Genomic DNA, 72,089 nt, shown 5'->3' with positions numbered 1-72,089 from the left:
TACATCACTAGAACTCATAGCAGAACCCAGTTTTGTTCCTGCGGCATCAAATATCAAATTCGTATATGGATTATCGTGCACCACATTCACCCGTGCATCAAAATCGTTTCTAAATTCTTCTCCATGAAACGTCCAGTTCTGATAATCACTCACAAAACCCTTCCTGTATAGGTGATGTCTAACGCCATGAGGTTCTACAAATCGATTATTCTTACAAATCTTGCAGGGACACCTAATCCGACCCGTGGGATCTACTGTACTGACACTTGCCGTTGCAAATTCATTGAAACTGTCAACACCATCCATATATTCATGCGATAACTCATTGTCCACTATCCTACGGTACATCCATTCACGGTTTGTAGTCATTTTGTCGTATGATGTTACGAATAGTATCCTAACCAGTTAAAAGAGAACCATCAGAATGCTATGATAAAGAAAATATCAAATTTATCATGCAATATATGATGTCATACAATCACAATAATTATGATGCATGCATTGATAATTTAATATTTTCATGTGCAAACTATTCATGACACGATACATTCATTTGAAGCATGCTTTTAGTATATAATTTCACATGGTAGACATAATCAAATTGAAAGTAACTACATGTAAGCATGGATACCATCACATCAAACATTGCAATACATCAAAATAATTCATATCAAACAAATGTCAAACATGTACCTGCAGCAAACACACTTCAATATCCCACTAACTACTACCATGCCTAGCATGGACTCCGTACTCCAAAAATAAGAACACTTCCATATTCATACATTAAAATAATGCTCAGCATGATCTCCGAACTCCAACAAAGCAGTCCTAGATATCAACAACTAAGTGAGTGTGTGAACAATAAAGTGTTACATTCAATAAATTAAATAACATGTGATGCGCTTGCATCACTTACTCACCACGGGTATTTACCCGATTTGCATTATTTTTGTCACTTACTTACCACGGGTGGCGGGGCACAAGCGAGTTCCGTTGAGAAATCTGCAAAAAACACTGTGTTAAAATGAATATTGAAGCTAATTACGGAAACACAAACACTTATGCAATGCAAAAAACAACTAAACTGATGATGATATATCTAATGATGAAATGCGATAAAATAAAGTGTGCAAGTAATGTACGGGGAGCGGCGGCTCACTACAAGAAACCTGTGGATTAGCGACGACCTAAATCTGTCGCTAAGCCGTCGCTAAGCAGTTTAGCGATGGATTAGCGACGGATTTAGGCCATCGCGATTTTTTGCTCGCTAATTGGCAAAAAAACTTATCTGTCGTTAATTCCGTCGCAAATTTGCGACGGATTAGCGACGGACATTATCCGTCGCTAATCTGTCGCTAAATTTTAAAAAAAAAATAAAAAAAAATTGATCCCTGTCGGGCGGTATTCCGGCAGCAATAAGCCGGACTTATACCGCACCCGACAGGGATTTCACAGACTTGCATCGTCCTCCGTGAACCGGTGCTCTCCGGCATCGCCGTCCTCCGTGAACCGGCGTCGCCTTCCTCCAACAATCGCTCAGCCTCGTCGCCATCCACCGTGAAACGGTGTCCTTCGAACTCGTCGCCGTCCTCCGTCGTCACCGTTGCTGTCCTCCGACGTCGTCACCGTCGCTGTCCTCCGACGTCGTCACCGTCCTCTGGTGTCGCCGTCCTCCGTGAAACGGCGTCCTCCGAAGTCATCGCCGTCCTCCGGCGACGTCGTCCTCCGGCGACGTCGTCCTCCATGAAACTGTGTCCTTCGAAGTCGGCGCCGTCCTCCATCGGCGCCGTCCTCCATCGTCACCGTCCTCCATCGTCGTCGTCCTCCATCGTCGTCGTCCTCCGTCGTCGTCGTCGTCCGCCGGCGTCGCCATCCTCCGTCGTCGTCGTCCGCCGGCGTCGCCGTCCTCCAACAATCTGCCTCATCGTCGTCATGCTCTCCAACGCGCTCTTCGACGAGGAGAGAGCGGTTTAAATCGCGCGGTCGATTTAAATTTCGAACGAGGAGAGAGGGAAAATTTCGCGCTCGGTTTAAATCGAAAATTAGCGAGGGATTTAGCGAGGGAATTTTTCCGTCGCTAATCCGTCGCTAATTAGCGACGGATTAGCGACGGAAAAATTCCCTCACTAAATCCCTCGCTAAAATGATTTTCTTGTATTGAGAATTAGCGACGAAAATTTGTTCTCGTTAATCTATCGCTAATTAGCGATGGATTAGCGATGAAACAACCTTCATCGCTAATCCGTCGCTAATTAGCGACGGATTCATGAAAAAAGTTTTCTCTAGCTAATTTGTCGCTAATTTGCGACGGAAAAAATCCGTCGCAAATTTCCGTCGCTAATTAACAATTTTCTTGTAGTGGTTGGCGAGCGGTGGACGGCTGGTGAGTGGCGGCTGGCGAGCAGCGGCTAGAGAGCGGTGGACGGGGAGCGGCAGGAGGGAGAGGGCGGCGGGCGGGCGCAAGACAGCGAAACAGGAAAAAGAGAAAGAGGGATGGGATTAGGGATTTACGCGACATTTAGCGACGGCTTAGCGACGGAATAATTCCGTCGCTAAGCCGTCGTAAATCAAAATACCAAAAAAGCGACGGAATATATTCTGTCGCTAAGCCGTCGCTAATTAGCGATGGATTAGCGACGACAGAGTTCCCTCTCTAAATCCATCGCTAAAATGGTGTTCTTGTAATAAGAATTAGCGACAAAAAATTGCAGTCGCTAAGTAGCGACGGATTAGCGATAAAAGTTGTTTCCTCGCTAATCTGTCGCGAATTAGCGACAGATTGTTTCTCTAGCTAATCTGTCGCTAATTAGCGACGGAAAAAATCCGTCACAAATTTTCGTCGCTAATTAACAATTTTCTTGTAGTGATGGATCGAATATGAAGCGGGTTTGGGTATGGGCCGGTTCAAGTATATAGTTGGGTTGAGTGTATAAAATATGTTCAGGTATATAATCGAATCAGTTAGGTCTTAAAATATGGAAATCCATTCCAGTTTGGGTTCATTCAGGTTTAGGTCTTCATTTACAATACCCAAGACCTGGCCCATTTTTACGAGTCTGTATTTTGGATCAGACCCAAACCCACAGGACCACCAATATCAGTTCAAGACATCGGGTCGGGTATACGTAATCCAGTTACACCCCTACCTGTGGGTTTCAAAGCTTTTAACATCCCTTCAACTTGGTGACATTCACATGTAGCCCCTACAAGATGAGTGGAACCCTTGTGGGCGATATTTACATTTTTTAGTGGCTATCTTTTAGTTAAAAAAGGATGATTTTGTTTTTATATCTTATATTTTTACTTTTTCTTATAAATATGTTTTTGTAGTATTTTTTAATTTTTTAGTTTATTTATTTTGTCTTTTTAAATACTTGTCAATATGCTTAGTGTATGTGGGGTACTTTTGTGACTATGGAAATGATCTCAAACAAAAATAATGTAGAATATTAATTTTATGTGCAAAAAAAACAAGAATTGGGATACTGTGAATTTGATTTTTGGATATCCATTACATGATGGGAGATCCCATCCAAAAGGATTTCACTCCCAAGTCTTGATTTTCTTTTTTTGAAAGGCAAGCAGGGGTTAAGCAGACCCCTACCAAATGTCTCTTAAGCCCCATGCATGTGGCAGAGGGATTTGAACCTGAACCTTCAGCTTGGCACAGGACCCGGCTTACTGCATGGGATACTTAAGATAGTGGGATGTATCTTGGTATCCAACTATCACATTTTGGACCATGAGGGGCTACACTCATACAAAAGATCAGGTGCAATGTGATTGCATACCGATACTCAACTATCACATTTTAGTCAATGTTGTCAGCATCGGTATTGGCCCTAATTCGTTGGGCCACCCATTCAGCTGTATCAGCCCATTCCGATACTCAACTGAATTGTAGGCCCAAAATAATTAAAAATTATTATGTGTCAGTCATAACATGACACGTGTTAAAACAATTAAAATAAATTTAAAAAAAATTATGTTTTGGTATTTTTTTATATTTATTAAACCAATTCAGGCCTGCTGATACGATGTGTATCGGCCAATATTGATAACATTGCCTTTTGTGTGTCCATCTTTGTGGGGCCCAACATCAGGTGGTGGGTAATGAAGTGCAGCAGCACACTAAAAGTGTGCAATCACATGCACTGACCCTCCGTAGGAACTGTTGTTTGTGCAAGGCAGAATGTGATGGGACGTTGCGAGTTCAAAACCTGCTGGTATATAGGTGGTTGAATAACTGGTGGGTGTCTGTGGAAACCCAGCTTCCCTTTAAAGTAAAGAAAAAAAAACTATCAAATTTTGGATTGATATATATATATATATATAGGGTGAGATAATGGGAGAAGTGCTGACTAGCAATCATCCATGTTCAAGTACATAAGGGGAATTATCTAAGCAAACAACCACAATGTGTTTAAAAAAACAAGGGGAAGGAATTTACGACCCCACTCCTTCCCAAACAAAAGGTACCGAACAGGTCCTAAGGGCGCATTTGTTTCAGCTCAGGCGAGGGAAAGATGTCTAATTTCACATGAAAATGGGCCTTTTGCAATGGGCACTCCTGTGAAATTAGGCAGTGGTGCCTCTACTTTTCATATGAAACAACACATTCCATATGAAAAGTGTGACCAACCTCCCCATGGAGAAGCAAATTAGGCATTTCTGGGGGTTTTGGTCACATGAGAGAGAGAGAGAGAGAGAGAGAGAGAGATTTTAGATCCCCAAATACATTGGGGAATAGACTGTTCAATTCTGAAACAGCCAAAATTTTCAAAAATGGCTTTCTAAACCCGCTCAGCTTGATCCTTTCTACGGGAAATCAATGTAAATGAAAAAGAGCTCGATTTATGAGAAAACTACCCACACTATATATGAATTATCTAAAAAAATAAAAAAACCTTTGAACTTGTTTTTTTTATTTTTTTATATGGATCCAAGTAGATTGTGGTAGGTCCGGGGTAAAATGGATAGGAATTATTTTTAAGATAAGTTGGGTTCATAATCTGGTGAAGAAGTAGGTTGAGAAAGATGGATCCAAATGGATTAAAGAAAGAATATTTTTTGTCGCTAAAATCGCAAATAAACGATATTTTAGCGACGAATATCTTTCTTTGGCTAATTCGTCCCAAATTTACGTCTCAAATGTCCATCGCTATTTATGTTTTTCTTGTAGTGAGAGAGAGAAACGACCCTATACCATCACTAACACGAATATAGAGAGAACCTTTTGAAACCACTAACCAAGAGAGAGAGAGAGAGATTTTAGAAAACGATCGTTTGTCTACCAAAATCCCCATCCATGGCTGGTTTGTCCAGTAGCCCCAACAACTCACTGGGTGGGGCCCACTGCCCTGGCCCATGAACCCGGCCCAAGAAAACCCGTATGCAGAGCTCGAGTTCCCAAGATCGTGGGTCTACCACCGGTGAAGCTTGCCTTGGTAAGTCAGGCCCACCTCCACCAATGGGGGCTCCGCTTGTCTGGTAGGAGCAGCCAGTGCACGTCACCTTGTGTTGGGATGTTGCAATTTCAAATCTAAACGGTATGGTTGTAACCCCAGCTAGCCTTCAAAAAAAAAATGGCCCACATATAGGTCGTTGATCCTTGTCACATCGGCCTGCTTGTTAAGTTGGAACCACCTGATTTTTTTCCCACCGGATAAGTCGGCCGTCCCTTTAGTCTCCTTTCCAAACTTGACTTTGTTAGATTCTTGACTTCATGAAACATCCAAAACTAAAGCCAGCAATATATTTCTGCCACGTTTATGGGAATTTTTTCATCCGGGTATTTGGACCCACCCAAACTTGACTTGGCCTGGCCTTCTGCTACATGAAATTAGTTATCCTTTCTTAATGTGGGTTGACTTGTAATCAAGCTTAACTTTGAAGCTGAACTTGCAAAAAAAAAAACGGGCCGGACCGGACCCTAATCATAAGCTGGCATAGTTATGTAAAGATAAAATACCTATATATATGTTTAGAGGCCATCTTTTTATGCAGGCTGATCATCCATCTTGATATTCTTACATGTGAGTCTCGAGAAATGCAAAGATGGATGGCTGTCAGGCAGGTCGCTGCATGCCCACCGGTGTCGCAATGCTGCACATATATAATGTGAAGTCTATGTTTAATAACGGGAAAACATTTGGTAATGTCAGCATGACATCATGTTGCTTATGAAGGTCGTACGAGCAAGTTTTGGAACAATGGCTTTTGAATCATATTTTTTGATGAAAAAAATATAATTGAATGGCTTAAGAAATTAAGTAATTCACATTGTAGTCAGGCTGTTCTGACCCAAATATGTTCAACATGGTCGATTTAGTCGGTGTTGACCCCTAGATCATGGTTTTTAAATTAAAAAACACTTTTTTAGTCGAAAAAATCTGTGTATTTGCAATTGATTTTTGCATCGCCAGAAAAACCTGGAGACTGGTTGGATTACGACAAATCAAAAACTGTTTCTACTAAAAACATGTACAATGCATCCATAGGGTCATTGTTTGTGACCAAAGAAAAAAAAAAATCCCACTACAACAAAAAATCCACAAGGTCACTTGTATATATAAACTATTATCGCAAATCTTCATCAAAAACTCAAAAATTAGAGAAGGAGCGCTGCAAATAATAATTGGTTGTAGATTTTTGGACTTTTTTTTTGTTAGAAGGGACATCTTTCTTTAAATGTTTATATACCTTGAAAAAAAAACACTAGTTTTAATTGATTAATATATACACATAGGTCAAGGAGTCATTAAAATATGTTTAATGGTATGAACCAAGATTTTTTAGGTTTTTTTACACTTTTTTGATATGATCTAAACACTTGGTTTTATAGAAATAGACTCTTGCATCATCCAATTATGATGTATAAGAAGGATCTTTGAAGGGTTGAAAATCAATGGCGTAGAATTTTCATAAATATTCAAGCATAAAAATTTGCATTTTTTATCCAATTATGATGATCCAACAGTCGATTCCTAACAAATGGACCATGCGGTTAGATTTGCAAAAAAAACTATGCAAATCTTGATTCATACCAACAAACATTTGGTTAGTATATTCCAGTTTCCCCTGGAAAAGAACCATTATTTTTAATTTATTAATATCATGGAACTCTTCTAAAGCATGCATGTTTCTTGACCTGTTTCATGTCCCTCTGTGTTTTGGGCACTCTTCACCGGGTACTTATCAAATGTGCAACGTTGAAGATAGATATACTTTTCAGTTGTATTTTAAGATATTTTCTATGAAAAAATCAACATATATAATAGCATTAAAATTGAAAACACTTGATTTTAATTTTTCTTCACCTTTGGATTTTTCTATTTGAAGGAACATGTCTAGTGCTAGGATTGACACTAGGACGTTATTTGTAGCATAGTTCATTTCACTTTCCTCTATCAGCCTTCCCCAATCATGTTTTGTTTTATCCTGCAAAAAAGAAAAAACATTGAATTATTTTAATATATATGTATTGGAAAAAGATGGTAGTGTTTTGGTGTCAATATTTGATGATTTCTATCCTTGTAATACCTTCTTATTCACAATAATGTGAAAGTTCAATATATGTAACTCAGTAAAATATTGTCCCAAGGTTACTGAAGTCGTTAATAAAATCATATTCTAAAAACAATTTGTCCTCTATCTTGAAGAACTTAAGCATCACATTCTAACAACTAATGTTTCAAAATATAAAATGATTTTATCACGTCTTGCAGCAATTTGCTTGTAAATAGATAACCTCTACCTGATTTGTCATATTCTTCACATGTTTACTCTTTGTATTAAGAGAGATTACATCTAAAGAGTTTAAATTATCCATGAAATAACGATATTCGTCATCTTTAAAAGATGCAACCATTATTATTTTTTTGTGAAACAATTTGATTGTTACAAATTGCACGAGAAAAAAAAAAGAAAATAATAGTTAAAAACGTATATTGCACACCTAGAGAATATATTTTTTTAGTAAGAAAATGAATTAGGCGTACAAAGGGCCTTGTTCTTTTCATTCATTTCTTCTTTCCAAGATTTTAAATTTTGCTTTTTCGAATACATTGGACGAGTGTGATGTGTCGAATATTCCAGCTATAAGCTAATTCACAAGCCTTTTGGCCTTCTGTTTTAAAACTTTTTTCATGTCTCTTTGTATTCTAGGCACTTTGCATGGGTGCTTATCAAATGGGCTATGTTGAATACCAAATCTCTTTTACAACTATACCTCAAAATACTATATTTCAAAAAAAAAACTATGAAAAAAACTATCATATTTAATAGCATTTAAATTCAAAACTCTCAATTTTAATTGTTTTTTTTTTTACCTTTGGTTTTTTTATTTTAAGGAACGTGCCTAGTGCTAGGATTGGCACTAAGACTTGTATAGTTCAGTTCAACTTTCTCTATCGATCTCCTTCCCCAATGTTCTGTTTTATCCTAAAAAAAAAAGGAAAAACATAAAATTCATTCAATTCATATATGTATTAAAAAAAGATGTTAGTGTTTTAGTGTTAATATTTGATGACTTTTAGTATTGTAATACCTTTTTTATATGACAATGTAGTAGTGCTGCAAATGCATATTTTATACCGCTTGAATGAGGGTTTGAAAGAAGAGTTTCTACAAAAGCAATCTTATTGTTAATTTGATATAGATTTTGCACCTTAGTGTGATTCACAATGTTTAAAATGTAAGGTACTCTCTTTAGTAGATTATGTACCAATAAAAGTATAACCTTAGCTATACCTAATCAAATAAACAATAACAATAATGTGAAATTTCAGTATATATATTTTAAAGTAAAATATTATCTCAAGCTTATTGTGGTCGTTAATAAAACTAGATTCTAAAAACAATTTTTCCTCCATTTGAAGAACTTATTTAGTACATGTAACAACTGATGTTTATCAATTTCTTGCATGTCGGCTACAAAATATAAAATGATTTTAGCATGTGTGTTGTAGCAAGTTGCTTGTAAATACATAACGTTTGTTTGGTTTGTCATATTCTTTCACATGTTTACTCATTGTATCAAGAGAGAATACATCTGAAGAGTTTGTTGCACTCCTTCAGCAAATCGTTACGCTATTTGAGGCATCCTTTAGCAAATCGCTACGCGATTTACGTTGTTCTTCAGTAAATCGCTACACGATTTTGAGGTGTTTGTCAGCAAATGTTGTTATGGTATAGATTCAGTTTCCAAAAAAATATGAAGCTAAAATAGGCAATTACATCATGCAAGATTATCGTGTCGTGGGTTGTTTCATGTTTTCTCTAGATAGAGATATCGTCTATCTCGAGCAATTGCTATTGTTGTTGTTGTTAGTTTTTTATATATCGTGTGACCCACATTGGGTAAGAAGAATAAGAGAGATAGAGTGACTGCTTTTTCCCGTGGATGTAGGTTGGACAACCGAACCACGTAAACCTATGCTCTTCATGTATATGGTTACATTTTCTAACATGGTATCAGAGCGTGATGCATTGAAGTGATCGACGATCTGGTAGTATTCGTATTGAGTGGAGGATCAATGGCCGACAATGGTATCAATACCATCGAAGGTTCCGCTGCTAAGAATAGTGGGAGTTCCTCCAATCAAGTTACCGATAATAAGGTTGGTTACTCTGACTTGAATCATCTTCTTAAAATCACTAATACGTAGTTCTCTAGGGCCGATTATTTAAGTTGAGCAAAAGTCGTTAAGTTATTTCTCAGTGAAAGATCCAAACTTGGATATATCACTGGAAAAAATGAAAAAATAAAACCCACTGATCCCACTTATGAAAAGCGAGAATCTGAAAATGATATAGGCATGAGTTGGATGTTAAACTCTATGAAACCGACTATTTCCAGAAGCTTTCTATTTATGAATACAACAAAGGAAATCTGGGATGTGGTTAAAGAGATTTATGGTGAACAGTTCAATCTTGCAAGAGTCTACGAGCTTCAATTGAAAATACCTAAATATACTCGTGATGACAAACCCTTTAATACGTACATAGGTACACTTAGAGGGATGTTGGATGAATTGCTTCAATATTGTCCCCCTACTGGTGATATCTTTGAAAGTAAAAAAAGGTTTGAGGAAGACAAAATATTTAAATTTCTTGCAGGTCTCGACCTGGATTATGAAAACCTTCAAAGCCAGATCTTGATGACAATACTATTTCCTTCATATAACACAGTATGCGCAATGATTCAGCGTGAAGAAACTCGCCAAAAAGTTATAAATTCGAGCATGCAAATTAAAGAAGAACATGCCAAAAAAATGGCATTTCAAGTTGATGTAAAACAAAGTTATTCAGCCACAGAGCCTCCAAAAAACTCTACTCAAGATCAGTCTCGATCAAGGTTGAAACTCAAATGCTCCTATTGTAAAAAGTTGGGTCACTTCAAAGATCGGTGTTGGGATCTCGTGGGTCGACCTAGCTATAACAAGAAGAACAATACTAAGCACGATGCTGCAAACTTTGTCACCAAAGATGATCTTACTCAATTTCTCCAGCAGATGGCCAAAACTAACTTAGCATCGTCATCTCCCATCAATGATGCTCCTGTCGTACCTCAAGGTAAGACTCATGCCCTTCTTTCATATATTACAAACAATGAGTGGATTATAGATTCTGGAGCCTCGGACCACATGTCAAACCATGATGAAGGCTTGAGTAGCTCAAGAAAAGCGGTATATACCATTGACGGTTCTCTCATGATGGTCACCGGCATGAAGAAAGTTAAATTTATGAATTGTGATTTTGATTCTAAAGTCCTCATTGTTCCTAAGCTTGCTGCCAATCTTATGTTCATAAGTCAAATTACTAAGTATCATGATTGTTTGGCTATTTTTTCTTCTAAGTAGGTTGTCTTTCATGATAGGAAATCAAAGAAGATGATTGGTGGAGGCATCGAACGAGACGGTCTATACATTTTTAGTCAACCAAAAATAGCATTTTTGAGTAGTACCCAATCAAGTAATACTTATAGCCTTTGACACTCCCGCCTTGGACATGCTTCTGCTAAGACTATAAAATCTTTGCTACCTGATTTGAATAATAATAGCCTATCGTGTGATGCTTGTGAATTTGCTAAGGCCACCAGGCTTCCATTTCAAAACACCTCTAATAGAAGTAGCGAGTTTTTTGAATTGTTGCATTTGGATGTGTGGGGTTCAGCCCCTATAGACTCTGTGTTCGATTTTAAATACTATGTCACATTTATTGAAGATAGATCTCAGATCACCTGGGTGTATTTTCTAAAACATAAACATGAAGTGACCAAAGTTTTTAAAAAAAATTATAATCTTGTGTGTACTCAATATGACCACAAAATTAAACGTCTGAGATCTGATAATGGAGGAGAGTATATTAATAAAGTTCTTGGTGATTTTATGTCTGAGCAAGGTATAATGCCTCAAACTACTTGTACCGAAACTCCGCAACAAAACAGGGTTGTCAAGAGAAAAAATTGTCACTTACTCAATGTGGCAAGGTCTCTTATGTTCCATATGAACATTCCTCGATAATATTGGGTTGATGCCATAGCTACTGCTTGCTACATCATAAACTAAATTCCAAGTGCCAGTCTGGAGAATGAAATCTCTATTGAAAAATTGAGAAATAAAACAAATTTCATCAACCATTTGAAAGTTTTTGGGTGTAAGTGATTTGTGCATATACAAGACAAATTCCTCAATAAGCTTGAGAAAAGAATCGTGAAGTGTGTGTTTATTGGATATTCTTCAACAAAAAAGGGGTTTAAATATTTTGATCACATCGTAAAAAGGCTTTATATGTCAAGGGACATGAAATTTTTTGAGAAGGAACCCTATTTCCAGTATCCTACTGTGGGGGAGAACCAACCGGATATGTCCAGCTCTTTTTTACCAATACTCGGTCTGTTTATTGCATTTAGACCTATCTCGCTTGGTCGTAATGATCCAATTGGTCCTCCAGACCAAGATTCTGAGTCCTCACCCATGTTGGATGAAAACACAATACCTATGAATTCTGTGACCGGTACTAACTCAAATCAGAACGTACCTGAGACTCATATCAATCAAGAGATTGGTAATTTGAGAAGGTCATCCCATCCCACCAGGCCTCCTGTCAAACTGAGAGATTATTACTCCTATTTTACTACCATGATTCCTAAAACCCATTCAATAAAACATTAATTTGAACTCTCAAAATTGTCTGTCTTATCAAATTTACCTTGCCAAAACCTATGACCATCATGAACCTTCAAGTCATAAAGAAGCTCGTAAAGATCCTAAGTGGAAATCGGCTATGGATGAAAAACTAAAAGTATTACTCAAAAACAATACTTGGATGTTAGTTGAATTGCCTAAAGGTATGAAAACTGTGGGATGTCGATGGATATATAGAATTAAATTCAATAATGATGGCTCTGTAGAAAGGTACAAGGCCAAACTAGTAGCAAAGAGATACACTCAAAAAGAGGATATTGACTTCACATAAACTTTTGCGCCCATTGCAAAAGTGAGTTCAATCCGCATTCTTTTGTCTGTTGCTACTAATAAGCAGTGGGGCATCTTCCAACTCGATGTAAAAAATGTTTTTCTACATGAAGAGTTGGAAGAAGAAGTGTATATGGATCCTCCTTTCGGGTATAAATATGATCATGAAAAAGTGTGCAAACTTCAGAAATTTATTTATGGTCTAAAGCAATCTTCTCGAGCCTGGTTTATCAAGCTCAGTGAGGTTCTTATCAAAATTGGTTTTAAGCAAAGTACAACTGACTATACCATGTTTGTGCACAATTCTTCACAAGGCACTGTTATCTTACTTATATATGTTGATGATATAATTATGATAGAAGATAATAAGGCTATGATACTCAAAACCAAAGAAATTCTTTATGCCAAATTTGAAATTAAAGACCTTAGAAAATTAAGGTGCTTTCTTGACATAGAAGTTGCTCATTCCAACAAAGGCCTTTTTCTATGTCAAAGAAAGTATACATTAGATCTTCTCAAAGATACTGGCTTGATTGGTGCTAAAGTTGCAGAAATACCTTTGGAAACTAACTGTAAACTAAAGAAAAATTAAGAAGATATTGTTGCCAACATCGAAAGTTTTCAAAGGCTTGTGGGAAAGCTAATATATTTAACTATCACACGTCTTGATATTACATATGTTGTAAGTGTGATCAATCTGTTTATGCATCAACCCCATTTCAGTCATGTTGAAGCTACCCATAGAATTCTTTGTTATCTTAAAGAGACCCCTGGCAAAGGAGTTCTTATGAAGAGAAATAACAGTCTCGACATAATTGGTTTTACTGATGCAAATTGGGCAGGAGACCCGAATGATAGAAGGTCAAAAACAGGCTTCTGTTCTTTTGTTGGTGGAAATCTTGTCACCTGAAAGAGCAAAAAATAGTCTGTTGTTGTCAAATCCAATGCTGAGGTTGAGTATTGAGCCATGGCAGTATGTATGTACATGTGAGCTCATTTGGATCAAGGCTCTCATCCTTGATATGGGTATCAAAAACCCTCAACCAATGGAACTCAAGTGTGACAACATGGCTGCAATATACATTGGAGCAAATTTAGTTTTTCATGAGAAAACCAAACATATATAAGTTGATTGTCATTTCGTTAGAGAAAAGAATCAAGCTAAAGAAGTATTCACGTCATATGTCAGTAGTTATGAGACATTTTTACTAAATCTCTAAGCCATGAAAATCATCTCAAACTAAGTTTCAAGTTGGGCTTGATGGATATCTGTGCACCAACTTTAGGGGGAGATTGTTGCACTCCTCTAGCAAATCGCTACTCGATTTGCGGTGTCCAACAAATTGCTACGTGATTTGCGGCTTCCTTTAACAAATCACTATGCGATTTACGGTGTCCTTCAGTAAATTACTACGCGGTTTTGAGGTGTTTGTCAACAAATGTTGTTATGGTGTGGATTTAGTTTCTAAAAAATATGGAGCCAAAATAGGCAATTGCATCATACAAGATTATTGTGTCATTGGTTGTTTCTTGTTTTCTCTAGATAAAGATTGTCTATCTCGAGCAATTGCTATTGTTGTTGTTGTTGTTGTTGTTGTTGCTAGTTTTCTATATATCGTGTAACCAACATTGGGTAATAAGAATAAGAGAGACAGAGTGACTGATTTTTTCTCGTGAATGTAGGTTGGACAACTGAACCACGTAAACCTGTGCTCTTTATGTGTATGGTTACATTTTCTAACAGAGTTTAAATTTTCATGAAATAATGGTATTCACCATTTTTAAAAGATGCGGCCATTTTTATTTTTTCGTGAAACGGTTTGATTATTCCTAGATACACAAAAAAAAAGGAAGAAAATAATAGTTTAAAAACATATAATGCACACCTACACTATATATGTGTTTGTGTGTGTGTGAAAGAGATACCAAATTCAGTCAGAAAAGGAAAATGAAAATAAAAAAAGTTAGGTGTACAAAAGGCCTTGTTCTTTTCCTCCATTTCTTCTAAGTTTCTACATTTTGCTTCTTTATATGCATTGGAGTATGATGTCGAATATTCCAGCTATAAGCTAGTTCAGAAGCCTTGGAGTTCTTAGAGAGAAGAATCATATCTGTAAACAACCAAAAAATGAAAAAAAAATGTTTGTACCTCATGTTGCCATGACCAAACATTTTCCTTTTTAGTAATATATACCAATTCCCAGAGCCCGGCCTTTCTAAACTTGTAAGTAATAGGTTTGAACCTAATACCATGAATCATCTTATTCGTTTTTCTGCAAAGTTTTCTGAATCATCTGATTAATTTTTCTGCAAGTTTTCTGAATTATCTGATTCATTTTCTAATACATCTGATAGTGCCCCTCTCCTCTCTTTTTTCCACTCATCTGATTCATTTTCTGATACATGTGGTGCCCTCTGATTCAAAAGGGGCTTATGCTCAGTTCCTGCTTGTAATGAGGCAGCTAAAACTCAGCTCGAGCTCATGATGTAGACAGCTTAAAAAAACAACAAAAACAATGGGGTATTTATACTTCATAGTGACAATAGAAAATACTAACCCTGTAAATAAAATAGTTGTAAGCATGATTAGACAAATTATGTATGGTGTTTATTTCATTGCTTTACAAAACTTTGAATATAAGTTTATGTAAACAACTTAGGGTGCTCAGTTGTTCTCCTTGTCCTCTGAAAAAAAGTTATTTTCAAATGAGCCAGCTAAAGCTCAGCTCCTGCTTGTAATGAGGCAGCTCAAGCTCATGATGTAGGAAGTTCATGCTCGCTCGAGTTCAAACTCGTAATGAGCCAGACAAGCTAAGCTAGCAAAGGACAGTGTGGCTTGTTTTGGCTCATTTACCAGTCCTATTTGTGGTTGGAAAGTGGTGACACACACGGTTATGCTTGCAAGACACACACATATGCACGCCCACAAAGGCTCCACTCATCTTGTGGGGGCAATTGTGAATGCCACCAAGTTGACGGGACGTTACAAGTTTGAAACCCACTGGTGGCTTTCCCTGCCGCAAGGTCAAAGCTGGGTGTATGCTGACGCTTTGAATGTTTTTACATGGCTTGTAAGACACTGGTATAAGGGAATGAATAGCTTAGTGATAATATGGAAGTAGAGAGGGAAATGCAAGCTGAACATGCTTTAGAGGGACATACTAAAGAAACAAAGGTACACTTGTTTGGCTACCTCCCCCCAATTTGGAAAGCCAAGGAGCCACATTTATGTGTTTTTACATGCCTTATTTCAAAGCTCTAATAATTATAGGTTTGGATCCTAAAAAAAATGAAAGGAAAGTGGGTTACGATTAAAGATTTAGAGGGAGGCAGTGAGAGGTGACATGAACAATCGTAAGCTGATTGTATATGTAGCTCTAGACAGGAAGAAATGAAACTGGTAAAGTTGACTCCATATACTTAGGATATGAGGATGATGACTGAAGTTGGGTGTACTCCCTTTGTAGGCAAGAGGAACCTGTAATTTATACAAATGAACTCGATGATCAAGGTTATTTTTACTCGGCAATCACCCACACACACATTGGTGTGCTTAATAATGTCAAAACAATGGGACAAACAGGCATAAATGTCAAAACAACCAAAATAAGGAAAATGACTGTAATGTATGGCAAAAGTGATGCATTTTTCTGAAAAAACTTATAATTTTTAAAAATCGTTACAACTTTTCGGCTATAAAAGGACCTTTAAATCCTTCACACAAGCAGATTTTCTCCAGATACATAAACTTTCCTCTAAAATATCCAAATATATAAATTTTCTCCTTTATTTGTGAATTTCATCTCAAATATGTGAATTTTCTCTCAAAATATGAGAATATGCAAATTTCCTCTCAAATATGCATTTTTTCTCTCAAAATATGTGAATGATGTACCATATTTTATGATTTGTCTTCCAAATATGCGCTTTTGAAGCGGCGCTAAAGACTTTAGTGGCACTTTTGAGGTATCACTAAAGGTCCATCGTGCTTTTGAAGCATCACTAAAGGATTTAGCGATGCTTTTGAAGTGCCGCTAAAGGCCCATAGTGCTTTTGAAGTGTTGATTTTTTCAAGAAACTCCTCTTACTAAAAAATGCATTTGGGGCATAAGCATGAGGACGTTCACAAATGTGTAAAGACATTTACGTGCGAAGGTCAGGATATTTGCGAATGTGAAATCATGCAAGAGGACATTTGCAAATGTGTGGAAGGAAATTCACATATTTCAGAGAAAATTTGCAAATACTGAAGAAAATTTGCATATTTGGATATTTGAAAGAAAAGTTTGCATATAAGAGAAAATTCATGTGTGAAAAGTCTTTTTACAGCCAAAAAGTTATGGTTTTGGACAGCAACAGATTTTTGAAAATTATAGTATTTTTGATAAATAGAGAGAGGAACAAAGATTTGCATATGGTCTTTATTGATTTGGAGAAGGCATACGATAGAGTACCAAGGGACGTTCTCTGGTGGACAATGATAAAGAAAGGTGTTTCTCTCAAGTACATTAGTATAATTAAGGATATGTATGAAGGGGTAATAACCAATGTCCGCCCTTGTGGAGGGGTGACAACCAATTTTCCTATAACGGTTGGGTTACATCAAGGATCTGCTTTAAGCCATTTCCTATTTGCTATAGTGATGGATGAGCTTATGAGATCAATTCAAGAAAATGTGTCGTGGTGTATGTTGTTTGCTGATGATATTGTTTTGATTGATGAGTCTAGAGCTGGGATTAATGCTAAGTTAGAATTATGGAAACAGACATTGGAAGCAAGAGGTTTTAAGTTGAGTAAGAGTAGGACAAAATATATGGAATGTCGGTTTAGTAAGCAATGAAGTAGTGATGGGAGTGTAGTGAAGCTTGGTGAGCAAGAAATACTGGTGGGTGATTGTTTCAAATATTTGAGATCTATCATTCAAAAGTATGAAGAAATTGATGGAGATGTAAATCATAGGATAAAGGTTGGGTGGATGAAATGAAAAAGTGCAACTGGTAGAATATCATTGCGGTTGACAGAAAAGTTTTATAGGACGACTATTAGGCCCACTTTACTATATGGTACGGAATGTTGGGCTGCCAAGAGACGTCATATTCAAAAAATGAGTGTAGCTGAGATGCGTATGCTTAGATGGATGTGTGAAAATACAATAAAAGGTAAAATTCAGAATGAGGAGGTACGTAAGAAGGTAGGTGTTGCACCCATTGAAAATAAGATGAGAGAGAATCGTTTACGGTGGTTTGGACATATTCAGCGAAGGCCTAATGATGCTCCAGTTAGAAGGATGGAGAAATGGGAAAATATATTAGTTAAAAGAGGTCGGGGTAGGCCTAGGAAGACTTGGATGGAGATGATAGGAAATGATATGAATGCTTTGAACCTCACCGAGGACATGGCATTGAGGTTCAAAGCATTGGATAAAAATGATTGGAGGAGAAGGATTCATTTGGAAGACCCAGAATGATTTTCTTTGTTGGTTCATATCGCCGACCACAATTGTTTTGGGATGAAGGCGTAGTTGTTGTTGTTATATAGTATTTTTGATAAATGTATCATTTTTGCCGTACAGTATGGTCATTGTTTTCTGTTTGGTGTTTCTTTTGGATTTTGTAATATGATTTGCATAAACTCTGATCTCATATCCAAGATCCTCAAAACGCCCAAAACACAAAGATCTAAAGCTCGATCACCCAAATAGAAAGGCTCGTGCCATGAGCGATGCTACTCCAAGTTGCGGTGGACGTATGTCACAGTGGTGCGCCCTGAGTGACATAAGCGGACAAGCTCTGACACTTGGACACGGACACCTACACGTATGGATAATATTTTTATTGTTATTATATTTTTTATGTTTTAAAATATTGTTTTAATGAAAAATTATTTTTGTAAACATTAAAATATCAAAATAAATAGTTTTAAAATTATTAAAAAATAAAAATTCAATGCCCTCGTGTCCTATTTTCCAAAAAAGAAAATTCGAACTTGCGAGTCGGACCTGCTCAGGTGTCGTCGTGTCCATCTGTCTTTGTGACAGCGGTGGACAGTTAAAGTTTTGCTTTTAAATGTGACATTGAGATGCCATGTCCATGACTTTCAAGCATTTTTAGAATTATAACTCGATGAAATTCCTCCTTCTGTTCAGCAAACATCAACCACTACAAGTATGTGATGATTAGACATCATTAGAGATGCTATTCCGATAGCTCTCTCTCTCTCTCTCTCTCTCACACACACACACACACACACATTACATTGAACATTTTTGGCCTATTGAGTTGGCTTGAAATGCAAACCTTGCCATGTTTAATCTAAGAGCCTAAAAAGTATAGGGGTTGAATGAGATAGATGAATGGTTAGGTCGCACTGTCATAACCAAGGGATCTCAGGTTCTAATCCCCAAGGGAGATTCCCCAACTTGACTGCAAAAACGAGAGCCTAAAAGTTTCACATAGGTACAGCTATCACTCCATGCAAGACGTGAATTAATATGTATATCCCACTTTGCATTGGAAGTTTAAAGAGGTAATAAGAATTATCATGGAATCTCTATTCCCCTTGACAGTGTCAAACAAACATAAGAATTCTAATAATGTGCGGTCGGTGATGGATCTTACCAACCGGAGACCAGACAATGTGCAGTTGGTGATGGGGTTCCCTTGGATTATCCAATAGAAAATAAAGGAATTCTGACACCAAAGACCAGGCACAAATATGATCCTATCTAATAGCGGAATGCTATTGGATCAAATGGCAAAGACATTTACCAACGGGGGATCTTGTCTGGTAGGAGCAGCCAGTGCACGTCACCTTGTGTTGGGACGTTGCAGGTTCAAAACCCAATGGTATAGTTGTATAACTGGTAGGGGTCTGCCTAACCCCAGCTTGTTTTTCAAAAGAAAAAAAATGACATTCACACTGAGCTCTTCTATTTTTCTTTTTCTACCTTAGTTAAATATTTGGAGAACCAGCAATGGGAGCTCTGCTTGTTTGATAGGAGCAGCTAGTGCACGTCACCTTGTGTTGGGATGTTGCAGGTTCAAAACCCATTGGTATAGTTGTATAACTGGTAGGGGTTTGCCTAACCCCAGCTTGCCTTTCATATATATATATATATATATATATATATATATATATATATATATATATATATTTGGAGAACCCATCAGTCATGAGAAACATGAAGCCAATAACACAATTTAATTATGAAGAGAATGGAAAGTGAAGCCAGTCTAATAGCAAACAAAATCAACTTTGTTTACCAAGCAACAACGGTCATTTGTTTAGAGAGAGGATCACGTCATAGGTGCCTTGGATGTCATTCTTAAAAAATGAACGATACCCATCAAAACAATGAACAAGCTCATTGTGTTCTGTTCATTTTAAATCCTTCCGATGCCGTTCATCCGAAATACGAACATCAGAAAAAAGAGGGGCCCATCCAAGTGATAGGCATCCCATTCCTACAGGTTTTGGATGTCATTCATCTGAAAATCAACGGCATCCAGAGGTGCTCCTACGGAATAATCTGACCGGCCTGATCCCATCTCATTTGTTTAGACGTTCAAGTTGATTTGAAGCAGAAGGCTTCTTTTCTTTCACCGAGGTTTCACATCTGACTCGGATCCACAAGTCTAAACGGACCCCGACTTGACACTAACGAGGCCCACCAAGTGCATCTGATAGGATTGTCCTGACACTGATGGGGTGAAACGTACCACAATTTGGTCTATGAACTTGCACAACCCAATATCAAATTTAATTTACATTAACTTTAGGTAAAAAACCATTGTTATCAGGTTAAAAATTGGATGTGAGAAGCAATCACAAAGCTTTAATAGAGAATCCAGTATTCTAGAATGATTTAATGGGTAATGCATGAAGTATTCATGATTCATGAAGCATAATAAGTAGGAAGTAGAATTAAAAAAATGATAAAATAACACCTTTGATTTCATTTAATCACATTTTCTACGGGGATAATATTTGCTGCATTCGTGGCTAAGAACCCCTAGTTGGAACTCGTATGGAGAGGTTGTTTTGACAAAAGCTGATGCGTTTAGTATGGTTACAGTAGCAAGAATAGACCCTATGATCGTATTTGTTCGACATGAAAATATGAATTTTTGAGGGTTGAAAATTCAGTATATTGTAGGTCATTGATTTTTCAGGCTCAGGCTCAGGCTCATTCTGTTCACAACCTCACATTTTCTAATCGACTAGACATGATTGCAGCCTTAGCATAAGCAGCCAGCATTCTGCACATATTGACACAAGCTAGCATCACACACACCATCATCCAGTGGACAGACAATCTTGAAAGTAATATGACTAAGAGCTCCTAGGGAAATATTCTTCATTGAGACAAACCATCCTTCCAAGGAATCTGTGATGCAGATCTTAACACCAGGAAGAGCACATGGGTCCACAATCCTAGGACAGAAATATCCTCAAGGATCCTCCAGAAACAGCTGCTCTCTTGGAAGACCAAATATAGTGGGTGTGGAATATCATATCCAAAAAATATAGTGGGTGTGGAATATCATATCCAAACATGAGCAAGAAAATAACAGCATTTTCTTCAGGAACAAGGAGATCAACATGGTGCAATCAAAGCACAGAGTACCTGCTTATACATTCACCTTCCCTACTACTTCTACATGACTTCTAGCAGTAACCTTTGTAAAACCACCGAAAACAGCAACTAGATGAGTTCGATAACGTTTTTAATCTTATATGAAAGTGTGCTTTAGTAACAGGGATCGAATTAAAACTCTCAAGAAGCATTTATATAGTCCTTTCACTAAATGATATAAATTAGTCATTGAAATATAAAGCCCAGGCAAACCTTGGGACATCTGCAACAGTACACCTTAAAGTTTACTGAGAGAGAAAACTCCAAAGCCTCGAAGTTCCAACCAAACTCTACAAGCTAGCAAGACAAGTTCATCCCCATGACATCTCTTGCTACTGAAGTAAATCCATCATGCAGAGAGAACTGACATAAAACAGCTAGACCTGATGGAATACTCGGATTACACAAGTAATATAACATCTTGTGCCACCTAAGAACTACCTGCTTTCAATGCATGGGAGGGAGAGGAGCACGGGGCCTCACTGGTGTCTTAGATGGGCTCACTCTGCACAGAATTCCGGATAGCAATCAAAGAAAATTAGAAAGGATTTATCTATTTGAATAGAAGCATAAAATGATGCGCATTAATACCTTATAGGTAAGGAGCCCAAAATGACACCGCTACAGTTCAATGCATTAATAGCGCTTTCAGCCTGCAAGAGGAAATCCCACAAGCCATTAGTCTTTAGGAGCTTCGGAAAAACAAATTATGTACAACCGCAGCCAGGAAGTAGAGGCTCTATGCCATTGATAATCAAATAGATATTCTCTCCAGATACAATACAGAAGATTTTGTAAGAGTTATCAGGTCTTTTTCAAAAGATATATATGTCAGATTTTTCCTGAATCATTGACATAAACATTGTGGAAGAAATTCAACAAGCTCTCATGAATCTAGTTCATCATAATGGAATTGCATTACTTGCACATTGTTAAACACTGATGATTCATGAAGATCATTTAATAGCTTTATTTCAAAGGACTGGCCAGGGCACTTTCTGGCAGACTGCAGAACAAATCATAATCAAATGTTTCAAAAAGATTATTATGGCTTTATTTACAGCCCACTACTTTCCAGATGTCAGGAAGATGTAAAACTATAATGTTGACAATTATGGGTACACAATGAGACAAGTAACTCAAAGCTCAGCTCCGGCTTGGCTCAAGCTCTTTTCTTTAATAAACAAGCCAAGCTTGAGCCCTTGTTTGAGGATCGCTTAGTTAAGTGAGCCGAGCTTGAGCTTGAACTTAGGCTTGTTAAAGCTCTATAAAGCTCATTTGGGCTGTCTTGTTTTTTTTCTAATAATGTGTGCATTCATATGGTTAACTCATATACTATATCTGTTGCAAAAAAAGACAAAAAAGTTACCTTAATGGGTGAGATGTTGTCTTCATTAAAGAGGTGGCAGGCTCGAATCCCACCCCCTCTTTTAAAACAAAAGCTTTCAAAAAAAAACAATCTTTTTCATAAAAGTACTCCAGCTCGAGCCCAACTGAGCCTAGCTTCAGCTCGCTTGAGGTTTACCCAAGCCAAGCTTGAACAAGGTCATTCAAGCTCATGCAAAAACATGGCTCACAATGTCACATAGGTGCAGATGCGGCAATGCAGCACTTTAAAAAAAATTGGGTGCGGGAAGGGTATATATATATATATTAACCGAACCCAAGAGTCGAACACAGCAGGCCTGGGTTCGGCCCTTGCGCCAACGAGGGGAGAAGAAGGAAGAAGAAGAAAGAGAGGAGGCGGCGGAGGGAGGAGAAGGAAGAAGAATGACAGGAGGAGGTGGAAAAGGAAGAAGAAAGAGAGGAGGAACAGAGAGAGAGAGAGAGAATTACCATCGCCACCGTCATAAGTGGAAGAGGAGAGGAGTCGTGCCCTAAACACCCCCCCACCCACCACAAAAATTTCTTTAAAAAAAAAAAAGTGGACCAAAATGGACTAATTCAAAGTAGACTGAGTCCATTTTGGACAAAAATACTGCACCTGGAGCATCGCGTCGTGGGTGTGGTGGCCTCTTTGGCGAGTCCCTGTGACATAGGGCTCACATAAAAAAACTCAAGCTTGAACAGCCCAGGCTTGACTCGATTGGCGCTTGTGCAGCCCTAACAACAATGATGTTGGGATGATCAAAAATGTCACAAAGGGTGGATGTAAATTTGGTTTTTGGAAAATCATGCCCTGCATAATGGGATCAAATTATACCAGCATGCACCTGCAGGGAACATGTAGCCTTTCATGTTATGTTACCTTGAAAACAACACTTAGGGATATGGATATGGTCATCTGGAAGTTAGCATGAAATATGACAACGAAAGTTTCTAAGCACATGTACCCATACGAGGGAATCAAATTCAATCAGTACATAGACATAAGCTATGTAACAGGGATTCGGCTAGCAGGGTGCCGCACCCGCGTCGATGCGGGTGCGGCCAACCCGACCCTGGGTGCGTTGACCACACCCAGGGTCATTTTGGTCCATTTTTTTTGGATTTTAAAAAAAAATGCCCTATGAAATGGGCTGCAGAATTTTAAAAAAAAATCTTGGGGGGGGGGGGGAGCTGCCCCCTATAACCCCCCGCCAGGGGTGGGCCCCCCTGGACCCCCCGCCCGCTGACTGCGCAGCGGGACCCGCGCCGGGGGGAGCCCCCGGACCCCCCTTCCTGCAAGGGCAAAAATAATGAATCAGGCTCCACAACTCATCACTTTCATCTTTGGGGACAACCATATAAGATAAAAAAAAATGGTAAAAAGCAGGTTGGGCACACATTCAGATATACATCTAAAAAAAATAAATGCCTCTGCAAACATAAAACAAAAGGCTTCTCATGAAGAGGGATCAGTCTAGGAAGTTAACAAGTGTGTTGACTTCCATAGCCATCTGCAGGTGTTAACACATGACCATAAAATACACCCTTGAAGTTTAAAAATGACTTGGCGGTTCCATGCATTAATGGACACCAGTAGCTATTTTTGCAATTTTGTGTTAAAATAAGTTACACACTTGTTAGATGTGCATTCAAAATGCACAATTATTAAATATGTTTTCCTAATAAAAATTACTAAAATGTCCATAATTGTGACAATTAATACACCTAATCACCATATCAATTTTTAAATTTGTTAGGGGCATAAAATTGCAGTGAACGTGCTAACATGCATAAATGTCATGGACCTTAACAGCTACCATACATTTATACATATACACTATACATGATATATATATATATATATTTACATTTTTGCCCCTGCCGCACCGCCGCACCCGGGTTTTTTGGAAGTGTTGAATCCCCGCACCCGCACCCATGTGACATAGGACATAAGTTGACAAGTGTGTCTCAACTCAGGTAATGTGGACATGGGAATTACAATGAATTGCAATAAAAGAAGTGTGCCAGGGTATGTGCCCATACGAGATCAACTTCAAACAGCACAAAAATGTAAAGGTGAAAAATCAACCCAAACTTGGGAATAAAGGAAACAGTTGCAGGAGAAGCTCATGCATCCAAGATATGACCAAACCCTCAGTCTCAACCATCAACTCCTAAAATGAGTGGTCCACTAGCAAATTAGTTTATGATAAACCTGTAATGAAATAAGCGGAAGAAACCAAGAATGCTAAAGCATTCACTATGTCCCACACGAACAAGTGCAACAAGCACAAGAGAGAAAATCCACTAAGGGATATACAAAGGGCCTTATAAAAAGGCTACACACATGAAAAATAATATCACTATTATTGAAGAGGAGCTCTCAAGAGCAAATACACATACATGGGGGGTTCCCCCTATTTATAAGAAGAGGAGACCAAAGGGGCTCCCAATAGAGTCGTTGGGAGCCCCCAACGGTCACATATGGGAGCCCCCAACGGTCACATATGTGACCGTTGGGGGCCCCAACGACTCCATTGTGGGGCCCCTTTTCGGTATCCAAAAAATACAAAAATAAAAATAAAAAGAAAAATAAAAAATAGTGAAATACGAGAAACAAAATAAGTACCCCTATGGGGTACTTTTTGAAATGACCATAATACCCCTATCGGGTATTATGGTATTATTACATATGTTTTAACACCCCCCCTCAAACTTTACGGGGGAATGACCGAAAGTTTGCCAAGGAGGAACAAGAAGCGAGGAGCAGGCAAGGCTTTGGTGAAGAAATCGGCAAGTTGATATTCTGAAGTGACATATGGCAGTGTTACTGTCCCACGAAGATATTCATCACGTACATAATGACAGTCCATTTCAATATGTTTCGTCCTCTCATGGAAAGTGTGGTTGCTGGCAATGTAGATAGCACTTTTGTTGTCGCAACAAAGCTTTGAAGCCCCGGTAATTTCGACTCCCATATCTTGAAGAAGACTTCGAAGACACACCAGCTCCATTGTAGTGGTTGCCATAGCCCTGTATTCTGCTTCAGTAGAAGACAATGAGACTTTCTGCTGTTTCTTGCACCTCCAAGCAATTAGCGAATCTCCTAGGAACACACAAAAGCCAGTAGTTGAGATTTGATCATTTGGGTTTCCTCCCCAGTCAGCATCAGTATAAGCTAGTAAATCTAAGGAAGAGATTGAGGATAGGAATAGCCCTTTAGTCAAAGTATTTTTAATATATCGAATGATCCGGAGCACAGCACTCATATGCACAGATGTAGGAGCATGCTGAAATTGGCTTGCAGAGTGCACAGCATGAGCAATATCGGACCTGGTGATAGTCAGATAGGTGAGGGAGCCTATGAGTTGCCTGTAGGGCGTAGGATCGTCCAGCAGAACTCCATCCTCCAGTCGTAGTTTAGCATTGATAACCTCGGGAGTCTCCACCTTTTTATCATCTGAAATCCCAGATTTGGAACATATGTCTGCAGCAAGCTTCATCTGTGACAGTATATACCCTCGAGGAGAGTATGCAACTTCTATACCAAGAAAGTACCTGAGAAAACCCAGATCAGACATATCAAAATTATGTTTTAACATATTTTTAACTTTAAGAATACCGCTTTCATCATTGCCAGTGATGATCATATCATCAACATAAAGCAGAAGGATGATGATACTATTACCTGCATTTTTAACAAAAAGAGCAGTGTCAGTATAACATGAGTGAAATCCCAATTGTAACATGATAGCACTAAATCTATCATACCAAGCCTTAGGGGCTTGTTTAAGACCATATAAGGCTTTTAATAACCGAAGGGTTTGACCTTGGTTAACACTGATTCCCGGCGGAGGGTCCATATATACTTCTTCATTCAACTGACCATTAAGAAAGGCATTTTTAACATCTAATTGGAATATAGGCCATTTCTTAGATGATGCTACCGCAATTAAAGTTCTAACGCTTGTCATGCGAGCCACGGGAGCAAAAGTCTCCTCATAATCGATGCCATATTCTTGTGAGTATCCCTTAGCAACTAATCTAGCTTTATAGCGCTCTAGGGAACCATCACTTTTTGTTTTGACTTTGTAGACCCATCGACATCCTATAGCTTTCTTATTTGGAGGAAGGTGAACTATTTCCCAAGTTTTAGCTTTATTTAAAGCATCTAGTTCAACTTTCATTGCTTCAACCCAATGAGGTATACTTTTTGCTTGATTATAATGGGAGGGTTCATAGTAAGAATGCAAGGCTATTAGACAAGCTCTATATTTAGGTGAAAGAGTTTCATATGAGACAAACCTATTAGGTGGAATTGATTCTCTAGAAGAACGCCTAAGAGAGGTTTCTTCTAGGGGTTCATTAAGCCGCAAGAATTTTTCTAAAGCACTAATAGGTTGGGCTTCCTCACGCTGAGTGTATACTTGGAGATTGTCACCATTAGTTGGTGATACATCATCCTCATGAGAATCATGAGTATTTTCTAAAATTTCCGGATGACTCAAAGAGTCATCATTTGAATCTTCTAAAAGATCTTTGATAAACATATAATCAATTTCATTTGATTTTTCCAATATGTCAAATCCATTTTCATCTTCTAAAAAGGTTACATCTTTGGAGACAAATAACTTATTGTTTTTATGATCAAAGCATCTATAGCCTTTTTTATTTTCACCATATCCTAAAAATACACATTCTATTGCTTTAGGTGACAATTTATCTCTTTTATGTAAAAGAACAAAGCATTTACACCCAAAAATCCGAAGACGATTGTAATCGGGTGTCATATTAAAAAGTTTTTCATAAGGAGAGATATTATTCAATTTTGAAGATGGCATCCTATTGATTAAATAGGTGGAGGTTAACACGACTTCGGCCCAAAAATTTTTAGGAATATTTTTAGAAATGAGTAAGGATCTAGTGGTTTCCAAAATATGCCTATGTTTTCTTTCCGCTAGACCGTTTTGTTGAGGAGTTCTTGGGCAAGATTTTTTATGACAAATGCCATGTTTTAGATATGCTTGAAAATCATTTGATAAGTACTCTCCACCCGAATCGGATCTAAGAATGGATATTTGACTTTGAAATTGATTTTGAATTTTTGCATGGAATTATTTAAAGAAGTTAAAAACTTCCGATTTAAAGTTAAGAAAATAAATCCATACATATCTAGTATAATCATCAATAAAAGTAACATAATATGAATAATCACCTTTAGATAGAACCGGAAATGGCCCCCAAACATCGGAATGCACCAATTCAAAAGGTCTTGTTGTCACAAAGGATCTAATAGGAAAAGAAGTAGACTTCATTTTGCCAAAAATGCAATCTTTGCAATTGATATCTTTTTCTTTACAAAACTTGTGTCCAAAAGGAAAAAGATACATTTTAGAGTAACTTGGATGTCCAAGCCTTTTATGCCAAGTTTCAATATTTTTGTCTTGGACATAAGTACAAAATGAGGTATTTGGAAGCATTAAATTATCCATAAAATAAAGGTCTCCCTTCCTATGGCCTTGCCCAATCCGCTTCCCGGACCGGAGATCCTGCACAAAGCACCCTTGGGATGAGAAAGATATTTCACATCCATGGTCGGCTATTTGAGAAACGGAAAAGAGGTTAAGATTTAATTTTGGAACTATTCTAACTTTTGGAACAAGGAAATTTTGAACATTTTTAGAATCAAGAGTTCCAACACCATTTATTTTGAGAAAAGTTCCATCGGCCGTAGAGACACAAGACATTTTTGAATTGGTGTGCACATTGGTTAATGCATTTTCATGAGGGGTCATGTGAAAAGAAGCTCCGGAATCTAAAATCCAAGAGTACGTACCGGGAGGTGATGATGAGGCAATGGCGGCACCGGAGGTGGAAGAAGTGACCTTTAAAATTTGTTGAAGAGCCAAGGAGATTTGTCCAAGAGTGTCTTTGAGATCCCCGTTCTTGCCGTCATCTTCTTTGGTGGTGGATTCTTCAACGGAAGCCACCTTTGGCTTGAATGCCCCATTTAGCTTTGGGCAAACGGGTTTAATATGTCCCGGCTCATAACAATGGTGACATATAATCATTTTTCTTCCACCACTCCCTTGCTTACCAAAATGAGGTGGTTTGTATGTTTTAACATGATTGCCGGGTTTAGATACGGCAAGAACTTCCTCTATGTTTTTACCCATGCTATGCCTAGTCTCTTCTTGAGTAATCTCGGCAATAGCTTCTTCTAAGGGAGGAAACGTGGATCTATGGAGAAGTGAGGATCTCACTTGTTCAAATTCGGGACGAAGCCCAAATAAAAATTGAAACAATCTATCTTGTTCCATTTGTTTTTGTCTTAGAACCACATCCTCCATAGATACCCATTTAGGCTCTAAAAGAGCCAATTCATCCCACAAAGGATTTAGAGCACTATAGTAATCTTGTATGCTCATGTCACCTTGTTTTGTGGTTCTTACTTTTTCTTGCAAGAAATAAGCTCTTGCAAGATCCTTTTGGGTAAACATACCCTTCATAAAAAACCAAGCTTCATTTGCCCGGCGGAATTTTGCAATATTTGCACATACCTTAAGTTCGACATTATTCATAAACCATGCTAGGATTTTTGCATGGTTGCTCTCCCAATCTTCCATTTGATGATTATAATCTTCAATGGCCTTGAGACGAGCATCGCCTTCAAGTGTTTTCTCTTGATCTCCTTCCATCTTTGTGAGCTTAAGTTGGGGTTCCGGAACGGTTCCCATTACATAACCCCAAAGCTTCTTGCCTTTGAGATTATTCTCCATTGCGGATGCCCACATCATGTAATTTTTTCCATTGAGTTTGAATGATAGATCGATCTTGACTTCCATTGCTACACAAGGAAGATGTGAGAAAGAAAGGAAGTAGGGAGAGACAAGATTTTACCTTTAGAAGATCTTATGGCTCTGATACCATGTAATGAAATAAGCGGAAGAAACCAAGAATGCTAAAGCATTCACTATGTCCCACACGGACAAGTGCAACAAGCACAAGAGAGAAAATCCACTAAGGGATATACAAAGGGCCTTATAAAAAGGCTACACACATGAAAAATAATATCACTATTATTGAAGAGGAGCTCTCAAGAGCAAATACACATACATGGGGGGTTCCCCCTATTTATAAGAAGAGGAGACCAAAGGGGCTCCCAATAGAGTCGTTGGGAGCCCCCAACGGTCACATATGTGACCGTTGGGGGCCCCAACGACTCCATTGTGGGGCCCCTTTTCGGTATCCAAAAAATACAAAAATAAAAATAAAAAGAAAAATAAAAAATAGTGAAATACGAGAAACAAAATAAGTACCCCTATGGGGTACTTTGTGAAATGACCATAATACCCCTATCGGGTATTATGGTATTATTACATATGTTTTAACAAAACCATCTAGACATGCTAATCCCAAGGACTGTTCTATTAGATAAAATAAGCAACCCAAACCACATGAAGATGATGATGATGTGGAAGGTAACCAACAGGAAGTATTGGGGGGGAACTAACCACATTTGTATTCATAGGTTCATGATTTAACAGAAGCTTCAGGTCAAAGCATGGGCTGATATTCATGAACAGACATTAGATTTCATTCAAAGATATGTTACAAAGATATCTTCTTTCAGATATTATCAGCCACCAAACATGAGATTCACTAAAAGAGCAATTAAAATGTTCCAAAACTAGGCTACAGTACTATTGTTCAAATGATTGAAAGAAAAAATTGAGAAACAATCCTCTGCGAACTCCACTCAAGAGACTACTAAGGGTAGCTTGACATGAAAAACTTAAATGCATAGACAGCAAAGTAGCTGTGTTGGTCAAACAGAATAAAAAAATAAAAAAAAAAACAGAAAGTACAAGCCAACTTGGTATTGATAAGCCTGCTGAAACAGGTCACAATCTGAAACAAGACAGGATCCAAATTTTCAGGTTATATAAGCATCAACAAGTTTGAAGCAACTGCCAATACTAAGGCCATGATAAACAAGAATTGTAGGTATCACGATAATGAAAAAGATGATTCTGCACAATCTAGCTTAGCACCACTCTACTGAAACTACTTAATCACTTATCTTAGAATAAGTAACAATATTGGATAATTCTGCAGATATAATATGGTATTTGTTAAGACTTGTGGACTGGATGGACTGTCCACAAGTGATGTTATGTTTTTAAGTTGTAAAATTCCTTTGACTTATTTACCTTTTTTCTTGTAACATTGTTGTAACCCTTAATGAGGAGCATATATGTCCAATGAAAAGTAAGAAGTTATAAAAATCAAGAGGGCACAACTTTCAAGGTGTGCAGCCTCTATTCTTTTGAAGAAAGGCTCCCCTCTTCTCTCTCAAATCTTCGTTCTCTCTTGGATGTTTGAGTTAGGGTTCAATACATATTGATGCCCAAATTTTCACATTGTATCAGAGCAGGTTAAGGGATTGATTCAGCTACGAGTGTCCCTCAAGATCTTCCTCTCCAATCTAAAGGTATTTCTTGGTTTTTAAATCGGATCTGCACCCTTTTCTTTCTTCCATCTACTATTTCTTATCTTCTACATTATCTATCTATTTCTTGAAAACCCAATATCTCTCTTGATTTCTGAAAATACTTTTTAATCTGCAGTAAAATCCAGATTTACTGCAGAAACCTCTGGTTTTCATCTATTCTTTTGCCCTTTTGGATTCTCATAGAACACGTCCCAAATTAGGAAGAGCTCCCTAATTCGACCAAAACTACTTTTGGGTTATTGTGTTCCTTGGAAAACGTGAAATAGAGGTCGGATCTCAGATCTGACATGTTCTATCAGATCGGCCAAAAGTATTCAAAAAAACATTTATATTGCAGAGTTAATTTGGCAAGCTGATATTGAGAAATCAAAGCATTCCTTTTTTATTTTTGTTCTTTTTTTTATATGTTTCTTCTTGTTTCGATATTTTTGCCTCTGCATTAAGATGAGCCTTTCATAGGTGGATCCTACCGCAAATCCAACTTTATCTCCAACTTTTCCCCCAATTAGTGTCCGAAAAACGTTCTAACTCCAATTATTTGATTCAGAAAAGACAAATTATACCTTTTATTCGGAGTCAGCATCTTGCATCTAGATGGATCAGTTTCAATACCTCCTAAACTCATTGTCCATGACCAGAAAGATGCAGAGGGGTGGTAACTTCTTCTTTAATTAGGAATCCTAATTGTGTCTTGGATGCGTACATTACCTCCACTCTATCACAGGAGGTGTTGATTGGTGTTCCAGATGATTGAACCAGAGTTACCGGAAGCGCCTAGGCATATGGGGAAGCGCGCTTCCCCGATACGCGCTTCAGAAGCGCAAAACGTCACGCTTCTGAAACGCGTGGGGAAGCGTCCCCCTTTTATGGGAAGCGCGCTTCCCTTTGCTTCCCCCTCGCTTCCCCATTTTTTTCATTTTTTCGCTTTTCCCTCGCTTCCGGTTCGCTTCCTAGGTCGCTTTTGAGACGGTTCATAATTTTCTTCTAAGTGGTCCCACGCTTCCCCCGCTTCCTAAATTTTTGAAAGTGCCTCGCTTCCCGCTCCCGCTTCTCGTATCGCTTCCCGCTCCCGCTTCCTCGACTGGTAATTCTGGATTGAACAGCCAATCAGCTGTGGACCTGGAACTCACATACTCAGATTTTTGAGTCGAGGGTGTTGTTTCTTAAGAGAGAATTCCAAAATCTGAAGAAAGGTGCCCTAAGTGTAATGGAGTAGATGAAGACTATTATGGATCAGCTTGCTATGATCGAGCATGAAGTATCCACTAAAAATAAAGTAATGCAGACTCTGAATGGATTGGGTGTTGAGTTCCATGTCTTGTCCACTACTCTTATATGCCAGCCCTGAGCCTCTTACTTTTGATGCACTCAAGCCGAAATTGGTTCAGTATGAGATGAGCATGAAGGGCCTAACTGAGAGTAATAGTTCTGGAGAAAATCAGCAAGTATTGATTGCAGGGACTTATCGTAGAAAGAACAGTGGTGCGTATGGTAGAGGTAGAAGAGGGAAAGGCATTCTTCCTCCCTCTAATGCTTAGTCTTTTAAGGTTGAAAATCAGAATGCTCCCACCTGTTTCATTTGTAAAAACAAAGGGCGCATCAAGGAAAATTGGTGGTTTAAGGACAACCCTAGATATAATTCAGATGCCAAGAATTACAATCAGTCAAGAATCCAGCCAGCTCGTCCAAAGGATCATATAAAAAGGAATTATTAATTGATGCATTACCCAATTTGACTTTCAGTAAATCTGAGGATGGTATGTGGACTCAGGGGCAGCCATCCATACTGCAGGTGATGAAGGTAAGTTTTCTACTTTGATTCCATAGTTTGGGCAAGGTCGGGTTATTACAAGAGATGGTGCCCATCACCCAATATCTCACACTAGAATTGTTTTTGCTCCCTTGTCGAATTCTAAGTCATTAAACTTGAATAATGTTCTACGTGTTCCTAATATAAAGAAAAATCATATTTTTGTCTCTCAACTTGCTTATGACATGAACTATGATACAATCCGAATTCTAGAGGACCATGCTCTGGATCAATTTCCCTAGACAAGCCAAACGGATCCCAATGTTAAAGACCCCGACCCGCATCCAGTGACCCAAATGGATCCAACTATGGCGTACTTAGATCCAAATCTATTTTACCAAGGGATTTGGGTGGATCCAAGCATTACTACGGAGCTACTTGTCAAAACCCGGTTCTCATTGTGGAAGACCCGAATCCAAGCTCCATGATCCAAATAATTGATGAAGACCCATTCTCTGAAAATCCATATCCAAGATTAATCCTGCAGTGGGAAAGTGCCACATCAACATTCGCAGCATCCTTAGCCAAGTACAACATTTGGTGTAGGGCGTCACCTCATTCCGCATTTGGGACCCAGATTCAATAAAGCACCCAGTGAATCAAACCTAGATCCAAGGAAGTGGACTGATCTGAACCCGGATCCACCACAAAGGTTGGTTGGCCTTGTGGGGCCCACTACGGAGGTCAACTTCCCCTCTTGAAGAGGCCTTCAAGGCCCTCTAAAAATGTGTGACACATGGGCTTCCCTCCCTTATGACCTTGAAGCCCAAGAGTCGCTTAGATTAGTGAGACTCATTAGTTAATATACTTAGTGCTTAGAGTAGTGGGTTATTTGTTTTTATTATTGTTTTAATTCTTGTAATTATGTAGGAGTTCTCTTGGCCTATAAAAGGGGCTCAATCTGAAGTAGATACGAAAAGAAAAAGATTGTTGAAGTTATCTCTCTCTCTCTCAAAATTGTCTCTTTCTAAGGGACATCTCCCTCTCCTTATTCACCTTTCCCCTTGGTCCCTAGGCCTTATTCACCTTTTTCCCCTAGCCCCTAGGCCCTCGTCTAAGGCTTTCTCTCTGAGTCTTGACCTCTCGAAGGTTGCCCGCTTGTGAACTAGAGTTACCGGAAGCGCCATGCAATATGGGGAAGTGCGCTTCCCCAAAGTGCATTTCGGAAGTGCAAAACATGGTGCTTTTGCAACGTGCGGGGAAGAGCACTTCCCCTTATTTTTTTACTTTTTTTGTATTTGTTTTTTACTTTTTTCTCTTTTTCGCTTCTGGTTCGCTTCCTATGTCGCTTCCAGTTTGTTTCGTAGGCCGCTTCCGAGACGATTCCTGGTTTGCTTCTAAGTCATCCCACACTTTCCGCTTCCTAAAATTTTGAAAGTGTCTCGCTTCCCACTTTCACTTTCCGCATCACTTTCCGCTCCCGCTTCCCCGACTGGCAACTCTGGTGTGAACCAAGTCCAATTTGCCCGCACCAAAGAACCAATGGTCTCCTAACATTTGTTGTGAAGGCGAACTCCTTGAACCAAACCAACACCAACAATCCATTGAAGGACTTTCCTTAACCCTTAGTAAGACCTGGCAAGTCTACCCATACCCACCTTTAGAATCCTGTTTGGACATCCCATACCCATTTTTACCAAAATCTGGATACATTATTCTATTGTGATTTTCAGAAAATCACCTAACGTCACATCAATATTTCTCACAATTCGTACCTAGTCCAAACCTGAGAAATTACCTCCCTACATGTCCTTAACTTACCCACCAAAAATCGGATCCTAATTTTTTCCAGTTTAAGAGAATTAGTTCCAACATCAAAACCTATTTTGCCCAAATCCCAGTCAAAAAACAGTCTTGACTTTGTCTATTTTTAAATCTCAAACCACACCAACCCAGGCTCCCAAATTTTAACCAAACCTTCTTTAACTTGTTCCTAGCCTAACCCTATTTTCTGTGTTTTTTCTTAATATTATTCAGAGAGAAATTACTCAATCTCTCAGGGTCTGTCAAAAACTGAACAAAATCTAGCCCTCGGACAAACCCAATATTTCCAAAAATCTTATCCCTGTAACCCTGAATTCCTTGAACCTTAAAATTTAACCCAAGCTTCTTTGATGTTTCCTTAGCCACCTCCTAATTTTTCAACATTTATTATGCTATATTTTAGGAGAAACCGAAATTTTTTTTGAACCCTGCCAGACCTTTACCCGAACCTGTTACCTGAATCTTATCCTTGACTTAACCCAAACCTAATCCAACCCACGTAACCCTTAAACCTTGAACCTAGGCCCATCGAAACACATCAAACTCCTGTGTTGTATTTATACTCTCTTCTGCTTTTGTGAAGGATCTTCACATGAAGAAGATATCCAATGAGGGTGAGCGACGTGGGAGGATGTATGTCTTCAATGAGGATATGTTGGCCTCTACTTGAGGGAACCAGGAAGCTTCACATGAAGAGCATCATTTCGTCTTTCAGAGTCGGAGACTTTGCTTCATAGTGAACGTAATGTTTTGGGTTGTAATAAGCCAAATTTGTGGCATCTTAGACTTGGTCATTGTAATCAGAATTTTCTTCGTCATTAAGAGTATGAAGTTTGGTATCCAAATTAAGTATGGATTCGGCCTTATTTCTAAGTTGTCAGGTATGCAAGAGTCATGTATTACCTTTTGTTTCTTGGAATAACAGAGCTTCCAAACCGTTTGAGAATATTCATTCTGATGTTTGGGGTCTTGTGCCCATATCTTCACTATCTGGGAGTTGATATTATGTTTCTTTCATTGATAATTATTCTTGGTATACTTGGATTTATTTTATGAAAAATAAATCTAAAGTCTTTGAGTTATTCTGAAAATCTCATGCTATAATTCAAACTCAATTTTCATCCTCAACAGTCAAGTTCTAAAGTGACGGGGGCCGTGAGTATGGTTGAAAGAATTTTCTGAGTTCTTGCAAGAAAATGGAATTAAACGTAGATTATCTTGTCCTCACATGCTCCAACAAAATGGCATTTCTGAGAGAAAGCATCACCACATTATTGAGAGTGTTTTGTCCATGCTGCATGCAGGATAGGTCCCTTTATATCTATGGACAAAGGCTTTTCACTCCATTGTATATATCATTATCATTAATCGGCTTCCTATAGACATTTTTTTTATCACAAATCCCCATATTTTATCTTGAATGGATCTCACCCAAAAAATGATGTTTTGAATGCATATGGTTGTATCTGTTATGTTCACACTGACAAAGACATATGAAACAAGTTTGCAAACAAGGCGCTAGTCTGTAAACTTGTAGGATATGCTGATGATTATGATGGATACAAGTGCTTTGATGTTGAAAACAGGTGCATTCGTACTTCCAAAAATGTTATCTTCGATAAGCACTCATTTTAAACTCTCTGAAACAGTTAAGTAGCATAGTTTAACAGCAGCGCCCGAGACCTATTCACCTTGGTTGAGTGATCAACATATTTCCTTAGTACCATCATCATTACGCGATGCTTCCATGCCCACACCGCATGAAGTAGCATGCTCCAATAAAGCTGACACGGCAGAATCTCCTAAAGTGCCACCTGATACTCATCATGGTTTCACGTTTGGGCAGGTTTATATTCGAAGAGGCACCCCACTCTTCTTCCAATCCTCCAAGAACCTCAGGACTTACTTCTGACCCGACATCAGAGACTCATGAGGATCTTAAACAGCCCATGTTGCGCAAATCTACCCATGTCAGACATCCCATTGATAGATGGGTAAATTATGATAACTTCTCACTTGATCATCAACAGTTTTTGGCATAAATAAAGCAATATTTTGAGCCGAAGACATTTTTAGAAGCCAAGTCAGACCAAAGATGGGTGAATGCAATGAATGAGGAGATTAGGGCGTATGAGTGCCATACATGGACAATTGTTAAAAGACCAAGTGACAAGAATGTAGTGGGATTAAAATGGGTACATATAAAGTCAAATTCAAACTAGATCGCCGCATAGAATGATTTAACGCAAGACTGGTTCCAAAATGCTTCACAGAAGAATATGGGTTGGACTATGATGAAACTTTTCAAAATGGAAAGCATCATAGTAGTGTTATCTCTTGTCTTGCAATATGGTTGGGTTTTAAATCGATTAGATATTAAAAATGCCTTTTTACATAGGGATTTGAAAGAAGAGGTATACATGGAACAACCTCAAGGGTATTGTGAGCAAGATGGCCAGGAATATGTTTGCAGACTAAAAAGGTCAATATATGGACTGAAACAAGCATCAAGGTCGTGGTTCAAAGGTTTCTCAATTGAGGTCCAAAAGTATGGCTTCAAGTGATCAGTCCTGGATTATTCTCTTTTTATTTAGAGACAGAATGTATCACCATTATCCTCATATATGTAGATGGCAGTATTATAACTGGGAATTCAAAAGTTCACATTATTAAAGTCAAAGATCGCTTGGGGAGGAAATTTCAGATGAAAGCCTTGGGAGAATTGAAGTACTTAGGAGTTGAGGTAGACAAAAGAGTTGACTGTATTACTCTTACACAATACAAATATATTCTTGATGTTCTTGAGATCAGGTATGAAAGACTGCAAACCTCTTGGTACTCCTAGTGTTTTGAATCATAAACTAAGTAGGGATGAAGGTGAAGCTCCAATACATAGACCCCACACAGTACAAGACATTGTAGGTATGTTCCAGTACTTAATGTTTACTTGACCCGATATTACGTATGTTGTAAGCCACGCATCTCAATTCATGCATGATCCTCAAGTAGGAGACATGGAAGTCATGAAGAGAATATTGAGATATAACTAAAGGCAACCATTGGAGATGAACTGGTGTATAAGAAAGACATTGCTAATAGAAGTGATGGGGTTCAAATTGTAGCTTACTCATATGCAGATTGGGTTGGAGATCCGGATGAAACAAGATATTGTGTTTTTTTTGGACAAATTTTAATTTCATAAAGCAACAAAAAAGCAAAGAGTTGTAGCACGATCTAGTACAGAGACAAAATATTGATCCATGGCAGCAACTACAACAGAGGTCATATGGATACGACATTTATTGAGTGAGCTTTGGGAAGTGAGTCCTAGATCAATTCTCTATTGTGACAACCAGAGTGCAATCAAAATGGAATGAAATCGTATTCAACGTGGAAGGACAAAACGCATTAAGATTGATCAACATTTCATTAGATAGAATAGAGGACCTTGAGTTAGAAGCTAGGTGCATTGGTATCAATGATCAAGTAGCAGACGTTTTTACAAAAGAACTCACTAAGGAGAGGTTTTGGTTTCTGAAGAGCAAGTTGAATATGGTTAAAAACATGTTCAACTTGAGAGAGGGTGTTAAACTATGTCACAGAGATTCGGCCAACAAGATGTCGCACCCACGTCGACGCGACTCGACTCGGGTGCAGGTGCGGCACCCAATGCGGTCAAGCCATCATAAATGTCCATAATTGAACCTCGAAAAAAAAATTTATGAAAGGGGGTTGGGCAGGGGATTAGAGCAAATCTCCCTCCCCGCAACCCTGACGCCTCCCCCCTTCTCCTCTCCTACTCTTCTCCTCCGACGAACGACGATTGCACTTTTGACCCCTTCCCTCCTCTGACGGATGGCGGTTGTCGAATCTGAGCTCTCCTCTCCTCCTTCACTGACTACAAGGTATCTCTCTCTCTCTCTCTGAGTTCAGCTCCCAGCTCTGTTGGGCTGGGTTCGGCTCCCATCCCTGGTTTTCGAACCCAACCTTGCTGGGTTGGATTTTGCGTTGAACCCAGCCCTGTTGAGCTGGGTTCAACTCCCAGCCCTACTGGATTGTGTTCTACTCTGTCAAACCCAGCCCGTCTGAGTTGGGTTCAGCTCTGTCGAACCATATATGAATTTTTTTTTAATATTTTTTTTTTGTTTTAAGGACAAAAATGACAGATAAAGGAAAAAAACTCGCAAACAAAGGAAAATGAATTGTGTCATCCTCGTCTCCCATATGTAAGTTTTACTGCTAGTATTGCTGGTAGTGGTAGTGTTGATTTCAGTTTGTTTGTTGCATCATGTGATGATGTATAGCCACTATGGGCACATGTAGATAAGCTTTAAAAAGCTGAAAGAGGTAAGAGATTTTGATGCAAGCTTTGTGAGAGAGATTATGTTGGGTCTTACACAAGAGTTAAGGATCATTTGTTGAAGTTATCAGGACATGCATTTCAAGATGCAAAAGAGTTTATGAGGCAATGCGGGGACAATACAAAAATAATACAAGATGAATATGAGAAGAAGAAGACAATGAGTGATTCTTGTGCAATCAGTGTACCATTTTTAAGCTACTAAAAAGTAGCTAAAAAAATGTGGATGTAGGATGTATAAAAAGAGGAACGATACAGGCATCATTCAATACATAAGGAAGGAAGGAGGTGGATAGAAAAGTAGGGAGGTATTTTTATTTTAGATCATTTCCATTTAATGTAGCCAGAAATCCTTATTGAAATGATTTAATTACTTCATTGTTGCCAATGTACCTCAAAGCTGAGAAAAACTATGAACGACAATTCTTGAAGAAGAGGGCAAAATTTGAGAGATTGCTAGAGATTAAGAAATTTTCATAAGAACAAAATAAAGATTAGTTTCGTAGATTTTTCGCTTAGTAGCACAATATTCTTGAATGTAGTTGATGTATTTGGGTAAATATAAAAATGTTGAGTATTTAAAGAGGTTATTTATAGAAATAATAAAAGAAGTAGGTGATCAGAAAGTAGAGCAAATCATCACAGACAATGCTCTACTTTGTAAAAGTGCAGCATTGAGTGTGAAGAGTGAGTGTCATCATATTTTTTAGACTTTTTATATAGCACACAACTTGAATCAGGCCTTCAAGGGCAACTGTAACTCAAAAGAATAAGAAAATTCACTAGCATATGCTCTATATTCATGGATTGAGGAATTAGAAAAAAATGTCAAAAGCATTACAAATTTTATTGTCAACCACCATCATGCTAGTCATATTTAATAGGTATTCTGATCTGAAAGTATTGAAAGTTGCTGAAACACATTTTGTGTCCATCATTATGATAGTGAAAAGAATAAAGGAAGTCAAGAATGCTTTGGTTAACATGGTGACTAATGAAAATTGAACATTTTTTTGTGATGATAATGTCAAGGCTTAAGAAATTCATTATTGATGATGAGTTTTGGATAGAGTCGTATACTTCCTTGAGTTTACACAACCTATTTGAAAAATGTTGAGAGAAATTGACATGGATGAGCCCATGCTTCAAAATGCAAGTTGTAGTTTTCAAACATGAGGAAAAAAATTATGCAATAGATGATTCAAAATTTTTTAATCATATACATTCAATTTTATTAAGAAGATGGGATAAGAATAACACTCATTTGCATTACATGGCGCATTCTCTCCATCCCCAAATATTATGCAAATAAGCATAACCTCCTTTAGAAAAAATGGGAGCAGGACCCCAAATATTCGAGTACACTAATTCAAGAAGTTTAAATGAAGATAAACTCCCTTTTGCAAATCCAAGTCTTGCACCCAACATTATTTTGATGAGAAGGAGACACTACACCCATGGTCGACAGTTTGAGATACAAAAAGTAAATTCATAGGAAAGAGATTTTTCCCTATGAATGATATTCCCTTGGACTTATTCAAAGTCGGGTCTAAGACCCCTCATGAATTGAAAAAGTTGTTCTTCAAGGATTTGTTTGCCATTTGATCCCAAAGTCTTTTGAGAGTATTATAGTACTCTCATGAACTTGACCCCCTGTTTGCAGTTGTGGATTCAATCCCTTAAGTCCCATTTATGAATGCCATCTTTTTGGATAAAAGTTTGCTTGACAAACTCCCATGTCTCATCTGCCCTTCGGAATTCAAGAATATTAAAGCATGTTTTTTCGTGCATGCTACCCATAAAGAGGGAGAGAATCTTAGCATGATCAATTTTCCATTTTTTATAAGCTTTCTTGTTGCCCAACAAAGCCTTCTCTCTTTCACTTTCTTTAAGTGTTTCTTCTTTCGATGCACCGCCTTCTCCTACTATGATTTTTGTAAGAACGGGTTGAGGTTTCTGAGTGGAATCTGAAATGAAATGGGGATCTTCGAAACATGAGCTTAGATTAACAAGAGCAAGTGTCAAGAATGACACTAAAGCATAACCCTTAAAAAGGGTATAACTGGAAACAAAATAAAAATAAAAATGTATTTTTTATTGATATGAAAAACCAATTGCTTAAGAAGCATTAGAGTAAAATACAAGAGGGGTTGCACCCCTTTATACACACAGCTGAAAGAGGACTCAATAGAGTTGTTGGGCACAGTCCAACAGCTCTATTTAGAGTTGTTGGAATGTGTAAGTCCAACAGCTCTATAAGAGTTGTTGGACTGTGTCAATCCAACAGCTCTATTGCTAGTCAAGTCTGGACAGGACTTGACTAGCAACGGTCATTCTAGTTCAAACTGAACTTGATGACATAAAGACAAAAAATAAAAATAAAGGAAAAAAATTACAGAAAAGAAAGAAATGAAAAATGTATTTATATATATATATATATAATAATATAATATTATTATATATACATATATGTACAGTTTTACATTTTAACACTCCCCCTCAAACTTACGGTACAATGAGCGAAAGTTTGTTTAAGAGAAAGTGAAATCGGGGAGCAGCGAGAGGCTTTGTAAAGAAGTCTGCTAACTGATATTCTGAAGTGACATATGGCGGATCAATTATCCCGTGTAGATATTCCTCTCTGACGTAGTGACAATCCATTTTGATGTGTTTGGTGCGTTCGTGGAATGTTCTGTTACTGGCAATGTAGATCGCACTTTTGTTGTCACAACACATTTGTGAAGCCTTTGTTGCTTCAACTCCCATGTCAGCAAGCAGTCGTCGGAGCCAAACTAATTTCATGGTCGTGGTTGCCATGGCTCTGTATTCAGCTTCGGTGGATGAGAGAGATGTAATGAAAAGAGGCGGAAGTACCAATAGAGCAAAAGTCACTCCTTAAGAGTGACTACAAGAGCCAAGAACACAAACACCAAATGTGCACACACAAAAACTCACAAATACAGGAAATGACTTAAAGTCATAAGTTGGATTTATTGAAGAAAGGGAGAGAAGGGTGTAAAAACCCATACATTTAAGAGGGGAAGACCTCCTCTATTTATAGAGGAGGGAAGCACTAAAAGGAACCACAAGGGGGGCTCCCTTGTAGTCGTTGGGAGCCCCAACGGTCAGAAATCTGACCGTTGGAGCCCCAACGACTACAAGTGTGGGGCCCCCTTGTGGTCATTACAAAAAGAAAAAAAATAAAGAAAAAGGAAAAAGGGAAAAAGAGAAAAAATAAAAAGAAAAAGATACATATGTGGTTTTACAAGAATACCCCTATCGGGTATTTATCTAAATGAGAAATAGTATATATATACATATATGTATATATATACTTATATATATACGGATGTATATATATATAAGTATATATATATATATTTTAACACGCCCCCTCAAACTTTACGGGGAGAAGACCGAAAGTTTGCTAAGGAGGAACATAAATCGTGGAGTTGGAAGCGCTTTGGTGAAGAAGTCAGCCAGCTGATATTCTGAAGTAACATATGGTAATGAGATAGTCCCTCTGAGATATTCGTCTCGAACATAATGGCAATCCATCTCGATATGCTTTGTCCGTTCATGAAAGGTGTGATTGCTGGCAATGTATATCGCACTTTTGTTATCACAGTAGAGCTTGGTAGGAGTGGAAATAAGGACGCCCATGTCAGCAAGGAGACTTCTGAGCCATACGATTTCCATAGTTGTCATCGTCATAGCCCGATACTCGGCTTCAGTAGATGATAAGGAGACTTTCTGCTGCTTCTTGCATCTCCATGAGATGAGAGATTCACCTAAAAAGATACAAAGACCCATAATTGAGATACGATCATTGGGATTGCCTCCCCAGTCAGCATCAGTAAAAGCAGTCAATTCAAGAGATGAGGAAGAGGATAAGAAGAGTCCCTTTGAGATGGTGTTTTTGATATATCGCACAATTCTCATTACGGCCGCCATATGAACCGTGGTAGGTGTGTGCTGGAACTGGCTTGCTGCATGAACCGCATGAGCTATGTCAGGACGGGTGATGGATAGATAAGTGAGGGATCCAATTAATTGACGGTAGGGAGTTGGATCTTCAAGAAGAACACCATCTTCAAGTCTAAGTTTTGCATTGATAACTTCGGGAGTCTCAACTTTCTTCTCATCAGATATTCCTGATTTGGTACAAATTTCAGCAGCTAACTTCATCTGAGATAAGATGTATCCACGTTCGGAATAAGCCACTTCAATACCTAAAAAATATCGCAAATAACCAAGGTCAAACATATCAAAGGTATCTTTTAGCATAGACTTAACATCATTTACTCCCTTTTTGTCATTCCCAGTGATGATCATATCATCAACATACAGCAGAAGCATAATAATGGAGTCACCTGTTCTTTTCACAAAAAGAGCAGTGTCAGTATAACAAGAAGAAAATCCTAAATTTATTAATACGTTACTAAACCTATCATACCAAGCTTTAGGTGCTTGCTTAAGACCATATAGAGCCTTTTTTAATTTCACAATTTTTCCATTTAAATCCATACCTGGAGGTGGTTCCATATACACTTCTTCATTTAAATTACCATTCAAAAAGGCATTTTTAACATCAAGTTGAAAAATTGGTCATTTTTTAACTGCGGCTATAGCAATAAGAGCTCGAACACTAGTCATTCGAGCAACGGGGGCAAAGGTTTCATCATAATCTACCCCATACTCTTGGGCATATCCTTTGGCTACCAACCTAGCCTTATACCTTTCCAATGAACCATCACTCTTAGTTTTTACTTTAAAAACCCATCTACATCCGATGGGTTTCTTGCCATTGGGAGGATCAATGATTTCCCAAGTTTGTGCCTTTTTAAGAGCATTAAGTTCAAGTTGCATAGCTTTATTCCAATGAGCATATTGCTTAGCATCATTGTAATGAGATGGTTCATGAAAAGAGTGAAGAGCAAGAAGGCATGCTCGAAAGTTAGGCGAAAAAGAATCATAAGAAAAAAATCTATTTGGTATTTTGGAAATCCGATTTGATCTTCTTTGAGAAGTCTCTTCGGTGAACTCATTTTGGAAAAAAATTTCAAGGGCACAAGGAGGATTCCTTTCATTCCTTCTAGAGTAGACTTGAATTTGTCTTGAAACATTTTCTTCAAAGTTTTGATCATCGTTTGGATGTTCAACAAGATCTTCACTAAGAGATTCATTAGAATCGATATGATCATCTATGATGTTTTCTTTAGGCAATAAGTCAAATAAGAATGAATAATCAATATTTTCATTCGGTTGGTGCGAAAAACCACTTTCCTCTTCTAGGAATGTGACATCTTTAGAGATATAAAGCTTATTTTTAAGTATGTCAAAACATCTATACCCTTTTTGTTTTTCGCCATATTCCAAAAAAATACATTCAATAGCCCTAGGGGAAAGTTTATCATTCTTGTGAGTTAAAACAAAACATTTACATCCAAAAATTCTTAGTCTTTTGTAATCGGGAGACATATTGTAAAGTTTTTCAAATGGAGAAAGATTTTTTAAAGAGGACGAAGGGGTTCTATTGATAAGATATGTAGAGGTTAGAACCGCTTCGGCCCAAAAGGATTTTGGAATGTTTCTTGAGATTAATAATGTTCTTGTAGTCTCTATTATGTGCCTATGCTTTCTTTCCGCAAGTCCATTTTGTTGTGGAGTGTTGGGACAAGAACGTTGGTGGAAAATTCCATTTTCTTTTAAATAGTTGTGAAAATCATTGGACATATATTCGCCTCCCGAATCGGATCTAAGAATAGATAAATTTCCCAAAAATTGGTTTTTGACCATTGCATGAAATTCTTTAAAAGAGAAAACTTCGGATTTGCGACTTAGGAAGTAAATCCACGTTAATCGAGTAAAATCATCAATAAATACCATTTAATACGAAAAACCTCCTTTAGACAAAATAGGGGAAGGTCCCCACACATCGGAATGAATAAGTTCAAATGGCCGAGTGGTAAAGTAACTTCTTTGTGGAAATGGAATAGCTTTAGATTTCCCAAAAATGCAATCTTTACAAGTCATGTGATTGTCTTTACAAGTATTGTTCAAAAACGGAAAAAGAGACATTTTTACAAAATTTGGATGGCCAAGTCTCTCATGCCATATTCCAATACTTTTGTCTTTTACAAGATTGCATAATGCCTTAGATGGGAGAGTCAAAAAATCCATAAAGTAGAGGTCACCCCTTCTATGGCCTTGCCCAATCAGCTTCCCTGACTGGAGATCCTGCACGGTGCAATCCTTAGGTGAGAAAGAGACTTGGCATCCATGATCGGTGATTTGAGATACGAAAAAAAGATTTAAATTTATTTTAGGAACGATTCTTACTTTAGGAACAAAGAAGTTTTTGAAATCAAGAGATCCAATACTTTCAATTTTTAGTGATGTACCATCGGCCGTTGAAACACAAGAAGATATAGGTTCGGAAAAAATACTTGAAAGAGAATTTTTATGATATGTCATATGAAAAGAAGCACCGGAGTCTAGTATCCACATACTTGGAGGAGATGAAGAGTAGGCAATGGCGGCCCCGGATGTTGAAGGAGAAGTCTTGAGAAGATGTTGAAGAACTTCGGAGATGTGATTTAGAGTTTCTTTGATATCTCCTTCTTTGGTACTTTCTTCCTTCTTTGGAGAAGTTTCCCCAACCACGGCAACTTTTCCTTTGAGTTTTAGACAAGCCGGTCTAATGTGACCCGGTTCATTACAATAATGGCATATTATTCCCCTTCTAGGTCCATTGATATTTTTGTTAAAGTGGGGAGGTCTATATGCTTTAACATTTGATCTGGGCCTATTAACGGCCAAAACTTCATCATTCCTAATGCTCAAGCCAAGTCGAGTTTCTTCTTGACATACCTCGGCAAGAGCATCTTCAATAGGTAGGGCTTTGCTTCTATGGAGAAGAGATGCCCTCACTTATTCAAATTCCGGGCGAAGTCCATGAAGGAATTGAAAAAAATGCTCATTTTCAATTTGTTCCCTTCTTAGTTCAATGTCTTGTGGAGCAACCCATTTGGGCTCAAGAAGGGCAAGCTCATCCCAAAGAGGAGTTAGAGAGCTAAAATAGTCTCGGACACTCATATCCATTTGTTTAGTGGAACGAATTTTTTCTTGGCAAAAGAATTGCCGAGCAAGATCCTTTTGGGTATACATACCCTTAAGAAAAAACCAAGCTTCATTGGCTCTTCTAAACTTGGCAATATTGGCACAATTTTTAAGATCTACGTTGTTCATAAACCATGCCAAGATTTTGGCATGGTTGCTTTCCCAATCCTCGATTTTGAATTGATGTTCATTAATGGCTTTGATGCGCTCATCGCCATCTAAAGCCTTTTCAACTTCATTTTCAATTTTGGTAAGAACAAGAGAGGGTTCGGGAGTAGTCCCCATAACAAAACCCCAAAGTTTCTTACCTCTTAGATGATTTTCCATAGCGGAGGCCCACATGAGATAGTTGGACCCATTTAGCTTGAAAGAGAGCTCCACTTTAGAGTCACGTTCCATCGGCACCAAATATACTTCCTTTCTTCAAAACTTTGAGAGGCACGCTTTCCAAGATGTCAAAAGAGAAGCCCAATCACCAACCGAGCTCTGATACCATGTAATGAAAAGAGGCGGAAGCACCAATAGAGCAAAAGTCACTCCTTAAGAGTGACTACAAGAGCCAAGAACACAAACACCAAATGTGCACACACAAAAACTCACAAATATAGGAAATGACTTAAAGTCATAAGTTGGATTTATTGAAGAAAGGGAGAGAAGGGTGTAAAAACCCATACATTTAAGAGGGGAAGACCTCCTCTATTTATAGAAGAGGGAAGCACTAAAAGGAACCACAAGGGGGGCTCCCTTGTAGTCGTTGGGAGCCCCAACGGTCAGAAATCTGACCGTTGGAGCCCCAACGACTACAAGTGTGGGGCCCCCTTGTGGTCATTACAAAAAGGAAAAAAATAAAGAAAAAAGAAAAAGGAAAAAGGGAAAAAGAGAAAAAATAAAAAGAAAAAGATACATATGTGGTTTTATAAGAATACCCCTATCGGGTATTTATCTAAATGAGAAATAGTATATATATACATATATGTATATATATACTTATATATATACGGATGTATATATATATATAAGTATATATATATATATATTAACAAGAGATACCTTCTGCTGCTTTTTACACCTCCACGAGATTAATGATTCCCCTAAAAAGACACAAAAAGCCAGTGGTTGAGTGTCTGTTATTGGGATCACCTCCCCAATCAGCATCAGTATATGCAATTAAATCAAGAGAAGAGGAAGAAGATAAGAAAAGTCCTCGTGAAAGAGAGGACTTGATGTATCTGATAATACGCATGACTGCTCCCATATGAACAGAAGTAGGAGCATGTTAAAATTGACTTGCTGTATGAACAGCATGTGCTATATCTGGTCTGGTAATGGATAGATAGGAAAGTGCCCCGACAAGCTGTCTGTAAGGAGTAGGGTCTGCAAGAAGTTCTCCATCATCAATCTTCATTTTAACATTAACAACTTCTGGAGTGTCAACTTTCTTATCATCAGTAATACCAGACCTGAAAACAATATCAAAAGCAAATTTAGTCTGAGATAATAAATATCCTCTAGGAGAATAAGCAACTTCAATGCCTAAAAAATATCTCAACAAGCCCAAATCAGTCATTTCAAAATGGGATTTAAGAAGTGTTTTGATTGTTTCAACTCCCTGTTTATCGCTTCCGGTGATGATCATATCATCCACATAGAGAAGAAGCACAATGATCCCTGCATCAGAATTCTTAATAAACAAAGCAGTGTCAGTTAAACAGAATTGAAAACCAATATCAATCATAACACGACTAAACCTATCATACCAAGCTTTTGGTGCTTGTTTAAGTCCATAAAGAGCTTTTTCTAAGCGAAGGACTTTACCCTTAGGAATACTTAGACCAGGAGGGGGTTTCATATATACTTCTTCAACTAGCTTTTCATTTAAAAAAGCATTTTTGACATCCATTTGAAAAATAGACCATTTTTTGATAGAAGCTAAGGCAATTAAAGTTCGGACAGTAGTCATACGAGCCACCGAAGCAAAGGTTTCTTCATAATCAATCCCATATTCTTTGGCATAACCTTTGGCTACTAAACGGGCTTTATATCTTTCAAGAGTACCATCACTCTTGGTTTTAATTTTATAAACCCATCGACATCCTATAGTTTTCTTCCCTGGAGGAAGATCTTGAATATTCCATGTAGAAGCCTTTTCAAGTGCATCTAATTCAGCTTTCATGGCTTCTATCCATTTGATATCATTTTTTGCTTGAAAATATGTGGATGGTTCTTCATATGAGTGAATTAATGCAATAATTGCCCTATATGTGGGTGAGAAAGACTCGTATGATACAAATTTTCCTGGAGGCCTCGAGATTCGGGTTGATTGTCTAGTTGGAATGTTAGAATATTTCTCAAGTGCACATGGAGGATTAGACTCTTGTCGCCTGGAATATTGAATACTAGTATCTCTATGAACTTCTTCATTTTCAACATTAAGATCAATAATTCTTTGATCATCATCAAAGTTACAGTCAAGGTCATATTCATCAAATGTTGATGTTAGATCTAGCAAAAAGGAGTACTCAGTGACGTCTTTTAATTTTCTAAAATCAAAGAAGCTCTCCTTTTCAAGAAAGGAAACATTTCTAGACACATATAGTTTATTATTTTTGAAGTCAAAACATCTATAACCTTTCTGGTTTTCAGCATATCCTAAAAAGGCATAGGGAATCGCACGAGGGGAAAGTTTATCATTTTTGTCAGTAAATATGAAACATTTGCACCCAAATATTCTTAGTATAGAGTAGTCTGGAGAAATGTTCATAAGTTTTTCAATGGGAGTGATATTTTGTAACGAAGAAGATGGCATCCTATTAATGAGATAGGTGGCAGTTAAGGCAGCTTCTGCCCAAAAGTCTTTCGGGACTTGATTTGCTATTAATAAAGTCCTAGTGGTTTCTATAATATGGCGATGTTTTCGTTCTGCCAGTCCATTTTGTTGAGGTGTATAAGGACAAGATCTTTGATGTGTGATGCCATGCAATTTAAGATAATTTTGAAAAACTGTGGATAAAAACTCTCCCCCTGAATCTGTGCGAAAAATAGTAATATCATTTTGAAACTTGTTTTTAACCATATTATGAAAAGTTTGAAAGTATGAAAATACTTCAGACTTATGTTTGAGAAAGTACATCCACGTATGTCGGGAGAAATCATCGACAAAAATAACATAGTAAACAAATCCTCCTTTAGAAATTACTGGTGCAGGACCCCAAACATCCGAGTGTATTAATTCAAGTGGTCTTGAAGAGAAAAAGGTTCTGTTCTGAAATGGTAATCTTTTCATTTTGCCGAGAATACAATCTTTATAATCAAATGATTCAGAGTTACAAAATTTCCCTAGATTTGGAAAATGTTGGATTTTGGCTATATGTGGGTGACCAAGTCTCTTATGCCACAGTTCCAACTCCATTTTTTGAATATTATAACAAAAAGCTTTCTTCGGCATTTCCAAAAAATCCATGTAATAGAGTCCTCCTTCTCTATGGCCTTCCCCAATCAGCTTGCCTGACTGGCGATCCTGTACCCAACAACCATGAGAAGAAAAAGAAATATTACACCCATAATCAGAAATTTGAGATACAGATAAAAGATTTAAATTTAATTTGGGAACATGTCTAATTTCTGGAATAAAAAAAAAAATTGTTTTATAATTTTTTTCAAAATTTCCTATTCCTTCTATTTCAAGAGAAGTCCCATCAGCAGTAAAGACCTTTGACACACTTATCTTATTTTTAACACATTTGGATAGACTTTGATTATTTGGGGTCATATGAAAAGATGCACCAGAGTCAAGAAGCCAAGAAATTTTACCTAGATCAGAAAAAGATGAGGCTGCTGCGTCGGTTGAAGCTTCAGATGAGGAAGAGGCACCTTTGATGAGAGGCTGAAGAATCTCCATTAGTTGGGCCAGGGAAACTGGTGCATCCTGATCTTTAGGCTCCGATCCAGCAATTGCAGCTCTTTTTTCTCTCAGCTCCTTAAGTTTGGGACATTATGGCCTGTAGTGTCCCGGTTCATGACAGTGATGACAAATAACTTTCTTCTTATCATAGTCACCATTTTGTCGGTTAAAGTGAGGAGGCCTATATGATCGAACATGATTCCCTGGTCTAGACACGGCTAAAACGGAATCATCTTCAATTTTTAAAGAACCTTTCCGGAGACGATTTTCTTCTATTGTTAACTCTTCAATAGTTTCAACAATAGAAGGAATTTTTCCCCGGTGAAGTAGGGTCAATTTAGTGGTTTCAAATTCCGGCCTTAATCCAGTGATAAACTGGTAAAAATGTTCAGCATCGAGTTGTTTCTGACGAAGCTCGATGTCTTCGGCACAATGCCACTTTGGTTCTAAAAGGGAAAGTTCTTCCCAAAGTTCGAACAACCCATTGTAATATTCACGAATAGTTTTGTCTCCTTGTGTCATTATTCGAACTTTTTCTTGGAGGTTGCACACGTGTGCAATATCTTTAAGGGAATACATATTCTTAAGGTATTCCCATGCCTTATCGGCATGATCAAATTTGGCAAGACTTGAGCATTTTTTAATGTCAACGCTATTGATAAGCCATGACATTATCTTCGCATGAGATATTCTTCATTCTTTCCATTTCTTCTCGTATGAGGCAATAGCCTTGATTTTCTCTTCTTCTGATAGAGGGACCTCTTTATCTCCCTCATTTTTAGTAAGAGATAGCTTAGGTTCTGAATCGAAACCATCCACAATCCCCCATAAGCCTTTTCCCCATATATGGTGCTCCATGATTGAAGCCCATGTTACATAGTTCGTATCGCTTAGTTTCATAGGCATGATGGTGACTTTATCATTGTCATCCATCAATTACAAGGAGAGAAAGAATAGGGATAGAAGAGAAACAAGAAGGAAAATGAAAAAGAAAGAAAAAAAAACAATACAACAAGATGTGAAATCTTCTCCAATGAAGTGATAAAACACTTCTCTTCAAGTGGCGAACACTTTTGCAAACGGGCGCGGAAACCGAGGCAGCTTTTCCTCAAGATTTAGTACTTTCGCGGCTCTGATACCATGAAATGAAATGGGGATCTTCGAAACACGAGCTTAGATTAACAAGAGCAAGTGTCAAGAATGACACTAAAGCATAACCCTTAAAAAGGGTATAACTGGAAACAAAATAAAAATAAAAATGTATTCTTTATTTATATGAAAAACCAATTGCTTAAGAAGCATTGGAGTAAAATACAAGAGGGGTTGCACCCCTTTATATACACAGCTGAAAGAGGACTCAATAGAGTTGTTGGGCACAGTCCAACAGCTCTATTTAGAGTTGTTGGAATGTGTCAGTCCAACAGCTCTATTAAGAGTCAAGTCTGGACAGGACTTGACTAGCAACAGTCATTCTAGTTCAAACTGAACTAGATGACATAAAGACAAAAAATAAAAATAAAGGAAAAAAATTACAGAAAAGAAAGAAATGAAAAATGTATTTATATATATATATAATAATAATATAATATTATTATATATACATATATGTACAGTTTTACATTTTAACAGAATCGTCAACATATTGCCACAAATCTTTGCTCATAAGAATTCTCTTCACGACCTTTGCCCAAATGTTCTAGTTGCTTCCATCACACTTGATGGGAACAATGGTGACGACTTCTTTGTCGGCCAATGGAATAAGAAGTGAAGAATAAGAGATTTGAAGAAGAGGATGAGATTTGAATAGTTGATGAAGGTTCCACAAAGAAGATTTTACACGAGCTTATGAACATCCAACACGAGCACAATCATGAACCCTCAAACTCCAAGAGCTTAAAGCTCTGATACCATGTAATGAAACAAGAAAACGCAAAATGGATGCCCCTAAGGGTTACAAGATTACAAGATTGTGCCAAGAACAATATGCCACTTATGGGTAAGATAATTCACAAAGTCATGCAAGCACAAGCCACTAAATGGCTACACAAAATAAAAAATAAATAATTTATTTATTACAAAATGATTGAGAAAGTATAAAGAATACAATGGGAGAGATCCCATATTTAAAGGGCAAAAGAGAGAGCAGGGCTAGTCCCTAAAAGTTTTTCAATAGGAGACTTGTTTTCCAAAGTTTGAGAAGGCATTCTATTTATTAGATAGACTGCGGTTAGGGCAGCTTCAGCCCAAAATTGTTTTGGAATTACTTTTGAAATAAGTAGGGTTCTAATAGTTTCAATGATGTGACGATGTTTTCTTTCAGAAATCCCATTTTTTTGAGGTGTCCTAGGGCATGATTTTTTAGATATAATTGAAATTCATTTGAAAGAAACTCTCCTCCAGAGTCGGAGTGGAAGACTTTAATGTTTGTTTTAAATTAATTTTTAACTAGATTATGAAAGTTTTTAAAACATGAAAAAACTTCGGATTTGAGTTTTAGAAAGTAAATCCAAGTATATCTACTAAAATCATCTATAAATGTAAGATAGTACGAATAACCACCTTTTGACATAACATGAGCGGAACCTCACACATCTGAATGCACTAATTCAAAAATTTTATGTATCAGAGAGGTTCTAGACCCAAAAGGTATCATTTGCATTTTTCCAAGTATACAATCTTCACATACAAAATTTTTATCTTTACAAATTTTTTCCAAAATTGAAAAAAGAGATAATTTGGATATACTTGGGTGTCCTAATCTTTTATGCCAAAGATCTATATTAATGTCTTTGACATGATTACAAAACGAGTATTTTGGAAAACACAGGAAATCCATGTAGTAAAGGTCTCCTCGTTTATGGCCTTGCCCAATCAACTTCCCTGACTGGAGATCTTGCACCCAACACGCCTTAGATGAGAAGAATACTTTACAACCATAGTCAGCAATTTGAGAGACCGAAAAAAGATTTAAATCCAGTTTGGGAATGACTCTCACTTTTGGAACAAAGAATTTTTTTGAAATATCATCAAGGTTTCCTAAGCTTTTGACTTTTAAAAAGGTATCATCGGCAGTTGACACACGAGAAATATGATTTAGTGCAATCGAATAATAGAGACTCATTATGAGTCATGTAGAAAGAAGCACTCGAGTCTAGAATCCAAGAGGTCTTACCTGGAGGAGACGAGGAAGAAATGGCAGCCCCGGATGTAGAAGGTATAGCCTTGAGAAGTTGTGAGATGGCTTCTGCTATTTGAGCAGGACTTAATTCATTAAAGTTGCCCCCTTTTCTTGATTCTTAAGGACCTTTTTAAATTTGAGACATTCTGGTCTTATATGTCTGGGTTCCTTACAATGATGACACATAATTTTACCTTTGTATCCTCCTCCATTGTGTCCTTCCCCATTGAACTTCTTCTCAAAGTGAGGTGGTTTATATGTTTTCACAAAATTTTTGGGTCTTGCCATGGCAAGGACCTCATCATTAGACTTGTGCATTCCAAGTCTTGTATCTTCTTCACGAATTTGAGCAAGGACCTCAATTATAAAAGGAGAAGTGGTCCTATAAAGTAAGAAAGATCTTGCTCAAATTCCAAAGGAGAAAAGATTTTCTCTTTCGATTTGGGTCCTCATATCAATAGCCGAACCTTCCCATTTTGGTTCCAACTTTAATGAAATATGCGGAAAAACAAAGAGTGCGTTAAGCACTTACAATATCCACTAATGAACAAACAAAAAGGGGTAACACCCAAACCCACAAGAGACAACACAACATAAAAATATAAATGTCTCTTATTGAAAAGAGAGAGAGCTCTCAAGAGTGAAAAATACAAGAGGGTTTCAGCTCTATTGAGATTACAAATGTCTCTTATTGTAATCTTTCTTTATTTTTTTACTTATATGTTTGGTGTCCACTAATGTGAAAGAGGATTTTTGTAAACAGCCAATAAAGCTGTTGAGAGATCCCCAACAGCTCTATTGAGCTGCCTTGTGGCCTATTTAAAGAGGGTTTCAGCCCGTCTTGCCAATGCTTTTCTTAAGCATTTTGAATACAAATTATATTTATTTTTATTGTGCTCTCTTGCTCCTTTTGTGAGTGTGATGTATTAGCCCTTTGTGGCTTATTGTATTTTTCCCATTAGCGGCTTTTGTGTGTCTGCATGCATTGTAGCCCTTAGTTACATTGTTCTTGTGCACGTGTGTTTTCATTACAGAAACACCACATAGGAAAAGACTATGAAATGGCAGGTAGACGCAATGAATAAAGAGGCCAACAAATGGGTGAGTAATTTCACAGTAATGAAACGTAGTGACCGGATGATGAGGGTAGATATCAACAAATGGATAAATGGATGAGATTAAAGATCAACAAGGGAACAGCCTCACAGAGGTGGAGAACAATAGATGTCGAGAAAACTGACTTAACAGCAAGCATCTAACTACACCTCTACGGGAGATGGAAATTGTGAGAGCTTCCAAGAATTAAGGTTACCTATCTAGGTTGGAAACCATAAATGAGGAATTAACAGGTTCGATAAACCACAAACTTTACATGTCAAGAGAATTCTAATTTAGATGTGCCCAAAAACCGTCTCACAGAAATATGCCCCAGATAAAAGAGAAAAAGAAGCATATTTGAGATGGGAAGAAAAAAATCATACAGGAAGCACAGTAAAGGAAATGTACAGCAAAGTGAATGACAGAAAGTAAGAATGACCAATTAGTTAGAATGCTTAGCAGAAAAATATTTAAGGCCAAAGGCCTGCCTTAAATCATGTGGACCTCTATAAGAACCTCCTGAAAAAATTGACAAATGCGCACAAGAATGAAGAGAAAAAAGTTAGTAAGCCAAATCTCTCAGGACCCAAGAAATAAGAACCACTAACTCCACAAATATATCAAAATAAACACCAACGGGTGCTCCGCTTGTTTGGTAGGAGCTGTTAGTGCATGTCACCATGTGTTCGGACGTTGCAAGTGCAAAACCCAATGGTATGTTGTGTAACTGGTGGGGGTCTGCCTAACCCCAGCTTGCCTATCAAAATAACATTCAATGAATCCAAACACTAATTCGCTACTTGTAGAGCCAGAGACATAATAAAATTAACAAAAAATGTATAGGTAATCTAGAAGATAAGCATCATCATCATCCACATTAGAAGACCCATTCCCTTCCAAAGGTCCATGACACCCATTTTATCGACCATCCAATAAATCACAACCTTCTCACAATTCATCTCAGTATGTCATTGAAGATACAAATGATAACTGCCAGCAAATATATATGAGTAGCATAATGACATTGACAGTATTTCTAAAGTTTTGCTAGAGCTTTAGAAATTTATCTTTAAAATAGATCAAATGAGCCCCTGAAATCAACCAAGATGAAATTTGAATATTACAAATTTACAATCTTTTTCTCCTCGACCTCTTGATCCAATGGGCCAATGGCAACATAATCAATCCTTTTCATCTAAAATTTATAGACAAGGTTACACAAAGGGAAAAGCATAAAGAGTAGCCACCAGATTCAAGACAGTGAAATCAAGTAGGCAAGACCAAGTGTCATGCATATTTGGAATTTTTGCAAGGAAAGATGTCCAGCACTTTTGAACATTGAGGGATTCCTCCACAAGGGAAGAGAAATTTTCAAGTAACAAACAGAAAAAGTATAAACAGAAAAGAAAAACTCACTATATAGCCAGCAGTCTAGCTTTCTATGAAAGCATGTGTCCAGAAATCACTTCAAAGTATGAAGCATGTGATACAAATCATACAACTGCATTTTCGTGTTAGAAAAATACAACTTCAATGTCAGATATTGAAGTCTTGGAGAAGATATGGTGTCTAGCTGTTAAATTATGTATATATAAATATATATATATACATATACTTATATATATATATACATACGTATATATATATATAAGTATATATATACATATATGTATATATATACATATTTCCTTTCTTTTGTTTTTCTTATTCTCCAAATACCTGATAGGGGTATTTTGGTAAATCCCCATGTAATCCTTCCCCTTTTCCTTTTCTCTCCTTTTTTATTTTTTCTTTTTTTCTTTTTTTCTTTTTTGTTTTGCATATTGTAAGACTACAAGGGGCCCCACTCATCTTGTCATTGGGGCCCCAACGGTCATATTTATGACCGTTGGGGCTCACAACGACTAGATGGGAACCCCCTTGTGGTCCCTCCTCTTTGGTTTCCTCCTCTATAAATAGAGGAGGCTTTCTCTTGTATTTGAAAGGGTTTTTTACCCTCTTCTTTCTTTCTTCAATAATATCCAACTTATGACTTTTAGTCATTTTTCCCTTTAGTGGGTTTTTGTATACACTTGTAGTGTTTGTGTTCTTGGCTCTTGAGATCACTCTTCAAGAGTGGTTTGCTTTATTGGTGCTTCCACCCCTTTTCATTACATGGTATCAGAGTAAGGTTGGTGATCGGTCTTCTCTTCTTTTTGGTGTCTTGGGACGTGTGCCTCTCAAACTTTTGAAGAAAGGAAGACTATTCGGTACCTATTGAGGGCAAATCTAAAGTAGAGCTCTCTTTTAAGCTCAATGGATGTAATTACCTTATGTGGGCCTCTGCTATGGAAAATCATCTAAAAGGTAAGAAACTTTGGGGTTTTGTTATGGGAACTACTCCTGAACCCTCTCTTGTTCTCACTAAAATTGAAAGTGGGATTGAAAAAGCTTTAAATGGCGATGAGCGCATCAAAGCTATCAATGACCATCAATCCAAAGTTCAGGATTGGGAAAGTAACCATGCCAAAATTTTGGCATGGTTTATGAACAATGTGGACCTCAAAAATTGTGCCAACATTGCTAAATTTAGAAGAGCCAATGAAACATGGTTCTTTCTTAAGGGTATGTATACCCAAAAGGATCTAGCTAGACAATTTTTTGTCAAGAAAAAATTCGTTCTACTAGACAAGCGAATATGAGTGTCCGTGATTACTTTAGTTCTTTAACCCCTCTTTGGAATGAGCTTGTTCTTCTTGAGCCCAAATGGGTGGCTCCGGAAGATATTGAGTTGAGAAGAGAACAAATTGAAAATGACCATTTTTTCCAATTCCGTCATGGTCTTCGATCGGAATTTGAACAAGTTAGGGCATCCCTTCTCCATAGAAGTAAAGTCTTACCCATTGAAGACGTTCTTGCCGAAGTATGCCAAGAAGAAACTCGTCTTGGCATAAGTATTAAGAATGATGAAGTTTTGGCCGTTACTAGGCCCGGATCAAATGGAAAAGCATATAGACCTCCCCACTTTAACAAAAATAATGGATATAGAAAGGGAGTGATTTGTCACTATTGTAATGAACTGGGACATATCAAGCCGGTTTGCCCAAAGCTTAAGGGAAAAGTGGTCGCGGTTGGAGAAAATTCTCCAAAGAAGAAATAAGAGAGTGTCAAAGGAGATATCAAAGAAACTCTTAATCATATCTCCGAAGTTCTCCAACATCTTCTCAAGACTTCTTCATCTTCAACATCAGGAGCCGCCATCGCCTATTCTTCATCACCTCCAGGTATGTGGATATTAGACTCCGGTACTTCTTTTCATATGACATCTCATAAAAACTCTCTTTCTAATGTTTCTTCTGAACCCATATCTTCTTATGTTTCAACGGTCGATGGGACATCTTTAAAAATTGAAAGTATTGGAACACTTGATTTTAAAACTTCTCAAAACTTCTTCGTTCCTAAAGTAAGAGTCGTTCCAAAAATTAATCTAAATCTTTTTTATGTTTCCCAAATCACCGATCATGGATGCCAAGTCTCTTTCTCACCTAAAGATTGCACCGTGCAGGATCTCCAGTCAGGGAAGCTGATTGGGCAAGGCCATAGAAGGGGTGATCTTTATTTTATGGACTTTTTGACTCTTCCATCGAAGTCATTTTGCAATCTTATAAAGGACAAAAGTATTGGAATTTGGCATGAGAGACTTGGTCATCCAAATTTTGTAAAGATGTCTCTTTTTCCTTTTTTGAACAATACTTGTAAAGACAAACACATGACTTGTAAAGATTGCATTTTTGGGAAATCCAAAGCTATTCCATTTCCTCAAAGAAATTATGTCACCACTCGGCCTTTTGAACTTATTCATTCCGATGTATGGAGACCTTCCCCTATTTTATCCAAAGGAGGATTTTCGTACTATGTGGTCTTTATTGATGACTTCACTCGATTTACATGGATTTACTTCTTAAGTCGCAAATCCGAAGTTTTCTCCTTCTTTAAAGAATTCCATGCAATGGTTAAAAATCAATTTTTAGGAAATCTATCCATTCTTAGATCCGATTCGGGAGGCGAATATATGTCCAATGAATTTCAAATCTATTTGAAAGAAAATGGTATTTGCCATCAACGTTCTTGTCCAAACACTCCGCAACAAAATGGTCTTGCAGAAAGAAAGCATAGACACATAATAGAAACCACAAGAACTTTATTAATTTCAAAAAACATTCTAAAATCCTTTTGGGCCGAAGCGGTTCTAACCTCAACATATCTTATCAATAGAACCCCTTCATCTTCTTTGAAAAATCTTTCTCCATTTGAAAAACTTTACAATATGTCTCCCGATTATAAAAGACTAAGAATTTTTTGATGTAAATGCTTTATTCTAACTCACAAAAATAATAAACTTTGTTCAAGGGCAATTGAATGTATTTTCTTAGGATACGACGAAAAACAAAAAGGCTATCGATGTTTTGACATATTCAAAAATAAACTTTATATCTCAAAAGATGTCACATTTTTAGAAGAAGAAAATGGTTTTTAGCATAAACCAAATGAAAATATTGATTACTCTTTTTTATTTGACTTGTTACCTCAAGAAAAGGTCATAGATGATCATGTTGAATCTAGTGAAACACTCGTAGAGGATCATTTTGAACCTCCAAATGATGACCAAAATTTAAAAGAAAATATACCAAGGCAAACGCAAGTCTACTCTAGAAGAAATGAAAGTAATCTTCCTTGTGCCCTTGAAAAGTTCTCTCAAAATGAGTCGATTGAAGAATCCTCTCAAAGAAAATCAAATCATATTTCTAAAATACCAAATAGATTTGTATCTTATGATTCTTTTGCTCTAAATTTTTTATCATGTCTGTTAGCTCTTCACTCATTTCATGAACTGTCTCATTATAATGATGATAAACAATATGTTCATTGGAATGAAGCAATGGAACTGGAACTTAATGCACTTAAAATGGCACAAACTTGGGAAATCATTGATCCACCCAATGGCAACAAACCCCTTGGATGTAGATGGGTTTTTAAAGTAAAAACTAAGAGTGATGGCTCTTTAGAAAGATATAAGGCTAGGTTAGTAGCCAAAGGGTATGCCCAATAATATGGGGTGGATTATGATGAAACTTTTGCCCCAGTTGCTCGAATGACTAGTGTTCGAGCTCTTATTGCAATAGCCTCTATTAAATAAAGGCCAATTTTTCAACTTAATGTTAAAAATGTTTTTTAAATGGAAGTTTAAGTGAAAAAGTTTATATGGAACCACCTCCGGGTATGAATTTAAATGGTAAAATTTTAAAATTAAAAAAGGCCTTATATGGACTTAAGCAAGCTCCTAAAGCTTGGTATGACAAGTTTAGTAATGTATTAATTAATTTGAGATTTACTTCTTGTTATACTGACACTGCTCTTTTTGTTAAGAAAACAGGTGATTTCATTGTTATTCTACTGTTGTATGTTGATGATATGATCATCACTGGGAGTGACAAAAAGGGGGTAAATGATGTGGAGTTTATATTAAAGAAAACTTTTGATATGTCTGACCTTGGATTCTTGAGATATTTTTTAGGAATTGAAGTGGCTTACTCCTCCCGATGATACATTCTATCTCAAATGAAATTAGCAGCAGACATTTGTACCAAGTCAGGAATATCTGATGAAAAGAAAGTTGAGACTCCTTAAGTTATCAATGCAAAACTGAGACTTGAGGATGGTGTTCTACTTGAGGATCCAACCCCCTATCGTCAATTAATTAGATCTCTCACCTATTTATCCATCACATGTCCAGATATAACTCATGCGGTTCATGTTGTAAGTCAGTTTTAGCATGCACCTACTTCAGTTCATATGGCAGCCGTGATGCGAATTGTGCGATACGTCAAAAATACCATCTCCAAATGACTCTTCTTATCATCTTCCTCATCTCTTGAATTAACTGTTTTTACTGATGCTGGCTGAGGAGGAAATCCCAATGATCGTATCTCAACTACTGGTTTTTGCATTGTTTTAGGTGAATCTCTTATTTCGTGGAGATGCAAGAAGCAGCAAAAGGTCTCACTATCATCCACTGAAGCTGAATATCGGGTCATGGCAATGACAACTAAAGAAATCGTATGGCTTAGAAGTCTCCTTGGTGACATGAGCGTCCTCATTTCCTCTCCCACCAAGCTCTGTTGTGATAACAAAAGTGCAATCTACATTGCAAGCAATCATACTTTTCACGAGCGGACAAAGCATATCGAAATGGATTGCCATTATGTTCGAGACGAATATCTCAGAGGAACTATCACATTACCATACGTTACTTCAGAATATCAACTTGCTAACTTCTTCACCAAAGCGTTCCCAACTCTACGATTTATGTTTCTTCTTAGCAAATTTTCGGTCTTCTCCCCGTAAAGTTTAAGGGGGCATGTTAAATTATGTATATATAAATATATATATATATATACATATACTTATATATATATATATGTATATATAAGTATATATATACATATATGTATATATATACATATTTCCTTTTTTTGTTTTTCTTATTCTCCAAATACCCGATAGGGGTATTTTGGTAAATCCCCATGTAATCCTTCCCCTTTTCCTTTTCTCTCCTTTTTTACTTTTTCTTTTTTTCTTTTTTTCTTTTTTTCTTTTTTTCTTTTTTTCTTTTTTTCTTTTTTGTTTTGCATATTGTAAGACTACAAGGGGCCCCACTCATCTTGTCGTTGGGGCCCCAACGGTCATATTTATGACCGTTGGGGCTCCCAACGACTAGATGGGAGCCCCCTTGTGGTCCCTCCTCTTTGGTTTCCTCCTCTATAAATAGAGGAGGCTTTCTCTTGTATTTGAAAGGGTTTTTTACCCTCTTCTTTCTTTCTTCAATAATATTCAACTTATGACATTTAGTCATTTTTCCCTTTAGTGGGTTTTTGTATACACTTTTAGTGTTTGTGTTCTTGGCTCTTGAGATCACTCTTCAAGAATGGTTTGCTTTATTGGTGCTTCCACCCCTTTTCATTACACTAACCACACTAACATCTGACATGGTGGGCTCCTAGAAGTGTTAGGTGACATAGGCCTAGAATATCATAAAGTTTTCCTTCTTAAGGGTTTAGTATCTTCAAAAAATGGATATGTGAAGTTCTTAATAGAAATACTTGGAGTTTCCAAGTAAATCAACGAGCCTTTTCTTATCTTTTTCCTTCCATTAACCACAACACCCTTTCACCAAGCCTCTTCTCACTTTTTCTTCCATAATCGACATCATCCGACCCCACACCCCACCCGCTTCTTCTTCCTTGTGGAATCAAGGATATTTTCAAATATGGTTTTATTCCTCTTTCTTCTTTGTTCTTCCTATTTAGCCAAGCATGCTTCCTACTTGAGTCAAAGATAGATAATGTGACAACAAACAAATTACCATTTATTCCTAAAAACTTGTAATAAAAGCATGTGCTTTTGAAAATTGTTAAAAACAGTAGTTTCTTTGCTTTCCAAGCACCCTCCATTAATTAGGCTTTTTTTTTAAATCAGCAAACCCAAAGCTGCCAAATGCTTGACTGTTAGTTCAGTAGCTCCAACCCATGTCTCTTGCTCATGTATATTGTCCTAAACAGGAAGAAAAAGAAGAGGGAGTTAAACAAGCTAAATGATTACTTGCTCTATGTCACAAGGACACAGCCAAAAAGACACATGAAATGCCATTTTTTTTGAAATTTTTCATTAAGAACAATATGCAAGAGGACATGACTCGAGAATGAATTGAAGTGTCCCTGCGACATAGTCCTTGCTAGATTACTCCAGCCCCATCCGCCTCACCTGTTTGCTCCAACCAGCATGCCAAAAAGAAAGGAGAAGAAGAAACCTTCATCTTTCTCCCCTATTGATTGAAGGAAAGGATTTGCAGCAGCTGAGAATATGGAAACAGGAAAGACCGTGGCAGTACTGTCCAGGTTATTTAGAAGGGAAGTTGGTCAGCCCTTAACCAATATTTTGCAGATTTGACCAGCTAACCTAATAAGAAGTTAAGAACTGAAATCCAACACATAATAGACGACTTGATCAAGGTTCTGGTTGCGACTCACCTGAACTGAAAAAGCTCTAACTGACAAAAAATGGTTGGAAAGCACTTTTCAACATGTTTCTTTCACACGTTATTTCCCCAATTTTCTTCCCAGTTTTACTTCAAAAAAAATTTCCCAAGTTTTTCTTGATAAAAGCTCGAGGAAAAAAATAAAACCTTTCAAAATCTCAAGATAAGCTCATTTATTATAGATTGTTGTTGTGAACTTCCGTCACTATGAGCATGGATTTGGAGAGGCCTAGGTGACCACACTTCAAAACATAATTTCTTTTGATTAACAGAAAACTTGATATATCATATAATGAGTGATCAAATGCATAATAATGTCATAAAAACAAATATTAAAAAAAATCATAAACACATGTTCAGTAACATGAACATTTCAAAATAATGCAAAATGATGCAGAGTAGCATAAATGTCTACCAACTAGCAAGTAAGCTATATAAGTCCAAAAACGAAGTAGCCAAAACTAGGATAACATCAATCCAGCTTAGTTAGTCAACCCCATGACTAACTAGCATTATCCATCATGTGTGATCCATATCATGGAGGATCATGCTTGAGACACATGGAAACCCACACCCAACTCCTAAAACCAATGGTTTGCACCTGCCATGTCATGGAGGATCAAATGGAACTTGTAACTCAGATAGAAGCAATAAACCAAACCGAGCTCTCTCAGTGCACAAGGTCGTTACATTAAGTGGCATGGCTATCTTATACTTTGTTTTGTTGGTTAGTGGCATTTTTACACACATCTTGGCAGGTGATGTTAGTCTTGAATGTGATATTAAGAGTATGACATTAAAGAAAGGAGAAACTAGAAAGATGTGTGATGAATGCTTACACTTTCTGTTTACTTGTGTCCTAATGTCTTTTTTTCCACCCTTTTCCCTATAAAATTTCTTTACTTTTATAAATAATTTAAAACTTATTATGTATAAAAAAGAAAAAATCTGAGATATACTAGTTGTAAAAGGTTGTTAAAATGAGGATCAATATCATCATATCAGGCGTCAATGTTGCTCGCATTCAAAAATATGCATATCAATAAAGAAGAAAACCTCATAATTAGAGCTTGCAGTCAATTAGGACTTACGAGCACAAACTCAACGAAAGCAATTCTTGTTGAGTGATGGTAATCTCCCAACAATCTCAGCTGATAAACCTAAGCAAAAGATACCAGTTTTAGCATCCGCTTTTTCAAAATCAAATGTATCAACTCAGACCAAAAATCTTAAGGTTTTGCAGGAACCTCTCCACATAGTGACTCGAAAAAAAGTTTGACATCTGCTTGGGAGACCTGTATCAGTAAAACAAGGAATTAGAAAGTGTTTGTAACTTCATATGTAAAAAAAATGGCTGCAAGTGATACATTCCATCTAACTTCACCTTCTTATCAATATTTGTACAATAAACAGTTCTTGCACACATCTCACGCTCATCTTCAGACTGTCCAAAAATATCACAGTTAGCTGTTGAAGAACAAGAAAAGGAACCCAGATGTATCCACATATGGCAACTTTTACAAGCTATTCACGTCACAGAACAGAGTAATCTTACCCTTGGCAGAAAAGTTGGGTTAACAGGTGCAATTGCAGTTTTCGAGTGAAGCACCCTCACTGGGTAGTATCCAAGCACAGTTCCAGCAAGGCTCAAAGAAGCGTTTGCACCTTCTGAAATTCCATGAACCCATGAATCAGAAGAATTATATCAACGATGATAAGTCAAATGCACCTTGCATCCAAAAAAATTCATACCTTCATCAAAAAACTCAATAAAAGCAAAACGAAGAACCGAATTTGGATCACCACATACACGGCAGTCAACAACCTTCAACCAAAAACGCTAGGTGCTCAGGAAAATAAAAAAGAATACAACTATCCATTTGCAAAACTAAGAATCACCCATGAGAAAAACAAGGACCAAAGCCGAGCAATATACAGAAGAAACAAGTTTGCATAAGCCTTACATGTCCACAGTGGCTGAAGAGAGCCGCAAGCTGCTCCTCCGTGACCTAGATAATCATCAAAAATGAAGTTAATCGTGAGGGCTTCCCATGTTCAATAAAAACAACCCAAAATACTTATTTCCTCACACCGACATGCCCAAAGATATATAGCGAATAAAAAAGAAAACACAAAGGGAAGAAGGGATGACTAAAATTAGTAAAATCCTGAACAAAAAGTGAGACCATTCCTGATACAACTTACGCAAATAACAATTTTACAACCATAACTCTTTTTTCTCAATACGGTAACTCTAAATGAAAGGCACACCCACCGATAAACCAACTGAATGAAGAATGATAGTGAAAGAGCATACAAGCAACGCACAGGAAGTGATAAACTGTAAACTCCAAATTAGGCAAATGATCAAATTCTTTTCAGGTTTCTCTAAAGCACAACTGAAGAGAAAAAACAAACAAAAAAGAAGTTTTTCAAAGAGAATCAATCAAGCCAACGTAGAATTACCTGCTGATCGATATCAGAAACGTATACCGTCCTCCGAATAACCTCTTCCCTCTGAGCCATACTTGTCCGACAGTTCATTCTCCGCTTCCCTTGGTTATAATTATTCTTCTTCTGAGCAGAATGGAAGCATATGAGCCATAAAATTCAGAAAAGAGAACACCAGAAGTAAACTTTCCTTTTCTAGAAATCAAATGAATCAAATTGGTGATCTTCACCCCCCACCCTTCTATGGTTCCCGTTGCCGACGTTATTGCTCTGCAACACAAAATTATTGGCGAAGGGGACGCCAGAGCCCGGGACGAACTCCTCCGCCATCGGATTGAGCTTTGACAGAAGATCCTCGAGCTCCCTCATACCCCGTTTGAAGCCATCTCCGGCACCAACCTCCCCATTCTCGCGCAATTCGTGGCCGTTGGATCGATGATGATGCCTGCCCGCGAGCGGCCCGTGCTGCAACCCCTGCATCCCATTTTTCAGCACCGCCTCCGTCTTCTCCGCCGGGGACCGGTAATTGCCAAGCGTCTGCGGCAGCAGAGACGGCGGCAACGGCCTCTGCTGCACCTTCAACGTAAGGTCCCCATTCCGCTGCTGGCCGTGCCCTTGCGGCAGAGCTCCGCCCGTCTGGCCCAAATTGGGGAAATGCTTTGCCTTCTGCTGCTCGTGATCGTTAGATGACGACGGCTCCACGGCGGCCGCCGCCTCGAACCTTTCCGCCGGGACTTCGTCGCCGAAACTCCGGCCCGCCGACGACGATCCGACGTTCATCCCCAAATCCACGCCCGCATTCTCCAGCACGGTCATGGTCCCGAGAGATCGACGGCCTCCTTTATTACTCTTTCGAACCTCCTCCCTTCTATCAGCCCCACCTTTCGTCGATCAACACATTTCTCGCCTAGAAATGCACACAGAGCCGAAGAAATGAAAGAAGAGCCCTAGAATTGCCTTCGAGAAATGACTAGTCAGAATGATTACTTCTTCTTCACGATCAGAGACGTCATGGATCGTCTTCTTCGCGAATTAACCCGCGAAGATGCAGAGGAGGAGAGAGGGGAATTAAGGGGAAACAAAATCTCTCTTTTCTTCTTCTGCCTCTCCTCCCCTTTTCTTCTACAGTAATTAGTAATTACTATTAGCAAAATGGTTTATATACTCGTAATACGTATATTTTTCCCAAGCGAGAAGGTGGTTCTTCGGAATGTCTCTCTCTACCAACTGAGCTTGATTTTCAGGATACTTACCGTTCATGCATATCTTTATTATGATAACCATGACCATCATCATGAGTTGCATACGTGGCAGATTGGTTGAAAAGTTTGAGGTAGGGATGTAAACGGTCCGGATTAGGATCGGATGTGCTCAATACTAGATCCGATTAACTAATCGGATGTTGCCTAAACGGATTTGGATTCAAATTTGGACTCCGACTGAAAAGTTCGTACCAAATCTGCTTTTTAAAAAGTAATTGGATTTGAAAATCCATCAAATCAAAATATTCCTTGGATTTAGTAGCAATAAACAAAAACCATATCCACGTCCCATTATAATTGGATATAGGTTTGGTCTGCGGATTTGATCGGATAAAATCCGATAAGTTGACATTTTGAGGGTCGTGTGTATTTTGTACATGGTGGGCTCAGCTTGACTGGTGGGAGCAGCTAGTGCATGTCATCTTGTGTTGGGAAGTTGCTGGTTCAAAACCCAATGGTAGTTGTATAACTGGTGGGGTCTGCCTATGCCTTTAAAAAAAAGTATGGCATATGGAGGCATGAAAAGTGTGCATGATGCAAGACAAGGGGTTTGGCACAGTGACATGGGACCTAGACGGGCAGTCTAGGTTCAAATCCCATGGGCAAGCGGAAGCTTGGTGACTCTATAGGGTTGAGGGCCATGGAAAGAGACTGTAGCACAGCAGGTTGAGCCTACTCGGCTAGGTCTCTGTGCCTGGGCGGTTTCTCGGAGTAAAACTAAAAAGAGGTTATGCATGATGTAACCATCGACGGCGTGTTGAGTTTTTTTGTCCTTATGCGTTAAAAAAAAAACGACCGTTTTTTTTTTCTTTTTTCTTTTTTTTTTCTTTTTTTTTTTTTTTTGGGGGGGGGGGGGGGGGGGGGGATGTTGAATGTCATCAGTGAAAGGTGCAAGACTTAAACTCGAGTTAAATTTGTCATTATCATTTAAGATCTTTAGTATTACTCTTAATTCTTAACTTTGACCTTGGTATTAAGTGCATTACTGAGTAATAAAATGCTTAGAGCAGTTTTATGATCATAAGATGAGAAAAGCTAATGTTTTGGGAGAGGTTTAAAGTAAGACATAGTTGCCACATAAATATGCAATTCTTTGATTTCTTTATTATGTTACTTTTCTTAATACCCCATGCATGGTTTTAAAACTCGTTGACTTGTCACTTGTCTCATCCTTGAGTGATTCATGACTCGGTCGGGTCATATTAATTTAATTTATATTTTATATAAAATATATAAATATATGTATATATTATATATATTTTATAATATTTTATCAAAATATTATATATAATATGCATAATATGATATTTTGATAATATATTTAATATATGATTTTATTAATATATATATAATCATATTTTTACTTATAATATACATTATATTTCATATTATATATATGGAGGACTAGCCCATGGCTCAGCTGACTCATCCATGACTCGGCCCGATCAACTTGATGACTAGGTCAAGTTTTGTATAAATTAAGTTTGTGCGCATTTTTGACCCAATGATTGGGTGATTCGAGCCTAGTCAACCGGGCCACTAGGTTGACCCAACAAGTTTTAAAACTATGACTCCATGAAAACTACTAATTAAAAATGAAAATTATGTTGGGGTGCTATCAACAGTCAAGTCTAACTAATTTAGTAACATGTATAGTTGCAGGAACTCAAAATATGTTGGATATTATGGTGCATTTGAATAGTGAGCCTTCCAAAATTGAGGTGTTTGTTGATGCCTAAATGTATCATCATTAAGTCTTTATCCCAACTAAGAGTCTATGTTTTTTTATTTGCTCTATTAGAGCTAAAACTTTAGTCACTTTACAATTTTGTATGTTACCTTTAATTACTTTTTCGAGTCTTAACACCGAGGGCACAAAACTAGCTGCATAAGATGTTGTTCCAGGCATCTCACCATCCACCGTTTTGCGTCAAACGCAGGGGGGTACGAACACTGCTGTCTTTGCAATCAAACGCCCTCTATAGGGTCAAGATTTGGTGATAAAGAAGATCCGATTATAATCTAAGTTGGACCCAAAGGAATCAATTAATATACGAAACCGGTATCATTTGTGAAATTTCAAGCCAAACTGGAGTCCTACCCAAGTTCCAATTGAAATATGCAAATTTTCAATGTTAAAAAAAGAGATAAAAATTTATTATTTTGTTGGGTATGGTCTCGGTCAGGTTCGTGTAATCCTAATAGGACCCCAATATGTTTTTTCAAACTAGACACTAATACCCCCAAAATCATTTTGAGCTCGAGCCCACTTGAGCCCAAATCTGGTCCGACCACACCGCTAGCTGGTACCAGATGGTTATACAGGTAAATGCAGCGGTATTGAAAATTGCTCCTCATTTAGTGTTCGGACGCTTGATAGGTTGCTTTAGTTTACCTGGATCCGACCTTGACCAAATCTTATAGGGTTTGGGTATCGTGACAAATAGGAAAATCCGATTAAGACCCAGGTCCGGACCCAAAGATCCAATCAATACATGGACCTGGGTATAATGTGATAAATTTTATACCAGACCCGGGCCTGACCCGAGTTTCAATTAAGACCCACAAATTTTCAATGTAAAAATGATAAAAATTATTATTTTATAGGGTAGGTTCTGGGTAGAGTTCATGTAGTTTTTATCGGGTCTGGGTATGGTTTCTCTTATAGTAGACTCGATTAAATCCAGATCGATACCATACCCAAAAATCTGGTCAATGTCTGGTTCCACTTGGGTTCGAACCAAACCTGACTCTTTGACACCCCTAGTGGACAGGCCATTAGACCTAGCGCCAGGGCATGCCAAGTGCAAAATGTTTTTTTTTTTTTTATAACTAGGAACCCTTGGCGAAACGAGAAAAACCTAGAGTGGGGTCGCACGACCACCCTGCTTTCCTGGCTCACCTTTCAAAGTTACTGATACACTCATGCGTCAGAAGGGTTTGATCTGGTGTCTTCATCTCAGTACCCTCACAATCTCCCCACTGGACTGGCCAGGCAGTCGCTTTGCAAGTTGTTAAACTTGGTTTAGTCTTAGTAATGCTTTGTGTGTGGAAAAAAGATTGACATTTTTGTCCTACATTTGCTTCATCACACTGTACACTGTAAAGACAAAAGGTAACATTTCCAATTAGGCGTGAATAAAAAGTAAGGCTCATCATGCTTAATAAGTCACAGAAAAAGTTTCTTGTTGACCTAAAATAGAGGCAGAGATTGTCACTCTATCTCTCTCTCTATATAGAAAAATTCATAGCTGTGCAGCTACAGTGTAATCACCCGTTACGCATGTGATGGACAGTCAGCGCTAGAAAAGGTGCAAAAACTGCTGAAAAAAGCATTTTTGCGCTTTTTAGCTTTTAGCAGCGGTCAAAACCATTGCTAAGGAGCCATAGAGATGCACCTGGCATTAAAAAAAATAGTGGCAGTTTTGATCAACGCTAACGGTTCCAGCGAAACTAGGACCTTTAGCCGCGATCTAAAACCGCTGCTAAATGGGTTTTGCGTGGTTTTGTCTGTTTTTAGCATTTTTTTGCAGAAAAAATGATGAGCGTCCGTCACACGTGTGGTGAACGCTCAGCAACATCCCGTTTTCAGTTGTGCACTTATGGATTGCGCTGATATATATATATATATAAGCCACTTAGAATATGATAACTGAGAATATATGGACCCAGATGTGAACTAAGCATTTTTTGTACTCCTTTTGCAAATTCAACTCTACAGATGTATAGATGTATTCGGCATGGTCCATTTGCTAAGAATCGACTGTTGGATAATGAAAATTATGATTTGTTAATGCTTAAATATTTATGAAAATTATGAGCCATTGATTTTCAAACTTAAAAGATCTTTCTCATGCTTTATAATAGGATGATCTAAGATTCAGTTTCTATAAAACCACGCATTCAGATCACATCCTACAATAAAATTTAAGAAAAAAAACCATGAAAATCTTGGTTCATAATCTAATTCACATATTTTGAGTTAATACATTCTGGTGGCCCATATATATATATATATATATATATATATATATATATATATATATATAAACTTAGCAAAGTGGTGGGGATCCTTATTTTAGATTTTTTTTTCTCATATCTAACACTATACATGTGATGTATATGTTTTATTTAGTGGAAACCAGCTTTTGGATCACTGGAATCAGAGCTGTATACAGGTTTTTTCAGCGATCCAAGAATCAACAGTTATAAATGCATTGATTTTTCAGGGCCTAATAGAACTTTTTTTTCATCGAAAAAATATGAACCAAGAGTTGATTCCTACTAAATAGAGCATGCTGAACACATCTCTGGGGTTAGATTTAGTAAAAACAACTCACATGATGAGATTCCAATTCAGTTGTATGTATAATAGATTGTAGCAAATATAAATCATATATATAGGGTGAGATTAAAGTTTGCTACAATTGTTTATGTATACAACCAACTTAGCAAACCTTTTTTTATTTTTTGGTAAATGACTCTGCATGTTGTTTTAGTAGAAACCAACTTTTCTATTGTCAAAATCCATCATGTGTACAGGTTTTCTCACAGATACAAAAATCAATGGTTGAAGATGCATCAAATTTGTTATTAAAATAAATCATCAAAAAACATAATTCAAGGGTCATTTCTCTCTAATCAAGCATGTTGAACATATCCAACTAGGTATGATTGAGCCAAGACAACTTGCATGAAATTTTAACTAGATTGGGATTACAATCAACTGTACTATTTACCACTGAGGTGGTATCCCATGTGGTAAGCGGGGTCCTATGTCAAGCTGAAGGCACAAGATTGAATATCTGCCACATGGGCGGCTGTTGTTCTGGCAGGGGTCGGTCTAACCCCAGCTTGATTTTAAAAAAAAACAGTATTATTTATGTATATGTGTGTGGGATAATGTTTATTATCCTCTTGGGCAAGGAGCCCCTTTGTGAAAATTTGTAATATTTCTAATTTTTTTTTCAGTTTTTGCACGTACAACCTGTTGATGTGATCTAGATCTTAAATTTAGTAGAAACTGACCTTTGGATCATGTTTTTCTGACATATATGTGAGATTTTATGATGATTGAAAAATCAACAGCCTATAATTTATTCAATTTTCAAACCTCAAAAGACCTTAATCCTACATTGAAAAATTATGTTCCCATGGTCAATTCCTACTATTTTGACCATGTCGAACACATTTATAAGGTCGGATTTGATCAAAACACCCTCTTCATATAACTCATGGGTTCCTTACCTACGAGGGTACAAAATGATATATATATATATATATATATATATATATATATATATATATATATATATATATATATATATGCATTTTGGATAAAAAAATGGTATTTGGTACTTCAAAATATTTTGAAAATTGTAGGCCATTGATTTTTGAAACCTTATAAAAACCTATCCATTAATCGAAAACAAATGCCCCAAGAAATGATATTTATAAAAACAAGCATATAGATTACATCGATCAGAAATTCCAAAAAACCACTAGAAATCCAATAACATGTTTCATTTAGCACCGTGTTGTTTCTATTTCCATTTATATAATTTAGAAAAAGGTGCTTAAAGTTTGGCATATTTATAAAGATGCCTAATGTTTGCAATATAGGTTAACAAAATATCTCACAAACAACCGTTCCACTAACTATAAATTACTATTTTACCTCTATACTGAAAACCTGGTCCATGGTGTTTTTTTTCATTCGACAGAGAAAGCTGAGGTTAGTTAGACCTTACCAGTCATCCAACCATACCATTTGGGTTTCGAACTGGCAACGTCCCAACACAAGGTGACGTGCACTAACTGCTCCACGGTGTTTTGCCAACCACTAGACTTAGGTTGTTTTCCAACAAGCTCTCTCTTTTTAACATTTTCATCATTCTCATCTCCCATCTCCCATCACCACCATGGGAGATGGGAGATGAGAATGATGAAAATTCGCCACCAACCCACCATTTTCATAAAACATAGCCATTCACTTGCAGAGTCACATTAAACTAGGGTTGGGCAACAGGTCGAGTGGCCCCATGGGCCAAGCTGACTCTGTCCGCCATG

The 72,089-nt window shown here is 37.6% G+C and overlaps 1 protein-coding gene across 3 annotated transcripts; it reads right to left on the bottom strand.

Moving 5' to 3' along the window:
* Positions 1-21,230: 21,230 nt before the first annotated feature.
* LOC149836269 (polyadenylate-binding protein-interacting protein 12-like) lies at positions 21,231-65,873 on the bottom strand. Of its 3 annotated transcripts, none has more exons than XR_016432408.1 (10): positions 64,996-65,872; positions 64,774-64,884; positions 64,272-64,316; positions 64,060-64,132; positions 63,863-63,975; positions 63,692-63,774; positions 63,555-63,602; positions 63,399-63,467; positions 21,709-21,770; positions 21,231-21,622 (listed from the first exon to the last, which is right to left on the bottom strand). XR_016432408.1 is itself a non-coding variant. In XM_090009099.1 (10 exons), exons 1-10 carry the CDS (start codon positions 65,572-65,574, stop codon positions 21,565-21,567), a joined length of 1,218 nt encoding a protein of 405 aa, XP_089865225.1. In that variant the 5' UTR covers positions 65,575-65,873; the 3' UTR covers positions 21,231-21,564. The 3 variants fall into 3 exon arrangements, 2 of the variants coding, with proteins under 2 accessions (XP_089865225.1, XP_089865226.1); XM_090009099.1 differs by having other exon boundaries at positions 63,692-63,751; positions 64,996-65,873; XM_090009100.1 differs by having other exon boundaries at positions 63,692-63,751; positions 64,774-64,881; positions 64,996-65,703.
* Between the last annotated feature and the right edge of the window lie 6,216 nt (positions 65,874-72,089).

The sequence above is a fragment of the Nuphar pumila genome, chromosome 6 (assembly GCF_984573655.1).
Source record: "Nuphar pumila chromosome 6, dmNupPumi1.hap1.1, whole genome shotgun sequence".
Lineage (NCBI taxonomy): Eukaryota > Viridiplantae > Streptophyta > Magnoliopsida > Nymphaeales > Nymphaeaceae > Nuphar > Nuphar pumila.
The sequence above is the reverse complement of the archived record's forward strand: the minus strand, read 5'-3'. Positions and strand labels throughout refer to the sequence as shown.

Excerpts from the sequence above, each read along its gene's own strand:
- LOC149836269 (XM_090009099.1), bottom strand. The coding sequence starts at position 65,574 with ATGACCGTGCTGGAGAATGCGGGCGTGGATTTGGGGATGAACGTCGGA. Across the intron at positions 64,317-64,773 it reads TTTCTGATATCGATCAGCAG|GTCACGGAGGAGCAGCTTGC; the intron begins GTAATTCTACGT and ends ATGATTATCTAG. Across the intron at positions 64,133-64,271 it reads TCTTCAGCCACTGTGGACAT|GTTGTTGACTGCCGTGTATG; the intron begins GTAAGGCTTATG and ends TTTTGGTTGAAG.